The sequence below is a fragment of the Panthera uncia genome, chromosome D1 (genome assembly GCF_023721935.1).
Source record: "Panthera uncia isolate 11264 chromosome D1, Puncia_PCG_1.0, whole genome shotgun sequence".
NCBI classification, from domain to species: domain Eukaryota; kingdom Metazoa; phylum Chordata; class Mammalia; order Carnivora; family Felidae; genus Panthera; species Panthera uncia.
The window spans coordinates 50,821,736-50,879,163 of record NC_064808.1 but is presented as its reverse complement, the minus strand read 5'-3'; the positions used below and the strand labels follow the sequence as shown (position 1 = coordinate 50,879,163).

Sequence of the window (57,428 nt, the reverse complement as noted above, 5' to 3'; positions counted from 1 at the left end):
TATAGTCCCCATACTGTATATTATCTTTCCATGGCTTATTTATTTCATAACTGGGAGCTTGTACCTTTTGACTACCTTCACCCATTTTGCCCACCACTCACTCCCCTCTTCTGGTAACCACCAGTCTGTTCTCTGTATTTATGAGCTTGTTTTTTGTTTGTTTTGCTTTTTAAGATTCCACATATAAGTCATATAATATCTGTCTTTCTCTGTCTGACATATTTCACTTAGCATAATGCCCTCAAATTCCATCTCTATTGTCACAAATGGGAAGAAGATGTCACTGTTTTTTATGGCTGAATAATATTTCACCATATATATCTATATATCTATCTATGTGTATAATCCACATCTATACCACATTTTCTTTTTCATTCCTCCATGAATGGACACTTAGAATGTTTCCATATCTTGGCTATTGTAAATAATGCTTCAATGAACATGGGCATGCAGATATCTTTTCAAATTAGTTTTTTAAACACATTATTAGTGAAATTAAAAATGACTACATTAATAGGGGAATATGTCATATTTATAATATAAGGATACAATATTATAAACATATCAGGTATTTCTGTATTAATGTACAGATTCAATGTAATTAAAACAAAAACTCTAAGAGTGTGTGTGTGCACACGTGTGTGTGTGTGTGTGTGCGCATGTATTTATAAGTTGAGAAACTGCTTATAAAATTTTTGGCAATGCATAGTGCAAATAATGGCTAAGAAATTTTGGGGGGGAAAGTCGAAGGTCTTACATCCCAATATCAAGACTAGAAAACTTTAATTGTATTTATATAATATTGGTGCAAGTTTATATAAATAGACTAATTAAAGAATACCACATATACAGGAACATTCTTAGGCCTCTGAGAATTCTGTCTCAACTTACTGTGTCTAAATTGTCTAAACTGAATCTCCTAGGGATCTAATATCCACCCCTACTAAAATCACCAACTTACATTCCATCTCAAGGGAAAGGAGTTAATATGTTTGACCTCCTCCCTTGTCTGGGGATGAAACAATGGTAGGACCCATAAACCTGAGTTCTATCTCCTGGGAATATAAGGTCATGCATAAAAAGGTTGTTTTTACCATTTACGGCACCTCTCCTCTGTTAAAATTTTACTTGTTTCCTTGTTTTCCTTCCAAACAGATACTTTCTACTATTGTAAATCAAGAGACGGAAGAGAATTTGTTGAGTTGAAAACTACAGCCAATTAGGGAAGAGAAAAATGCTACACTGGCTCTTTGATCTTTATCAAATAATGTAGCCTTGTGTTGTGTGCAAGTAGGGTCTGTGCCCTGGAGGACAGGACTCTGGGAGGAAGGAGTCCTTCTGATACCAGTGATTCCATAAAGAGACAGCTCCTGGCAGAAAACGATTGATTTTTTGTGCAGACTGACTAACGTGACCAGTAACACAGCGGAGAATCCAGAAGGAAAGAAGAGCTCTTTGGGTAAAAGAAGTGAAGTCAAGAGAGATTCAGGCTGAAGCAGCAAACTGTGGTTTGTATATTTTCTGTTGACCTCCTTTGTGGTTTTAATGATTAGTGGTTTATTTTTCTCCCCTTTAAATGTATCCCCTGTGACCCCGAAGAAGTGTGTTTTTTGTCAAGAGGCAGTGAGTCTGTGTTTCAAGAGACTCAGTTGCAATCTAGCCTAAATTATAGAGACATTTTGAGGCATTCTCAGTCTATCTACTTTTCATACCACAGGAGATGAGGTAGCTGTCCTTTTAGGGATGATTTTTATGAAGATTCTGTCGTTACCATTATTTGAATAAGTTCGGTGCCCACAGGCATTTAACCTAAATCAGAGCTGCAGATGAAACTTCAAACACACATTCTTACGGGCTTGGAGGATGAGTCGCGTTTGGGGCAAGGGTGGGGGTGCTGCTTTTGGACAGTGGTAACTGGTTACATTCCTCCCAGCCACGTAGATGTTTTGTCCACTTTGGCTAATTAAGGACTCTGGCAGTGACAAAATCATCCCCTATGTGAGAGAACCTCACTGTGTAAAGTTTTGACTGGGGTTCTGGCGGAGATGTCACAAAATCCCCCTTTCTTGTCACAAAACTACAGATTCCTGCCAAACACAATAATATAGAACTGTTATGACTTACCCAGAAAATCCACTCCCTTTCCCTCAAAGCTTTCTGAATGGTTTTGTAGATTTGTTGGAGAGGGTAAGAACTAAACCTCTCCAAAACTGGTTGAAGGAGGGCCTCAGTTGCTCTGGCCTTTCCATGGCTGCACTCCCTGCTTATCACCATTACTGGCACCCTTTTCAAAAGTACTTTATAAACTAGATCATAGAATGGAGTTAAAACTAAAATGCAAAAGGCACTTCCAAAGGCAGACTCTATTCAGTGCAAAGCTAGCAATTCCCATAGATGGGGTCCACGAACCTGTAGACCAGAAATGAAAACATTAGGGCAGCACTGCTCTTAATTTTATCTCTAGGAGGTGAGAATCTGCTCTGCTTGACTTTGCCCAAGCCAATCACACTGGCTGGTATCTGTTACAGAGGCACTGTCAGACTCACTAATGGGTAGAGTGGTCTCCCCTCCTAAGTTAGGGAGCAGAGATCCTCCAAGGTTTAGGGCATCGCCCCTGAAGCCATAAATCATCCTCTGACCTCACTGCCCTTTGCCTGAGTTGGGATAATGCTGCTTACCTGTCCATGGGCATTTTCTGGTAGATGCATTCTCTTATTTTCACATCCCAAGAAGCATCCCTCCTAATCGGAACCATATTTCAATCCCTCTGCAACAAATCTCCTGTACTACCCACAGCACTGGAACTTGTCTTTTCTTTTTTCCTTCTTTTTTCATTATTTTTCTACTGCTTTATTGAAATTCTTCAGTTTATTTTTTATCAAAACCATTGTTGGAAACATAATATTTGCTCTACAAAAACCTATTACTCACAGCTCATCCCATTTCATAATTTTAATATTTCCTGCTTCTCTCTCTCCCCTGCCTTCCCTCTCCCTTACATACACAAGTCTTCTTCTCCTCATATACATATACTATGCTTTTTTTTTTCCATTTGAACCTGTGCCTATCCCACATAATCTACAGTGAGAAAGAGTCAGCATATGATATTGCTGACCCAGAAAAATAACCGTTCTTTAAGGTTTATTAATAAATGTATAAGGAAATGAATGGGGCCAATGGCAAAGAAAAGGCGCAATAACAAGTCAATTCCACAGGTGCCAACATCCAGGGAACAGAGGTGCTTCTCAAGCAGGAACACTGAATGTGACAGCTGCAGTCCCCGACCATGGTCAGTAGCAGAGTAGAAGTGTCTTTCAGAGCCCCTTATGATAGCTGATTTCTCCTCAGGGTTCAGAAGCCAGTGGATCCTAGACTAAAGGGACCATGCATAATTTGAGCTGCTACAATCCCAGTTCCTTTCTCCTTGTGGGAATACCTGGCCTGGACAAGTTCCACATCTGGATTGGGATTCCCTTTTGTGTCATCTATGTTTTGGCTATTGTGGGAAACTTCATCCTCCTCTACCTCATTGCAACTGAGTGCAGCCTCCACGAGCCCATGTTTTTCTTCCTAGCTATGCTGGCTACCACGGACCTCATCCTGTCCACTGCCACAGTGCCCAAACTGCTCAGTAACCTCTGGCTGGGCTTCCAGGAAATAACCTTCTCTGGCTGTCTCACCCAGATGTTCTTCCTCCACTTCAGCTTTGTAGTGGACTCAGCCATCCTGTTGGCCATGGCGTTCGATCGCTATGTGGCCATCTGCTTCCCTTTGAGGTACACCACCATCCTGACTCGGCAGGTGATCATCAAGCTGATGGTGAGCATTGTTGTGAGGAGCTTCTCTGTCATCTTGCCAGATGTTTTTCTGCTGAAACGGTTACCCTTCTGCGGGACACGCATCATACCGCACACATACTGTGAGCACATAGGTGTTGCTCGGCTTTCCTCTGCTGACATCTCCATCAACATCTGGTATGGATTTTCTGTGCCTCTCATGACTGTCATCTCAGATGTGATCTTTATTGCTGTTTCCTATACCTTCATCCTCCATGCTGTCTTTCACCTCTCATCCCAGGGTGCCCGCCAAAAGGCCCTCAGCACCTGTGGTTCCCATGTCAGTGTCATCCTCATGTTTTACACACCTGCCTTCTTCTCCATCCTTGCACATCGCTTTGGGCACAGTGTCCCTCGAAATGTGCTCATCCTATTTGCCAACCTCTAGGTGGCCATTCCCCCTGCCCTAAATCCTGTGGTCTATGGAGTGAAGACCAAGCAGATCCAGGACAAATTTGTTCTCCTCTTTTCTTTGAAGAGGACACACTGAATGGGGAGGGCCACTGATGGAGAAAGTTAGGTAAATTAATTAGATGAGATTTTGCATAACATAGGAGCTATAAAAATAAAGCTGTAACTCCTATAGCTTGAAATTTTAGAGTTCCAGCCATGTGCAAAGTAGGGACAGGTGGGGGAAAAGGAAAAAGAAAATCTTCTAGACTTCCAGAAAATCAAGGGTTTTCTTGGTTCAGTTTTCTCACCACTTGTATGAAGAAGGTGATGATTGGTACAGAAGAGCACTAATACTAAGGTTTACCTCTTTCCTATTGCTAATTTTGAGATATTTGAAGGCTACTTATTTCCTAGTATACAACTCACCCCTTTGCTTCTGAGTTCCTGAGTTAAAGACAAAGGCTCCTGTCTTCCCTCTTTAAGTAGCTATCAAGTCTGTCTACTACAACTACTAAGCTTGATGCTCTGCAGTTCAGCCCTGAGTCTGTACATGAGTAATCCCTCCTCCCGTGTCCTGTACTTGCTTTACCTTTTCCCCTACCCATCTCAAATTACATGGAGCTTGTTTTCTTTTGTATCTGTTTTCTTCAGTTGCACGCTCCAAGAAAATTTTCACTACCTTTGGCTCATATTTTACAAATATTAATTAATTTAATTAAAAACAGTTATGGTTCAGTCGATTAAGTATCCAACTCTTGATTTCGGCTCAGGTCATGATCTCACAATTTGTGATTTTGAGCCCCACATCGGGCTCTGTGCTGACAGTGTGGAGCCTGCCTGGGATTCTCTGTCTCTCCCACTCTCTCTGCCCTTCCCCTGCTTGGTTTCTCTATCAAAAATAAACAACAAAAAAATAAAAATATTAAAAATATTTTTTTAATAAAAAATAATTGTGAGAGGGTAATCTTAGTTCATTCATTTCACAGATGAGGAAATGGAGACCTACAAAGATTACAGAAAGACAATCAGTAGACTTAGGATCCAAACCCAGGTCTGCCTGATTCAGAATTTTCTGTCCAATTGCTTCCTGGGTACTACTCACTTGAATGGCTTACAAACTCCTCAGACTTAATTTCTTCAAAACTGACCTGGAAGCTCACTAACTTCCTTCATGAAAAGTGCCCTTCCTTTTTGGTCTTCTTTTACAGTGAATGGCACTACCCCCAACATGAGTTCCCAAGCCAGAAATCTGTGGCTTGTCCTTGATTTGTCTTACATCACCATCCAACAAAATTAATTCAATACTTGGGTTAAATGTTTGATTTGAAGGTGCTTATAAGCCATACCTGTAGATATATACATGACATTCTAGCCTTTACCCTGACCATTGAACTCACCTGGGCCCCTTTCTATTATTCGTCCCTCTGAGACTATTTCAAAGTCATCTTTTTATAGGAGCTCCATTCAATCCACTCTCTCTGTTAAAGCTAGAGTGATCATTTTACAATTCATATGATAGTGTCACTTTGTACCTTGAATCTCTTCAGTAATTCCATTGCCTTCAAGATCATGCATAATGTTGTTCTCGGTATCAATGCAAGGAATGGAAGAATTTAATAAAAAGAGCAATCTTGCATGAAGCTCAAAGCCTTACATGTAATTTACATTTATTTACACTTCATTTATGTTTATTTTGCTTAATTTGCACATCCCTGACTCTTTGAGCAAGTAATTTCAGAAGCAATGTTCTTTTTGTGTGTGTCATACTCAATGTCCTATTATTTAAAACAACAACAACAACAAAAATAATAACAACAACAACAGCACAGGGTGCGTGGTGGCTCAGTCAGCTAAGCATCTGACTTCATTTCAGCTCAGGTCATGATTTCACAGTTCATGAGATTGAGCCCCATGTCAGGCTCCATGCTGACACTGCAGAGCCTGCTTGGTATTCTCTCTCTCCATCTCTCTCTGCCCCTCCCCTACTCTTTCCCTTTTTCTCTCTCTCTCAAAACAAATAAATAAATATTTAAAAAATAAAACAACAACAACAACTTGGTGTGAGTAGAGTGTGTATTGAGTGGAGTAGGGTAGGATTCATCTATGTTCCTCTTAAGAAACTGTCCCAGGATAAAAACACCCATTTCCTAAAATCTTCACTGAAAGAGAAGCCATAAATTTAATCAAGATGAGCATTTTAAATTACTTGGGAATAAGAAGTAAAGAGTAAAATTGGCATAATGAGATAAGATCCTCTGTGTGTCTGTGTGTGTGTGTGTTGACATTTTCTTTGCTCTCTGTAGTGCCCTTAGGCAGCTCAGAAGATACCCAGACGGGGCTGCTTTATCCATGCCACAGTTACAAACCATCATACTTATTTGCTCTTTAATTTATCTATCCACACCTACATTATGAGCTCCTTGAAGGCTGAAACTTAGTCCTAAGCATCTTCTTATGCCCTTTGGTATGAAAGTATGTGATATAACATGTGTTCTCAATAAATGTTTCATACACCTTCAAACTTCACCAGAAACCCCTTCCTTTCTGCCATTATCCCTAACTTTTCCTTTCTTCCCTATTCAGTTTAGATTCCATAGTATATAATTGCAGTCATTGTCATGTTAACCCTAAACTCAACTTGTTCTAAAGTCAACTGTCCTCCTTACATATTCAGTTAAAAAAAAAGGAATCTTAATGAATCTTAGTGAAGTTAGCTTTGTATGTTGGGGCAGCTGGATAAAACGACTGTGCAAGACATACTGATATTACTGTTAATATATTAAGACGGTACATCACCATACTTGCCAGCTTTCAGCTTCTCAAATGCATCAGATTTCTCCTTTTCTCTTCTACCTGTGCTTTCTCTTTATTTATTTATTTTTGTTTGGCAATTCCTATTTAGGCTTCAACTACAAATCCCCTCAGATAATATTAGATTAGTATCTCTTATATACATTCTCACTGCACAAGGTACTTTTTATTTCAAGACTTACCACAACTTTAATAAAATGATTGCTTGTATACTTAGTTGTTTAATATCTATTCCCCCATTATGTGTCATCAAGGGCCAGGTTCACGCCTGCCTGCCTTGTTTACCATTGCATTCCTATCATTTACAATCTCTTAGGTTGTAATAGGCATGCAATAAGCATTTGCTGAATAAAGGAGTTGAAATGAATAAGTTTTAATTAATGAATGAAATCCATTTGCTTAGAGGGAGTCTACTTGGATTTGTAACTCTAAATAATCAAAGAAAAATTATGGAGAGTCATGGGAAAAGAATTTTTCCACAGAAAGGTGATAGTTGTTTCCCCACTTATTCCTCAGAGCTCTTCTTTAAATTAAGCATTTCCAAGTTATCATTCCCTTACTATAGATGCAGAAACTGATTTCTAGAACAGTTAAAGTACTTTGTTACAGCACAAGGGAGGGATGAGTGGAATAAGCGATAAATTCCAGATTTTTAGCCATAAGACATTGAAAGTAAACTTCCTTCTTGATCTGATGGGCAGTTGTACACAGGGTTCTATTGGAAGGTTGAGACCATACCCTGGCTGGATAGCTATGATTTTCAGATTTGTGTGTGCTTTGTGTTAGAGGTTTGCTCTAGACAAATAGATTAGTAGCCTATAGTCTAAAAATGGATTGAACACAAAATTAGTAATGATTCTTCACTGAGGGAAGATGGACAGAATTGCCAAGCAAGAGTGAACATTGAAATAAGTATCTAAAAAGAGAGGCCTCTTCACATCTGGAGAGATGCAGTCCCAGTGAGAAATAGCTCCAGGGTTTTGTTATATAAGGCTAGAAGTAGATGCATTTCAGACATTTATGGATTTTCCACTATGAAATACTCTCTGCTAGGGATTCACAAGAAAATGAAACAGTCCTTGCACCAGAAGTCTTAGGAGTTCTATACTGAGCTGACACATGGTAGATATGATTCTTTATCAAATTACTGATCAAACTAGATAAAGACCCTCATGAGGCTCAGGTGTGCTGCTATCATGGATTCCAGAATTTCCAAGCCCACACTAATATGAACAAAGGTGTAAGTTCCTAAGCTGGGAAAGTGTTAATTTGGTCGAACCTTTGCTCATGGCCTAGACTGACTTGGGGCCTTCAGACCTGAGGCTTATAGGTCTCCTGGGTTCAGAGGGCCTCTGTTCTAACTTGTCTCAAATCCCCAGAGACATAAGAGACGTACATTTGCACTCCACTCCTCTGGGCTCTGTATTGGTTCTTCCCTACTGTGAGCATGATCTTACATCTGTCCTTACTGCCCTGGGAACTGCTTCTTTTGTTCTTTGGTCTGTTTTTTACCTGCTGTGTTTCTGCACTCTCTGATCATCACCTTGCCTTTGCAAAGTAGTTCCGGGACCAGGATCTACAAGGTATAAGCCGGTGGTGAGGAAAGCAGAACTATTAGGGAGTAATAGCAGGGAGCAAAGCCAATGAGAATAGGAGCTGGTGAAGAGGAGAGGAGGAGTGGGGAAAGACAGGGCTCTGAGGAAGAGGAATAGACAAGATTACAATTCTGCATATAGATTATAAAGCTGGCACTCATGCTAAGAGAATGGTATGATAGACAGGTGTCTATTAGGAGCTTAATTCTGAGCCCCTCTCACTGTTTTTCCTCAAATGTTTCTAGGTTTTTCTGGTCAACATTTATAATGTTACAGATGTAGGTGTGCCTGGGTGTCTCAGTCGGTTGAGCGTCCAACTTCAGCTCTGGTCATGATTTCACAGTCCGTGAGTTTGAGCCCCACGTCGGGCTCTGTGCTGACAGCTCAGAGCCTGGAGTCTGCTTCATATTCTGTGTCTCCCTCTCCCTCTGCCTCTCCTCCGTTCATGCTCTGTCTCTCTCTGTCTCAAAAAATAAACATTAAAAAAAAGAATTAAAAAAATATAGTGCTACAGATGTAAAAATAAATAAATAAAAGAGAATGAGTGGTCATGATACATTTAGAACTGACCATTTCAGGCTGGGACCAGACATATGGAGATTGAAATTCCATATGCCACCTCAGAGATTATTAGGTTATCCTATATGTGTAAGCATGACTTTGTATTTGTGAGTGCATTTATGAATGCTCTGAATGTCCTGTTCTTTTAGGATGATAGGGGCAAAATCCACCCACCCTACACACCACAGAGAGACACAAATACAAAATAGAGTTGAACAGCTGCTTTCTGGAATGGGTCTCAAAAGAATCCTTTTGACCCATGGACCAACCATGGATATTTCTCTCCCTAAAATGGGGCAGAAGAAAGATATTCACATAGACACACTTAGCATAAAAAAGAGAAATAAAGGCAAGGTATGGATTATAATACTCCATGATCAAGGTATTGCTGATGGACCTGTCCTGTGTTTAGTTTAGTGCTGGAGGAGACAGAGAACATAGAGATATAGCCTATATTCTTAGCCTTAGGAGAGAGGAGAAAAATGCTCAGCAGTCAGTCAGAGACCAGTAAGTAAGGTGGGAATAGAATGCTTGCTAAATGCAAAATCCTATTCAGGAAACTGTAATCAAAGAGACTGTGATCAAAGAGTACTAACAGATTAAAGAGAATGTATAGTTAGTAACACCAGGGAGGTTTCAAGAATGGAAATGTAAAGCCACAGACCTCTTTTTATGTATCTAGAACTTTTTATGTATCTAGAACTTTCCTCTAGGTGAGGAAAGTGCTACTAATTTCCCACATTTAGCTACGTCCTTCCTTCCAGACCATCTTTCAGTAGTGTGCGGTGACTGTGAATCCCCTAGGTTTGTTTGGTGGAGTCTTCATCTCACCAAAGTATTTCAATATGGAAGTATTTAATATGGAAAGCAAGTTTTCATCCTTTTCCAGATCTTTAATTTTCCAGAGTTTAAGTGGAGGGACCTACATTATATTATTATGGTAGGCTTTGAGGATATAAACTTGAGAGAGAGGTGGGTGAATGACATGGTGTTCACAACACTATTTGGATGATCCAGTTCATTAATATCAAGTCCAATGGGCCTCTGCCACTCATTTATTCAACAAGAACTTGTTGAATATTCTGTGGCAGACACTGTTCTAGGGATAGAACAGTGAAATAAGCAGACATGATATCTATCCTCTTCAAGTTTACCATTTGTTAAGTGAGAAAGCTAAGTAAAATAAAAAGAAGAGTGTGGGAAGTGCTCTGAATGGCTACTGTGGAGTGCCAGGAGTGTACCTGGGAACATTACCTAATTTGGATATTGTTCAGGAAAGCTTGCTGTGTACTGTAGGGAAAGTTAGCTAGAGAAAGAGAGAAATGGACCAAGCTAACAAAACTTCCAAGAACAAATGTAGGTGGAAAAAAAATCAGACAAGAGTATTCCCCAAAGCTGAAGTTTAAATTGGGGGGTGACACATTCCATGGACTAAAGGTATCTCACTTTTGACATGGGAAAGAGCTTTATGGCCCTATGTGGAGCTTGAACCCATGATCCTGGGTTCATGACCTGAGTCGAAATCAATAGTCAGATGCTTAACCAACTCAGCCCCCAGGTGCCGCTACATATTTTTTACTTTTTAAAAAATATTCTGAAGTTTTGTTACCCATTAATTATACTACCAGCTGATCTTCTCTGTATCATTCCAACTTCAGTATGTGTGCTAAGGAAGCCAGCAGTATTTTGGTGTCTTTTGATTCCTATACACAGGGCTTTACCTCATTCTTTTTAGAAGTTATATACAGTAAATGTTAAAATTATTCCCACGTTAAAAATTAAAATGGTGCCAGCTTTTCAATTTTTATTTTTTGATATTTTAATTTCACTCAAATTTTGTATTATAAATGTTGCTGCTGTGAATATCGTTAGGCCACTTATTTATTTATATAACTGTATCTGTGGAAGCAGTCATATATTGGGAACTTTTGGGACAATGGATATGTGCACTTTATGTTTTGATTCATATTGGCAAATTAGTATCTAAGAATGTTACACAGTAAACCCTTCTAAAAGAGTTATAACAGTTCTTATTTCCTCAGACCCTTCACAGAATTGGCTGTTATCACTCATACCATCAATCTTTTTAAAGTCTTTATTAATGGTAAATAATATACCTCATCATTCATGTTTTATATTGAACTTACTTATAAGACTGAAAATCTTCTACATATTTATTAAACATTAGAGTTTCTTCTCATGTGACTTGATTATTCATATCCATTGTCACTTTTTCCACTTGATTAAAGGGCTTTGCTTCAGTGACTCTAAGAATACTTTAAATAAATGTATTAAATGGAATTATATATTTTTCATTTGAATTAGTGCATTTGTCATGGAATTTTTTGCCTCCTGTTTAATTATTATTTCTCTGTAATAGTTTGTCCTTCCAGTTTCCAATCTGTGTGTGTGTGTGTGTGTGCGTGTGTGTGTGCGTGTATGTGTACACACACGCACACACACACACACACACACACACATGGTAGGGGATGTGGGATGTAGGCAAGGTGGCTTATACATAATTTTGTGGCAGTGAATAGGGAACTGAAATCTTAGCTCCTGAAACCTAGCTCAGTCTTGTCTATGCATTAGCCTCTGCTGTAACTGAATCTACTTTTAAAGAAATAAACTGCACTTAGATTTGAGTACCAAAGATATTTACTGCTGCTGACTGCCGGACTTGCTATTTCTTCCTATCTGGAATTACAGTCTTTCCATCTTTTTTCCCCTCTCTAGTTGGGATAGACTCTACATCACATGTACCTTTAATTGCTCAAGGAAAATTGGTACATTTGAGTTAGAATGCAGAGGTCTTGCTGACAGATGACGGCACATGGGATGGAACAGCCAATGCAAGGGTAGCAATAAGTGGATGTAATACAGAAATACTTAGGGAACAAACCTGTAACATGATACTTGTTTGGAAGATGAATAAGATGATTGTGTGTGAGAGGATATGATTAAGATAATTTCAAGGCTTCTAGATTGAGAAACTGTGTTATACTATCATTTGCTAAATTGGAAAACATAGGAGAAACAGATTTGAACATGCTGAGTAGGATGCGCATGGGATTTCTAACATGGCAGACATTGGGTAACTAATTCCAAAGCTAAGGAGAGAGGATTGTCTTCAAAATTAAAAAGTTCAGAATCTTCAACATAGGAGTTACAAAGTCATGGCATTTGGGGTTATCATCCAGGTGGAGTTTATTAACCTAGAAAGCAGCAGACATATATAGAGCACTACAGAATGCTAACTACTCAAGACCAGGTGGAAAGAAATATGAGTGAATACTGAAGTTGGAGAAAAGATTTGTGTATCATGTCACAAACAGAAGAGTTTTGGAAGAAAGGCCCAGCTTTTTCATAAGTCTCACAAGAATGAGTCATTGTATAGATTAGACAGGGGCATGAATGCTGTGGCATAACTCTACCCGGAGACTGGGCTCCCTCTGCTGGGATGTCTTCTGTGAAGGTTCAGAACAGGGTTCCATTCTTTCCTTGAGACCAATGTGACAGAGTGAGTTATTGGAGAATACCTTTTCTTGGAAACTTTTCCAACTTGGTAATATCTGAAGACAGAGTAAACCACTTAAACCTTAGATTCTAGGGAAGAATATTCTTTGTCTCCTCTTTATGTTGGTGAACTTTGCTACAATATTGATGAGAACGAGGGCAGATGCTCCACTGCAGAGAAAGAGCAAAAAAGAAAAGAGACTGCATGGTCTATTTTGGTGTTGGACATTGGTCCTGCCTTTGTTTAACCCCTTGGGACCCTACAGTTATTATTCCAGTTCACTAGGGTGGAACTTCACATTGAACTTTGTTGCAAATTCCTAACTAGTCATTGTTTCTCTGCCTAATAGTGTTTTGTGTACATATTTTCCTAGAAACCTTCCTGGGTTCCTGGTAAGGAGGCAGGACTAAAATTGTATGACTGGAGTTATGTGACTTGTGTCTCTGTGAAAAAATTATTTTGATCCCACTTCTATTATGACTTAAAATTGTAACTGAAAGTTTGGCAAATATTTTTAGTCAAGAGAAGAGGCAAAGGATAGCTTATCCCTTTACAGAGCTGAAAGTGAGGGGATAATATTGAAGAAGACTCAGAGGTGGATGTCTGTAGATCATCGTAACAATCAGCCACAAAATTTTTATTTTCAGTCAATGAGACACATCCAGTCCAAGACCATAATGACCACATTCAACTTGAGCAGCTTCAATTCAGGCCCTTTCATCCTACTGGGAATCCCAGGGCTGGAGGAGTTCCATGTCTGGATCAGGATTCCTTTTTTCATTATCTACCTTGTGGCACTTGCAGGCAACAGTGTCCTTCTCTACCTTATTTCCATGGAACGCAGCCTTCATCAGCCCATGTTCTTTTTCCTCTCCATGCTGGCTGTTACAGATCTCATCCTATCTAATACATGTGTACCCAAAACATTCAGCATCTTCTGGCTAGGTCCTCAGGAAATCACCTTTTCTGGATGCCTTACTCAAATGTTCTTTCTCCACTATAGCTTTGCCATGGATTCTGCCATCCTGTTAGCCATGGCATTTGATCGCTATGTTGCTGTTTGCTTCCCCCTAAGATATACCACTATTCTTACCCGTCAGATTATTACTAAAATTGTAATGGCTATTGTTAGCAGGAGCTTTTGCATCATCTTCCCATGTGTGTTCCTATTAAAACGACTACCTTTTTGCCGAACACTCATCATCCCCCACACGTACTGTGAGCACATAGGCATAGCCCAGCTTGCCTGTGTGGACATCTCCATCAACATCTGGTATGGATTTGCTGTGCCTGTAATGACTGTTACATCAGACCTGATCCTCATTGGCATCTCCTACACTCTCATCCTTCGTGCCATCTTTAATCTTCCATCCCGAGATGCCCGCCAGAAAGCCCTCAACACGTGTGGTTCCCATGTTTGTGTCATTCTTATATTCTACACACCAGCAATGTTCTCTGTCCTCACCCACCGTTTTGGTCACAATATTCCTCACTCCTTCCACATACTGACTGCCAACCTCTACGTAGCCATCCCTCCTGCACTCAATCCAATCATCTATGGGGTGAAGACCAAGCAGATTCGGGAAAAAATCATCCTACCCTTCTTCCCTAAAGGGAACTATTGACATGAGACTGAGAGCTTGGGAAAGGAAACAGGTAACCATATTATTTTGGAATGCATTTTATTTTTTTACAGCTAAAATATCTACAATGGTGATTTAAATACATATGAAATCTTAAAAGTCTTCCATGTGTTATAGGAATCAAGACAAAGTAAGGAAGTAGATATCAAGAAAGACAAAAAAAGTTGAAGAAGATATGTCTTCCTGAGACAATAGATCAGAGGGTAATTTCTGTCTTATTTTGAGATAGATTTCCAAGACTTATGGGATAAGATACTGATCATATATAATGTGGATAGATATTATTCTTAATAAAAAGGTTAAAAGAGATGACTAAGGGTCTAATAATTTAAGATACCTCTGTTGGATATTTTCCAGATGACAGTTGGCAAAGCTAACAGCAAATGATTACCTTCCTTTAAGAATCACCAAGGAAAATTAGTCATCTACAAACAGGGTTCTCAAACATTAGTGAATATCAGAATCACCTAGGCAATTTGGTAAAAATGCGAAGTCCCAGGCTCTATCTTACTTTAATGGGACTCAGTATTCTTTAACAGTTCTCTAAGTGATTCTGAGACCTAAGAAATCTTGGATCCTTCCAAATCAGAAAAGTCCTGCTCCTTTGAAAAACCCATAGACTTGATGCTTACAGTAATTTCCTGGCTTGGAAGTAACATAGCTCTCTTTTATACTCCCCATAACTTCTTCTTGCTCAGGTATTATTGATCCACCTTAAAATTCCACAACTCTAAGTCTCATATCTTCAAAAAATATTATCAATTATCTCTACTTATTATAGTCTTTTAAGGAGTTCACTTCTGGCACAAAGAATTTTTGTGATGATTATTGGTGATCTTAATGAACACAGAGATGACCCATTAGTAACTTGGTGTGATAGGTTTATTCTCTAAAGATAGCCACAATACTATATTCCATCTTCCATGCTTTTCTGCAGTGTGAACTTGCAATTCCCACATTATAGTTGGAGTTTAATTCTACTTGTCTTGAATTGGGTCTAAACATAGGGATTCCTTAATCAACAGAATTCAAGGTAAGTGATATTGTGAGGTTTCTGAGGTTAGGCCACAAAAATCTTTGCAGTTTCCCCCTGGGTCTCTTGAAATGCTTTATCTAAGTATGCTCCTTCTTCAAACTGAAACACTGAGCTACGAGTATCCCAAGCAAATGGAGAAGCCATGTCTAAATATTCTGGTGCACAGCCCCAGTTGAGATCCCAGCTGAGTCAGCAGCAACTACCAGTCATGTTAGTAAGCCATCTTAAACATCCAGTCTAGTTGAGACTTTAGGTATCTGTAGGCTCAACTGACATCTCTCTATAATGTATAAGAGACTCAAGAGAGAACTACTCAACTGATTGAAGCCAAGTCATAGAACCACAAGAAGTAATAATTTGCTGTTTTAAGCTAATAAACTTGGGGATGGTTAGTTATGCAGCAATAGATAAATGATGCAGAAATTGGTAACAGGAAGTGGGGTCTTTCTTGATGTAGCAAAAAACCTAAAACATGTAGCATTAGTTTTGGAACAGGCAGCACATAGAAGCTGCAAGTGCCTTGAAGGAACTGTTAATGGAGGCCTGAAAGACGGTGAGAGAATTATTATTGGGGGCTGGAGAAAAAGGTATAAGTGCTATGCAGCTGTAGAGAGTTCAGAGATACCATAACTTAGAAAGTAGAAAATATACCTAATTAACTGATGTGTTTGGCCAAGGATATTTTTTAAGCAGAACACTGAAAATATCAACATTATTTTTATGCCACATATTTTTATGCCACATAAGGTACAGAGAGATGTAAGCTAAAATGAAATTATTCAGTGTTCAAGCATAACTTAGAGTAAATACGAAGGAATCATGGCTGGCTGAATTCAAATAAAAAAGAAATTTCCTTCCAGCCTCTCCAAATTACAAAAGACTCTCAAAGGAAAAAAAATGTCCTTAGGGTGTAATATTATCTCTAGGATGAGACTATAAAATCTTTTGCTAAGAGTAAGAAATACTTAAGGGTATGTGTAATTAATCTTTTCAATTAGGCAAAGAATCTTCTAGGAATCTCAAGGATATTTCCCCAGAGAATCATTAACTCTCAGGCAAAATCAGACAGAGAGCAATCTGGAAGATATTTGTGGGTATGATTTTTGTCTAATGGAGTAAACCCTAAAAGATTCATAGAGAACCACATTTTTTTTATTTTAAAGAGAGAGAGAGAGAACCAACAGGGGAAAGAGGCAGAGGGAGAGAGGGAGAGAGGAAGAGAGAAAGGGAGAATCCTAAGCAGACTCCACACTCAGCACAGAGCCTCATGCGGGGCTTGCTCCCACAACCCTGGGACCATGACCTGAGCCAAAATCAAGAGCCAGAGGATCAACCAACTAATCCACCAGGTGTCCCAAGAACCACAATTCCACAATTTTTAAGAGAAATGAACAGATGTAAGCACCATCAGCTTGGACTAAAAGGGACAGAGTTAGTGCAAAATGAAAAGAGGCCTTTGGGTCTCCAACTTTATTAGGCAGGAAATAGATGAAGAAAAGAACTCAGATGTAAACACAGGTTACTACTCAATGAAAAGCAAAGATGACACAGAATACAGAAACAATTGCCTAGAGGTTAGACAAAAGCCATGGAGAATCATTCCCAGGGAGAAGGATCTAATCCTTATTAAGAAACTGGTTATACTAATCTCTGGCTGGATTTTAGAAACTATAATGACCTAGTGACTGTATTATGACTCTCCCAATATTTTGCATATGAGTATCTATTACAGTTACCCATCTCTGTATCACCATAGTGTGTTGGCTGTATAAATAGTAGATTTCCTTCTCATTTCTTCACACAACTTCAGATTGAAAGGAATTGCATTCAAGGATCTGTATACAAGGAACTGAACCGAAGGAGCTCTATTCACATTATGTCCTGATTTAGAGGCTGAGATCCTAGACTTTGAACTAGGGAAGAGGTGAATGTATTTTGTTTTTGTTTTGTTTTGTTTTGTGAATGTATTTGGTATGTAAAGGGAGATCTGTGATATTATGGCCTAGGGTGCATTAGTGCAGGTTTTATTTTCCAAAGATGACCAAAACAACATCTTTATATACAAAACAATATCATTTACTTTTCTGCCATATGATCTTGCCAGTCTTCCAAGAAGTGTAGTGTAATTCCACTCCCCTCTTATCTGGGCTGGCCTTAGTGACTTCCCTGAAAAAATAATGTAATGGATGTGACATTTCAGGATATCCAAGTCTAGATTATAAGAACCCTTAACTCTTCTTCATTGGTGTCTTTAGATAGATATTTTCATTTTTGGACACTCTCCGTAGAACACAGCCACAGTACTGTGAGAATCCCAGACCACATGGAGAGCTTATGTGGTTAACAGCCTAGCTGAACTACTAGTTAATAGCCAGAATCAATTGTGTCACTTTTTATGAAACTTAGAGATAACCCCATCCAAAATCTTTTTTTTTTATTTTATTTAAAAAAAAAATTTTTAACGTTTATTTATTTCTGAGACAGAGAGAGACAGAGCATGAACAGGGGAGGGTCAGAGAAAGGGAGACACAGAATCTGAAACAGGCTCCAGGCTCTGAGCTGTCAGCACAGAGCCCAACGCGGGGCTCGAACTCACAAACCGTGAGATCATGACCTGAGCCGAAGTCGGCCGCTTAACCAACTGAGCCACCCAGGCGCCCCAACCCCATCCAAAATCTTATGGCAGCCACATGAGAGAAAGAGAAAGAAGGAGAGACCTCAAATGACAACTGCCCGCATCATCCTTGGAGATCTACAGAATCATGGATTAATAAAATTGTTTTAAACCAGTACTTTTGGGGGTGGTTTGTTATACAATAATAAGTATTTGGAACAATTAGACTTATAGTACTCTGAATTTTTCTCTAAAGATCTTGACCACCCTACCTCATCTACTGAATTCCTTAGGAACACCTTAGAATTTGTATTTCCATAAATATATGCAAATTGTTAATAATCCAAATTTTAGGCATTCGGTTCCTAATCCATCACCTTCTGTTTTTACAATTCACTTTCTCTTGAATCCCAGAAAATAATCTTTCAACTTCTTCAATGAGTTTATCATAACTTGATCTTATTACCTTTTCACTTTTTCTCATTTTCCTCATTTTTCCTTCCTTGTCACCAGCTTTAATTTTCTGATTCATTCTTAGGATTACTGTTGAATACAAATTAGTTCTCCTCTTTCACCCTCCTTCCCTTTGTAACACACATACACACCCACACACACAAACACACACACTTTATTATGCTTTTCTAGTAAGTTTTTTTCTAAATCTAACTGTCCACTCTATGCCTGTGACTGTGGGATAAAAATCATAAATATGCTGATTCACCATATTTTAAATTTAGCATTGCTAAACTAAGAATGTTTTTAGTTATAAAGGGACCATGAATAATTTGATAATGACAGGGAAACTATTCATAATTTCATTTAGACAACAACAGACCTAAATTGAGACTTTCTTGGGCAAGCTGGGATATATAGCCACCTAAATTTTGTAATTCATGGCAATTATATCACATTTCTCTATTTCTTCTCATACTGTTTTTTTATTTTTTGGTTTTGTTTTAGGGTTGTTGGGTTTTTTTCCCCCTCAGACTCTACAGTCCCTTGGGGCAGGTAGCTGCTTCTCTGGGCTGTGTGAGTGCCTTGGGCAGTTTTCTGGCTCTGTATACTGCTTGGTGTTGCCACCTTTCACTGCCTGGAGTTATGGTGTCCTCATGCTCCAGGGCCTCCCAGGCCCAGTGTCAAACACAACTGTCCTATTTAATTCTCCTAAGGAAACTATGAAGGAGGGGCTATTATTATCCTCATTTTATAGATGAGGAAACTGAGGCCCAGAGAGCATATCACTGCCTAAATTCACAAAGCTAGGAAATGGAGGAGTTGGGATTTTAACCCACATAATCTAATCTCAAAGTCCACATTCTTAACTACTACACCTTAATGCCCGGGAAAGGCACAGGGAGGAGTGTGGATTAAGTTTAAATGCACATTCTCTTACCTTTACTAAATTTAGTTTCTTGGAAAAAATATTTCCTGGCCACTGGTGTGTGTGTGTGTGTGTGTGTGTGTGTGTAGGTGTGTGTAGGTGGATCTCATTAGCTTTCCTTGGCATGGCCATTGGGATTTTCCACCTCCCAGTAACAAAGGACCGCCCACCTGAACACCCTGAGGCCGTGGCCACCCACACCTACAGATCCCCACCAACCCAGATCCCTGCGGCTGTCACACTACCAGTTCATGAAGCATCCTTGCTGCCTCAGTGTCCATGCCTCTGGCCATGGCCTCCTGCAAGCTCCCCTACCCTTTGCCCACCCAAGGGCCCTACGAGACAGGAGAGGGGCCGGTGATGGTGCGTGGTAGGGCCTGCAGCCACCTCCAGAAAGCTCTGGTACCTTTGCCAAACGATCAGTGACGTCATGAAATTTCTGCCACCCAACTGGCTGGCTACTCATATTCTGAGCTTCGGTATCTCATCTGAGAAATGGGCAGGGCAGGCTGGAATAGACATTCTTAACCAAGAGTTAATAGATCAGACTGAACTTCTAAATTAAAAAAAAATATTCGCAAAATGTGGGCATATAACATGAAGATTGGTTTAGGATGTGGGGGTGCTAGAAGGAGAGGCCTCCTGGGTTCTCCAGACACTTAAACCATTGAAGTCGCCTCAGAGAGAGGTCCTCTGAATCTTATAATTGTTATCTGTAAATGGAGATGAAGGAAAAACTGCAGGGACCATGCCTAGTAGCTGCTCAGACAAAGTATCCGAAAATGCTAGCTATGTCACATTTTCACCCTCTTTACTCATTTTTCACCCTCTCACCAACCACCACCAATCATCTGTTCTCTGTGTCCATGAGCTTTTTTTTGTTTTGATTCCACATATAAGAGAGAGAAAGATCATATGGTATTTGTCTTTCTCTGAGTTATTTCATTTGGCATAATGCACTCTTGTTCCATCCATGTTGTTGCAAATGGCAAGATTTCATTCTTTTTTTATTGCTGAATAATATTCTATTATATATACACCACAATTTCTTTGTCCATTCATCTATCCATGGACACTTAAGTTGTTTTATTTCTTATGTCCACAAAGTCTTACAACAGTTGATAATTCTCAAGGGTAGTTTTTCTCCATACAGTGACTCAGGGACCTAGGCTGCTTATAACTTGCCGTTCAGCAATGGCAGCATGGCCTCCTTGTCACTACAGCAGATGAAGAAAAAACATAGAGTCTACACATTTGTTCTTAAATATTTTAGCCTGACATGATATTTGCCTCTTCTATTTTCACCGTTGGCTATAAAATGCCACATGGCCCTGGTCTAAAAACATCAGGAATACTTTTATATATAGAAAGGAGAGAAAAACAAGATAGATATGAGAATGAGAAATCTATTACAGAATCCAACATGACCTTGACTTATTGTCATCTATTCTGGTCTCATCTACTACTACATTTCCCTGACTGATTTGCTTTTCGCCATACTTGTCCTCTTGAATCTTCTCATCTACACTAAGTACATTCCTCCTCAGGGCCTTGATAATCCACCTTCTGTCATGCCCAGGTTTCATGCTGTATCAGTTAAATTGGCATGACTGTGGGTAAGATGAAAGCATCAGAATTTTTCAAAAGGCCCCAGGAAGTTCCAGTGTACAATAAAGTTTTGGAACCAGAAGACTTATGGTGTAATGAATAGCTCTATTTTACACATGAGACACTGAGTTCCTAAAAATTAAACAATCTATTCAGAATTTCTCAGCTGGTATATGCCAGAGCTGGGATTCAAATCTACATCTCTTTCATTTTATTTTGCTTTATTTCCTATAAAGTAGATTCCTCTGTGTGGTAGTACTTGATTAAGGGAAATCACTTTTTACGTCTCTTTATACTTTCAAATCACTTTCTAAAAATCTTGAGCCAATTTACACACCAACTTGTATGAAAGAAGTCATAGACAAATTGTAAATATTATTGTATGTATGTATTGTATGTATTTATAGTTCAATACCAATGTGTCAGATGCTTAGGTCTGGAGTGAGGGAGGAAGAAGAGACATAACTAAGATGTTTACAATTCTGTGAGATCTGCCTGGTGAGTATAGTTGAAATGAGTCTGAATCCACCTTGTCCATTCTTCTTCCTTGGAAAGGTATCTTCCCATGGCTCAGATATACCCTAGTCTTGGATAATTCCAGATGACATCCAGTTCTGGGAGGAAATGCTATCATCCCCTTTCACATTTTTCCCAAGTACACACTTTCCATGTTGCCTTAATTTATGGGAATCTCTCCTGACCCAAACAATTCAACATATAATTTTGTATCTTCATTCCAGGTGACCTAGATACTTGGCCTGAGTGAGACTTTGATGGGTGAATAAAGAGAAATATTTCAAAGGACCACTCTGTCATTCCTTCAGTGCGTTATAGGAGAAGAATGTATCTTACACCGGACTGTAACTAGCAGTTCTTTGAATCAGAAGTTTATAGTCTGGGGCGCCTGAGTGGCTCAGTCGGTTAAGCGTCCGACTTCGGCTCAGGGCATGAGTTCCAGCCCCGGGTCGGGCTCTGTGCTGACAGCTCAGAGCCTGGAGCCTGCTTCAGATTCTGTGTCTCCCTCTCTCTCTGCCCCTTCCCCACTCACACTCTGTCTCTCTCTCCTTCAAAAATAAAATAAACATTAAAAAATTAAAAAAAAAAAGAAGTTTATAGTCTGGTCTAACTAGTTGAAGGAAAAAAGACAAAGAATTACCCTAATGAAGACACAGACTGTTTAAGGGCTATAAAGGCTTGAGCTCAAGGTGAATGTGCAGAAATTCAGATTAAGCAGAAAGATTATTTTCTTGAGAATAGGTAATATGTTGTATTGAATTAGGCAACCAAAGGAAGCCATGCAAATTCCAACTCAAAGTATATCTTTTCCCAGTCTATCATTCCGTGTCACCTTTTTCCCTGAATTTCTCTTCCTAACTATTTGACACAGTTTGGCTACATTTATTTTATTTTATTTTATTTTATGTTATGTTATTTTATTTTATTTTTTTGGCTTGAGAGATGAGCAGGCAGTAACTTATTGTAGGATAGTGATGACTCTTCTCCTGCCTTAAAAAAAATCTTTAGGCTTTAAGAGAAGACTCTGATATGACTGGTGTGTCCCCTCAGGGATCTTATTTGCAAATTCACCTTTCCTTTTAGCAGCTGTGACCATTGGTGCTCTGAGCCACACCATAGCCTCACTGGGTCAAAAAAGCCTTCAGAGGGTGGAAATAAATGAGACCAAATCATAGATCCAGGAGTTATGCTACTTATGCTGGATTTCTCTAGTATGGCTGACTACTGACTGAAGTGGGGGTGAGTGTTAAATGGATGAGACGGACAGAAAATAAGGTTGAGGACAGTTCTATAAAGCCAGGGGCAGAAGTAGGGGAAGATACAGAGGGATGACAATCATACCAAGACATTGATGTATTTGGCCACTCTTGAGTTCATATCAGATTGTCCCCTTCCCCATTATGAGAGGTGCAGTTCCTTGAATCCCTCCGATGTTTGCATAGCCTTATTGCATATCAAAACGTATTTTCAGGGGCCCCGGGGTAGCTCAGTCGGTTAAGCATCCGACTTCGCTCAGGTCATGATCTTGTGCTCTGTGAGTTCCAGCCCCGCGTCAGGTTCTGTGCTGACAGCTCAGAGCCTGGAGCCTGCTTCAGATTCTGTGTCTCCCTCTCTCTCTGGCCCTCCCCCGTTCATGCTCTGTCTCTCTCTGTCTCAAAAATAAATAAACGTTAAAAAATTTAAAAAAAAAACGTATTTTCAGTAAGTCTTTTTCTTTGCACCTCAGTCCTTTCTGTTGCAGTTAGACATTTCAGTCTCTTGCTCTGTTCTTTATGGCCTCAAGACAAACCAGTCAGATAGAACTCTAGGAAAAGCCTTTCTTAAAGCAATGATGAATTCAGAATTTCTTGACAATAGCTGTGTCTTGTTGTCACTCACAGCAGTATGGCAGAAATGAAGAAGTGTGTGGATAAGCATGTGTGTGTGTATATATATATATATATATATACACACACACACACATATATATACATATATATATGTACATATATATATATATGTATATATATATTAGAGTGTCGCCCTGTTCTTACATACCTAAAACCCTCACAGTGACCCCAGAAAACCTAGGAGATCAACAAACCCATCTAATTTCCAATCTCACCGGGGTTCTAGTACAGCTGGCACCATCCCAATCAAATTCTCTAATTCTGTCCTGTAATTTCATATGCAGGAAACTTAGAAGCCCATTAAACCATGAATCTCTGCTGCAGTATCCCCAGGTTTTGTTATCTTTTCTGGGGAAAAATCAGGAGACTGTCTTATTGAACAGCCTAATCAAATTTCTTCCTTTAACTGAAATCAGATACACATTTTTCTTCATCTTTATTGTCTTTGGTGGCAGCTCGTTCCTGTTGTATTGAAGGACTCCCCATATCACGACTGTTTCTCAATCCCAAGGGAGATGAATGAGGGGAAATCAATGAGACTGAGATCATTGAGGAGCCATTCCATCTCAGGTCTCGTGAGACACCACCTAACCTAGCTAACTGAGAAGTGGTCTTGGATATCTCTGAAGATAGTTCTTGATTTCAAAGTGGATGAAACTCAGTGCCTTCACCCTTGGATTACAGACTCAAGAAAAGCCAATATGTCTTTCAACTTGACGAATTAAATGAAGTTTCCTCTTCTGAGAGGCAGGTACCTAGTTATTTCAATGCACTCAGAGATGTGCAAAAGCATGAGAAATATCTGTGAGTATTGTAACCAATCCTTATTAAATTACAGAGACTGTATTATGTACTTTGCATGATTTTTCTCAATTCTCTGACAACCTTACAAACTAAGAATTATCATCCAAATCTTATATTAGGAAACTGAGGAGAGAAGAATAAGACAATTAGCAAGTAACTGCAATCAGGCCAGATTTTGAACCCAGGCAGGCAGTCTGAATTTAGTTTCTGATGTCTTACTTTCCAGACCACACAGAGAAGGTGACAATCCTAGGAAGTGATTTGTACAAGAGATGTTTGGAGCATTTGAGGAAGACTTAGATTTGGAACCTAAATTTTATTTCCTTACGAAAGCTTTCTCTCTAAGAACTGGTTATATACCTTTTCCTTATAGCATACATCAACATATCATTTCCACACATATATGGGAGGTTATTTGATTGATCATGTCTTTTCATTAGCACTTCTCATTAGCTTCATATATCATGGAGCATGCATATTCTTACTCTTTGGTATATATAAGACATCCAGATGAGGGCTTGGTACATAGCAGACAGTCAGTAATGTATTTTTTGAGAAAGTAATAAGATGAAAGAGCAGACTTAGAAGATATATTTACAAGATATATTTACTTCATAAAATTGAAAACCTAAGACACTGTAGAGGAATAATGCTTGTGTGATGTGGATTGTGTTTACAGACATTGACCTAAGGAAAGGATAAGTAGTCTCAGACTTGGAGGGTCTGAAATGGAAAATGGTTTCCTCAAGAGAGTATAGGCTTTCTGTCACTAGACTTGTACAAGCAGCTTCTAAGTGACCACATTTCAGGATATTACATTTGGGAGCCAAGCATCATAGCATTATTAAATTATATATGCTTTGTAACTAATTTCTCAAATAGATGATAAGATTATATTCCTATGGCTTAAAAACCATAGGTATTTCCAGGATAGAAGTAAAAAATAAAATATTTATACCTTCTAAGATGGACTTTGAAATGTTTATAGTCACTTGCCATTATAATTTGATTGTTGAATTTTTAAGGGTATAAAAAATTACAATAGAATTGTGGTAAATTCTCTTTTATGGCTTAAAAATTTAAGCAAAATAACAATTTCATTAGTAATTAAAACTTATAATAACATTATAACCTATACAATTTATAGCTGTAGTAATTGTTAGCACGAAGTAATAAACTTGCAGTAGCATACGAGAAATGTATATTGCAATTAATAAAACAAACAAAATTAGTTGGTCTTTTAATAATACAGGTGGATGTGAATAGGGGATTGAAGGAAGGATATTCTTTTTAATTATTACAAAACTTTTTATCTTATCTTAGGTGTTTCCACATTCTAAAATTCTTTTGAGGTGAGAACAATTGGATGAAATTAATGTTAATGTCCCTTCTAAAAAAGAGGGTCTTTGAGATTCGAATTCAATAAGGTAAGAATGATGACTTTGACTTCACCTACAAGGATCTCTCATGGTGAGATGTCTCCAGTGAAAGATGCCTCTTTTACTCTTTTCTCCTTACCTATTGGCATAATCTCAATCTATGGCCCAGTCACTGCCAGAAACCTTCCCTGATTTACCTCACCTGTAAACCCCTGGTCTCTGACTTTCTACTTCCCTTCCCATGGCATGCTTCACTTGGAGACTTCGGGGAACACATACTTGTGTGGCTTCTGGTCTGACCTATCATATCAGAGCTCATACTGTAAAGCAGACAAAACAGACTAAGGCAATATATTTTATAATCCAACTAAATCACGTGGCCAATCAAGAAAAGAGATAAAAATTTATTATATAGATACATTAGGTTAGACTACATATGTACTGAAGAGCTAAATAAGATCATGTCTTGCAGTATATTGAGTGAAAAGAACATGATGGAGATCATAGATCTGGTGAGGGAAGATCTCGTCTGATCCATAAGGAAGACTTGCAAGAAGATATGCCATTCTTCAGACATGGTCACTTATAAAAGTCTGTTAAAAAATTCATTTGCTGGGTTCAATCCTTTATCTATTTGCCTATTAAACATTATTTATCGGTCCTGTGTATATAAAGCATTAAAGCTGGTTGTAGAGAAAAAAATGAGATGCAATTTTCATAGCGTAATGGGGCAAGAGACATACACATTATTATAGAACAGTTTATATTTCCTAAGGGAGGTATGCTGAAGATGTATGATGCCCTTAACACAACAGCAAGGACCCTAGAAGGGCTTCAACATATTCATGTTTTTTTAAAAATTTTTTTCAATGTTTATTTATTTTTGAGAGAGAGAGACAGAGAGACAGAGCACAAGTGGGGGAAGGTGCAGAGAGAGGGAGGGAGACATGGAATCCAAAGCAGGCTTCAGGCTCTGAGCTGTCAGCACAGAGCCCGATGTGGGGCTTGAACTCATTATCCGTGAGATCCTGACCTGAGCCGAAGTTGGACACTTAACTGACTGAGCCATCCAGGGACCCCTCATGTGGGTTTTGAATGACTATTAGTAGCTTTCCAGGTGATCAATGGGAATAGCTATTCTATGCCCCCAAGAAAGCAGTGTATGAAAAAGCATGCAGATGTGATTAAGCATGCTTTTAGACATTTCGAAACACTCAGATATGGCTGGAACATGAAATACGTGATGGAGTGTGATGGTAAATAATATGAGATAGGTGAGCAAAAGCAAGAACAGAAGCAAGAAGAGCTTTGCACATCATATCAAGATCCTAGCAGGAAATGCAGCACACACCTACATTAGGACATCTCAAGACAGTGAAATACAGAAACCATTTTCAAAGATGTGGGCAAGTGTAGGGAAATCACAAAGTCTTGTGAAGTTCCTGGATTAGTGACCGCGGGCACTATTACAGTCCTTTGTACTGAAGGGTTAAGAGGAGGACACGGTTAGAAGAAGAAACCAAATCCAGAGGGAGATAAAGCCAGTTTGCAGCAACCCTGCTGGGAGGGAGCTAAAGGAAAAAAAAGTCCTGACCTGCCTTTAATCCTTTGTTGCTGTTTCCTATAGTCAAATCCAACCAGAAGTGAGAGAGCAGGGAAGTCTCTGGATGTAGTCCAGTGTCCCAGGACCAAGAACATGATGGAAAGTGGTGGAGGGTAGACCAGAGGAAGGTAATACAAGATATTCTGAACAGCATACACTAAGAAAGGTTATATTTGTATTATTGTTGATTATTTTCACATGATAGAATATTTCTACAGCAATGTAGAGGTTTCACTGGAAGATGCAAATCCTAGAAGTAGGCATATTAGTTACAGAGCTATTTTAATACCCCAGGAAAGAAATGAGAAAAGCATGAAGTGGAGTCGAATTGATGGGAATGAAAGAGAGGCAAGAAACTGAATGGATATGTGGGGGGAATAAATGACATCGAGGATGACTTGATTTCATTTTCTAACCACTTTTAGGAAGATAAAACCTTGTGTTCTCTTCATCATTATGCTGTCCACATCTGTCATCAATAACACTGCCTTTCATCCTTCCACATTTATTCTACTTGGAATCCCTGGAATGCAAGATCAGCACGTGTGGGCTGCCATCCCCTTCTGCTCCATGTATATCCTTGCTCTGGTTGGCAATGGCACCATCCTCTACATCGTCATGACAAATAGAACTCTACATGAGCCAATGTACCTCTTCCTGTGCCTGCTTTCTATCACTGACCTGGTTCTCTGTTCGACCACATTGCCCAAAATGCTAACAATATTTTGGTTTAGGTCCCACATAATTTCCTACCATGGCTGCCTCACCCAGATGTTTTTTGTTCACACTATTTTTGCCACAGAGTCGGCTGTTCTACTGGCCATGGCTTTTGACCGCTATGTGGCTATCTGCCACCCACTTCATTATACATCCATCCTCAATGCCACAGTGATTGGGAAGATTGGTCTGGCATGTGTGGTCCGTGGCCTTCTCTTTGTTTTCCCCTTTGTCATCCTCATCAAACGTTTACCCTTCTGTGGACACCACATCATCCCCCACACTTACTGTGAGCACATGGGCATTGCCAAGCTCGCCTGTGCCAGCATCAAGCCCAACACCATTTATGGACTCACTGTGGCACTTTCAGTCACTGGCATGGATGTGGTCCTCATCACCACCTCCTACGGCTTGATCCTGCGGGCTGTGCTGCGCCTGCCCTCCAAGGATGCCCAATTCCGAGCATTTAGCACTTGTGGAGCCCATATTTGTGTGATTCTGGTTTTCTATGTACCTGCCTTCTTTTCATTTTTCACCCACCGCTTTGGCCACCAAGTACCTCCTCATGTCCACATTGTACTTGCAAATCTCTATCTCCTCGTGCCCCCTGTTCTTAACCCCCTGGTCTATGGCATCAATACCAAACAAATCCGCCTAAGAATATTTGGCTTTTTTATGGGAAGGAGGTAGCTAGACTGTCTATATACCCCAAGGACCAATGGGAAAAGTTTTATAATTAATCTTTCATCTTCTCTAGTACATCTTATCCTTGGACTAGAGGTTTCTGTTTCTGCTAATTCTAGCAAACCAGTATCATGTATTATCTGAAAGTTTCTGAAGTATTTAGAACAACACATTTATACTTGCTCAATCTACAGAAGACTATTTTCCTGTAAGGCTATTATGTGGCTCATTAATTGGCCTGTAGGTTTTGAATCTTCCTAGGAAAAGGTCAGGAGGCATTGTAGTACTTTTGATAGTAAGAACCAGTAAATTACTCTATGTACAGAAAACTCAGGGCTGGAAAGAGGAAAAGTGATAAGAAAAGATCCACTTACTTATAGCTTCAAGAAATTGAGAATCACACACACACACACACACACACACACACCACTGATTGATTAATTGATTGTCAGCACTTTCTTAGACCAAGAGTGTTTGTAATAAGAGTGTCAATGCGAGACCAAAGATGGTCATGGTAGCCCAGGTTCCTCTGTATCTGGGATCAGATTTAAACAGATGGAGATGACTGCTATGTAAATTATTTTGTGGACTACTATGGAGAGGTAGCCTGACCTTTTGTTTAACCTCATTTAGTCAATAATGCTTTGGGTATATACGAATTCCCAGGACACAGTTTCCTGCTGATCCTCACCAGGGTAACCCAGGTTACTCAGGCTTGACAAGTATCTTTCTCCAAATAACTGGCCTTCATGCCCTAGCACAGGCTTACCTTCCCTAGGAGCTGAGGTTTGTTACCTTTTTTTTAAGGTGCATTATAAATGAAAAATCTTGTGCACATCAAAATTTCCTCCAATGGTTAACTTTTGTGCAGCTTATATTAGAGCATTGAATAAGGCTTCTCTACAGAATTTTGTATTAGTCAGGTTTTCCAGGGAAATAGGACCGATAGGAGGTAGATAGATGATAGATGATAACAGAGGTAGATAGATAGATACATAGATACACAGATAGATACATAGATGATAAAAGAGGAGATTTATTGTGGAATAAATTATGTACTAGGTATAATGGGCATTGAATTTCACAGGTGAATAAGGCACAGTGTGTGACTTTAGGAAACTCATGCTGTAGGGAGAGAAGAAGTTAAGTTAAAAAAAATTGGGACACCTGGGTGATTCAGGCAGTTGAGCATCTGACTCTTGATCTCAGTTCAGATCTTGATCTCGGGGTCATAAGTTCAAGTCCTGTGTTAGGTTCTATGCTGGGCATGAAGTCTACTTAAAAAAAAAAATTTGTTCCTACAATTTTAGAGACTGTGAAGTCCCACAATCTTCTGTCTGTAAAGTGGAGACCTGGGAAAGCCAGTGGTGTAATTCAGCCTGAGAATGAAGGCTTGAAAACCAAGGAGCCAATGGTGTGAGGCTCAGTATGAGATCTGAGACCCGAGAACTAGGGATGCTGATGTTCAAGGGAAGAAAACCGATGTCCCAACTCAAGCAAAGAGAGCAAATTCACCTTTTCTCTGACTTTTTGTTCTGTTCAGTCCCTCAATGGATTGGATGTTGCCCACCCACATTGGTGACTATTATCCTTACTTAGTCCACTGGTTCAAATGATAATCTCATCCCCACCTCTGAAACACTCTCGTAGACGTCCCACAGATAATGTTTTACTAGCTATTGAGGCATCCTTTATCCCAGTCAAGTTGACATATAAAATTAACCATCACAAATTCTTATTGGGTTTGTAAATTATGCTTGTGCTACATTATTTTTTAAAAGAATCAAGGGTATTAACTCCTTATTGAGTATATCATTTGCAAATATCTTCCCCTATTCAGCAGGTTGCCTTTTTGTTTTGTTGATGGTTTCCTTTGTTGTGCAGAAGATTTTGGATTGATGTCGTCTGTTGCCATGCACTCAAGAAAAAGTTCTCAGACACCAGACTAAGCGGACATACAGGGCTGCCTCTGCAAGAGAGCAGCAGCAACGGGGGTCTGCACAGTCTTTATTTTATGTTTCATAAGATATAGATATCAAAGAATGTCAAAGCATGGAAAGAAAACACAAAGAGCCTCCAGATATCAACCAGACACACATCCGGTGTTTACGTGAAAGCGTGCAGGGAAGATGTGCAGTTTCAAAGACTACCAGGCAGGTCTGTTTCTTAACTGGCTCCTGGGGGATCATGGAGCTCTGTTCTCATAATGCTATCACATTCGACAGCCTTGAGACCAGAACATAGCTGATGTTTCAGCAATTACCCCATTCTCCTTCCCAGGGCTTACAATACACTCTCTAGAAATAACTCCACAGAAGTCCCACCTTTTTTTTTTTTTTTGCATTTGCTTCCCTTGACTGAGGAAACCTATCTAGAAAAATGTTTCTACTCTCTATGTCAGAGAAATTACTGATGTGATGGGGGACCATAAGGCAAGCTGAGGGCAAAATACAACCTAGCATACCCCCCATCCCAGGTGGGATATGTGTGGGATATGTGTGACATTCCTCAGGCACTGCTGGCTGCCCAAGGACAAAGGAAAGGACAGAAAATAAATGGTTAAACTGATAGAGTCTCCATCAGTTTACAAATACCTTAGTAAATTATAAGAAAAAGAAAATCTTATCAGTAGTCTAATCTCCAAAAACCTATAGACTCTATTTCCTGGAGCCCCACATCACCTCTCCATGGTGATATGGGGAACAAAGGCAAGAAGGAAATGGCAGGTAAAATAAAATTTCCTTATAACCTGTAGCCCATTGACAAATACTTGAGGCAAATACAGAGTTTAACATTTCTCCAGGAACTCCCCACTGTCTTAATGTTAATGCTTTGCTAGAGGGAAAAACAAATTTAGCTTGATAATAGTCAGGCCTTCAGTAATCTGTGAGTCTTTAGCATATAAAAGCCTCTTTGGAAACTTCTCTTCAAGTCCAGAATATATAACCAGTCATTCTGCACAACCCCAGTGCAGCTCTTCCTGCCCATAGGTCCTGTCCCTGTGTTTTAATAAAATCACCTTTTTGCACCAAAGATGTCTTCAAGAATTCTTTTTTGGCCATCAGTTCCAAAACCCATGAACCTCACCATCACACCAAAACCTCATCATATGTGATCTTCTAGGAGTTTTATGGTTTCAGGTCTCATATTTAGGTCTTTAAGCCATCTTGAGTTTAGTTTGTATATGGTGTAAGAGGATGGTCCTAGTTTCATTCTTTTGCATGTAGCTATCCAGTTTTCCCAGCAACATTTGTTGAAGATACCATCTTTACCCATTGTATATTCTTGCTTCCATTGTTGTAGATTGGCCATATTGTAGAAGGATTCTCGCACAGAGGGACGGGACATTGAGGCCTTTCTTCCCAGGAAGCAGCTTTATTCACGCTAGCAGGGATTCAGTGGGCTAAAACTCAAAAGGCTGAGCGCTGAGCAGAGCAGGGTATAGTCTTTTATGCAATTTCTACTTCTTTGTTTCCCATATATGGTGACACATATAGTCTGATTGGATACAGTCCAAGTTACAGAATTGTGTTAGAGTTATGCATATGTGTATAGGAGTTGATTGGGCCACTTTGCCTTTCTTTGTTCTGAGAAGGCCTCCATCACATTCCTTAGGGAGGGGCTCTACCTCTATCACAATATAATCATGGGTTTATTTCTGGACTCTCTCTTATGTTCTATTGATCTATGTGTCTGTTTTTGTGCCAGTACCATACTGTTTTGATTACTACAGATTTGTAATCTATCTTGAAATCGGATTGTGATACCTCCAGCTTTTGTTCTTTTTAAAGATTGCTTTAGTGATTTAGGGCCTTTTGTAGTTCATGCAAATTTTAGGATTACTTATTCTAGTTCTGTGAAAAAAAATGTTGGTATTTGGATATGGATTGCATTAAATTGTAGAATGCTTGGGGTCTTATGGACAGTTTAACAATATTAATTCTTCTAACCCATGAGTATGGAATATTTTTCCATTTTTTTGTGTTATCAATTCCTTTCATCAATTTTTTAGTTTTCAGAGGAAAGGTCTTTCACTTCCTTGATTATGTAAAGAACTTATAGAGTTGTGAAAAGTAAGTGAGATGATTCTCAGAAATACCAAATAAAAGCTGTGCTATCTAGTTAACAATAGGTTTACAAACTATTGGAAATATGTATGAACGCCTCCTCTTCCCACAATGGAGTCCCAAAACTTTAGACACTTCACTTCCTGATTCTTCTTCCCCTCTCCTTTTTGTGGGCTTTGCATTGAGCATGCACCAAAGAACTGAAGTCTCTGTGTCACCTCAAGGAATGTATATTTGTTCCAATCAGACTACTTTTTGGCCATACATGGGCATAGGTGACTTCTGAGTAACACTGTAACCTCTGTAGTACTCTGCCAAAGAGGAATCAGGGGAGGGACTTCACGCTAGAAGATTAATTGCTTGCTGTAACCTTCCTGAGTGTGCCTTTCCATCAGACACCCATTCTTGCAAGAATGTTAATTAGAGCCTCACTTCACTGTGCTCGGAGTTTCTTCATCCCTTCTTTCATTGGGCCAGTAGGATTATTTCTCACAACAGCTCAATACCAAAAAAGCAAATAATTCAATTAAAATAAGCAGAGGACCTGAATAGGCCTTTTGTCAAAGACGTCCACATAGCAAACAGATACATGAAAAGATGTTCAACATCACTCATCATCAGGGAAATGCAAATCAAAGCTACAATGAGATATTGGCTCACAACTGTCAGAATGGCTAAAATAAAAAAAAAAAAAAGAAGAAGAAATATCAGGTTTTGGCCAGGATGTGGACAAAAAAGAACCCTCTTGCTCTATTGGTGGGAATGCAAATTGGTGTAGCACAGTGGAATACAGTATAGACATTCCTCAAAAATTAAAAATAGAAGTACTATACAATTCAATAATTCTACTATTGGATACTTACCCCCTAAAAAGCAGAAACAGTAATTTGAAAATGTTTACTGCAACATTATTTACTTTAGCCAAGATATGGGAGCAACCCAAATATCCACCCATAGATGAATGGCTAAAGAAGATGTGTGTGTGTATATATAGAGAGACAGACAAATAGATAGATATAGATATATATATATAGATAGATATGTATATAATGAAATATTACTCAGTCATAAAAAAGAATGAAATCTTGCCATTTGCAACAACATGGATGGACCTAGAGGGTATTATGTTAAATGAAATAAGTCAGTCAGAGAAAGACAAATACCACATTGTTTTACTCATATGTGGAATTTAAGAAACAAAAATAAATGAACAAGGTGACATTAAAAAAAACATGCTCTTAAATACAGAGAACAACCTGCTGGTTTCTAGAGGGGAGGTGGTGGGGGAAGGGTGAAGCAGCTAAAGAGGATTAAGAGTACACTTATCTTGATGAGCACTGAGAAATATATAGAATTGTTGAATCATTATATTGTACACCTGAAAGGAATATATATAACATTGTATGTTAGTTATACTTTTTAAAAAATATAATTTATTGTCAAGTTGGCTAGCATACAGTGTATACAGTGTGCTCTTGGTTTTGGATTACTGTGATTCATCACTTGCATACAACACCCATTGCTAATCCCAACAAGTGACCTCCTCAAAGCCCATCACCCATTTTCCCTTCTCCCCCATGGCCCCCCAGTCAACCCTCAGTTTTTTATGTGAATTATACTTAAATAAACCAAAGAATCAGGGAGATGGTTTGAATCAGGATTGGGAATATCACAATCTCTGTGTATATATATCTAAATATTCATAACCATGTATCCAATTCACCTTAGAAAAAAAATTTAAATTTAATGTCCATGGCATATGATAAAAACATAATTACACCAATGTATCCCATTCTGCATGCTCTTCTTATGAAATGATATTGACACTCCAATGAAAGATACAAGCTATGTTCCCTTCACATAAAGCTGGCTTTAGTGACTCACTTCCAGTGACAAGAATATGTTGGAAGTGATAGAATATGACTTACTTCTGAAGCCAGGTTGTGGAAAGAAATACAGACTTGTCTCTCTCCTTTCCACTGCCCTTTCACCTTTGCCCTGCTTCTCCCCTCCTTCTGGTTATTTCTTTTCTTTCATTCACATGTAAGTATTCCAATTTTCTTGAAATTGCCATGATATCATCTAGAGATGAAGAGAGATTAATGAGGATTCCTGGCTGTTCCAGCCTTTAGCTATTAAATTCTCCTGGCCCAGCCCCACACCCTGGAGTAAGCCAGTACCAGATGATTCCAGCCCCTTCTCTGATGTTAAGTAGAGCCAGTAGTCAAGATGTCCTCACCAGCTCCTAGAAGAAGAGAAACAAGCTGTCTTTACTGAGCACTGACTAAAATTCCACATTTGTGAGCAAAATAATGTTGGTTTAAGCTACTAAGTCTGGAGTGATTTGCTATACAACAGCCTAATCAAGCTGGAACGATGTCTAACTTAAACAATTTTCTATATGATTAATAACAATCTAATAAAACTCAGAAAATGCATCTCTACCCAATGCTTAGAATTACCTTCCATTGGTCAAACTGTAAGGTCTGAGAGAAAAGTCCCCAGGAGACCACCCTTACTTCAGATGCTTCCAATGAACTCAGAGGTCCCAGGACCTCCACCATTTTATAGCTGGCTATAAACTTGGGGGGGGGGTCATCACAATCATCATTGTGTTCAATAATGTATTAGACAAATTTACAAAATTCAGAAAAGCACTATACTCAGAATTAAAGTTTTATTATAACAAAAAGATACAGATTAAAATAGCCGAAGTAGGAGATGCATTGAGCAGAGTCCAGTAAGGGTTCAAAGTGTGAAGTTTCTGGTTGTTCTTTCCCTGTGGAGTCATGGATGGGTGTTAGCTCCTCTTGGTCACCATATGTGACTACACAGTGTTACTGCCAACCAGGGATGCTCATTTGAGTATTTGGTGTCCAGAATTGTTGTTGGGGCTTGATTACATATTGCTCATGTGGTGGCTTTTATTCTCCTGTCCCTCCAGGAAGTCAAGCTATACCTCTAGTCTTCAGCTATTGTTGAGGTCAGAACTGATATGATGTGACCCAAAACCCTCATCGTAAATCACACCAATAGACTGTCCAGTGGCCAAAGCCACCAGGCAAATTGAAGACACTTTTGTAAGACAGGACATTCCAGAGGTCTAGAGATCACCATCCAGGAACTGAAGGCTTCTGGTTATGTATTATGCATCCTGAGTGATGTGAGATATACAGATTTATTTATTTTTGTATAATTATATTATTTAATATTTATCTTTTCTCCACTGTTTTAAGTTATTGTCTTTATTATATAATATATGGCATATATACTTGGGCATTTGTAATGATGCTATTCTCCTCAAATAAGCTGTCTTTTCCTGCAATTAGCTTCATTTTTTGCAACATTTTATAATACATTTTAAATTCTAGTAGGGCAGGGGTCCCTGGTTATATCATTTTCAGTGATTTGTTCTTCCACTTAAATTTCAGAATTATTTTGTCAAGATTCTAATAATGAATCATTGAAATTTGTTTGGATTGGCCTTGATTTTATGAATTCATTGATGGAAAAAGCATGGCCTTCAAATATTGTTGGTTATTAGTTTTTATTAATGCAAGAAAACAAAACCATGTAAGATCTCATAAGCTAGGATACATAATTAGTTCCTATTTAAAAGAACTTAAAATTTTTTTGTTTATTCCTTTTTTGAGAGAGAGAGAGAGAGAGAGAGAGAGAGAGAGAGAGAGAGAGCATGAGCAGGGGAGGGGCAGAGAGAGAGAAAGAGGGAGACACAGAATCTGAAGCAGGCTCTAGACTCTGGACTCTCAACACAGGGCCCAACGTGGGGGCTTGAACTCATGAACCGTGAGATCATGACCTGAACTGAAGTTGGACGCTGAAACGACAAAGCACCCAGGAATCCCAAGAAAGAACTTATTTGGTTCATTTATCATTAACTTATTCATTTATTTGACTCTTCTAATCCGACCACTAATGCCAAACATGGTGCTAGTGATTGGGATACAGGATTTGTGGAGAATTCCAACCAGCACCATTCTCCATGAGTAGTGTGATTATCCAAAGAATAAGCTTAAAAGTTGTGACAGGTCGAGGATTCTGTGCAGTACTATGGCAGCACTTGATAGGACTTTGGGGACACTCTACAAGAAGAGATTCTTTAGAAGTTCTATGCAGAGGGGTGCCTGGGTGGCTCAGTCGGTTGAGCGTCCCACTTCGGCTCAGGTCATGATCTCATGGTCTGTGAGTCTGAGCCCCGTTTCAGGCTCTGTGCTGACAGCTCACAGCCTGGAGCCTGCTTCAGATCTGTGTCTCCCTCTCTCTCTCTGCCCCTCCCCCTATCATGCTCTGTCTCTCTCTCTCTGTCAAAAATAAATAAATATTTTTAAAAAATTAAAAAAATAATAATAAAAAAAAGAAGTTCCATGCAGGGAATTCACCGGACCATAGATGTAAAAGTGAGAAAGCAAGGCTAGGAAGAAAGGATTCTTTCTGGTTGCTACCTGTCATTGTCATCCATGAGGATCTCTCAGGGACAGAAAAAAAAGAATGACTGATGCAGGATTCTGATGTGGTACCAGAGCACAGCTTTCTGCAGGGAAGGCTGTGTGGATATGACTATGAGCAGGTACCCCCATGCTTGTCTACATTTGTTGATGATTCTTTCTGTTGATGTATTGATTGTGCCAGGCCCTTCATTCTGCCACTCCTTCCCTCAGCCCCTGCTTTCCTTCTGCTGACACCTGACTTTGAACAAGTCTCCCTACAGGACCTGTCCTGTAGGCACAACTTGTAGTACCATTTGGACATCACAATTCAGAATCCAGCCATCTGAGTCGACTTATGAATGGTCTTTCATGACTTTGACAGTGGTTAGTACTGTCTTGTGCATTCTGCAATGGATGTGGAAGATTGTTTTGGACAAACTTTCTTCTTTTGACTTAATGAGAAAGACATATGCTATATCTGGACCTAGAAGTTGAGAGGATACTATAACACATGAGAGGGTATTTCACAAAATACCCTGGGGAGAACATCTAGGGTAAAGCCATTGGCCTAGGAAACACGTTAGAGTAAAAAACCTGGAAGACAATAAGGATAGATGGAGCTAGAGCCACTAACAACATTTCACCAGGGTATCCAACAACAGGGGCTGTACCTCTGATGCCTTCAGGAGCATGACTACCCCAGTCATGGAGTAAGGTCCTACCGGCTTCCCACACTTATACATATCTGGGAAAGAGAGCCTTTGGAATACAAGCGGCCGGGACCTCCTCTACTTCCAGATTTAGCTTTAATTTCACTGTCTCCTCTCAGGCTCCTCCAGGACTGCCAAAGACTGGAACATGCCCAGAACTGCTAGGGTCAACCAGCCTCATCCCCTGGGAGCTTAGGGAAACCTCCAGGGTCAAGTTTATCCAAAATAGCAGTGGTGCCTTGAGAGTATGTGTTTGGGAAGGAGGGAGTAGCAAAGAGCTAATTCTGGGCACCCAGGGGGACTTTCCTTAGGTGACTTAAAGGGCCATACCATGGATTGTGCGTGCCGAGAGTGACGAGTGGAGACATGCCGGGCACAGAGTGTGTTCCCCACGAGCCCCACGGATGTATGTGTAGATATAGCAACATACAGCCACACACACTCACACACACACATCTGAAGAAGGTGTCCAGGACCAGCTTCTCACACTCTGCCTGCCTCCTATTCCGGTAAGTGGTTCAGGTGAGGTGGCTTCGCACTTCCATCTGGTATCCTGGTCTCAGGTTCCCAGAGCCCTGTCACTTGCTTCATTCTTGGTCCTCACTGAAGAGCTCTTTTGTGGACTTATTTCATCTTAAGTGGACTGAGAGTGGTTTTGAAGACTCTGTCACAGTGGTTGGTATTTCTATCCACGTTTGCCTCACAGGCTTCAAGTGACATTCTCTAAATGGATACACATTCAAAATTACACATAATAATTTTTGTGAAAATGATGTCTTGTGTGAATAATAATTCAGTTCATCATGAATAACACATTCAAAATGAAATATGTATTTGTCAGATGTTACACCACATTATTATAACTCTAACATGACAGCATTCTACTATACTACATGACATATGTTAGCTTGATTCCAGAATCATTTTTGAGTGTCTACACATCCCACCTTTTTAGTTTTCCATTTTGAAAACATTGATTCTTTTGGAATTTGAGGCTCATGAAGTTTTTTTTATTGTTCTTCTCAGGTATTTCCCCAAAGAATCACCATGACCGTTTGCAATGCGTCCCTGGGTCACCCACCTTTCTTCATTCTCCAAGGCATTCCTGGGATGGAGGACAAGCACAGATGGATCTCTGTCCCCTTCTCTTCCATGTATTTCATCACCATCCTTGGGAACTGCACCATCATCTTCACCATCTGCACCGAGCGCTCCCTGCACAAGCCCATGTTCCTGCTCCTCTGCATGTTGGCCTTCACAGACCTGGGCATGTCCACTACCACCATTCCTAAGGTGCTGTGCATCTTCTGGTTTGGCCAGAGTGAGATCAGCTATGTGTGCTGCCTGGTCCAAATGTTTTTCATCCACTCCATATCAGCGTTGCAGTCAGCCATCCTGATGACCATGGCCTTTGACCGCTATGTAGCCATCTGTGAACCTCTGCGTTATGCCACCATCCTTTCCAATAGTCGCATTGGGCTCATTGGCCTGGTGAGTTTAGTGAGAGCCATCCTTTTCATTCTGCCCATGCCTGTCCTCCTCCAGAAGATGCCCTTTCATGTAAATCACGTCATCCCTACCACCTACTGTGAGCACATGGCTGTGGTGAAGATGGTGTGTGTGGACACCACAGTGAACAGGATATATGGTCTGGTGGTGGCCTTGTTGGTTATCGGGCTGGACATCTCAGCTATTGCTTCATCGTATGTGCTTATCATCCGGGCTGTACTGCGACTGTCTTCTAAGGAAGCCCACCACAAAGCAGTCAACACCTGCACCACACACATTTGTGTCATGCTTATCTCATACACTCCCTCGCTGTTCTCTTTTCTCACTCACCGCTTTGGTAGGGGAATTGCACCCCATGTGCACACCATTCTTGGGAACCTCTACTTCCTTGTTCCTCCAATGCTCAATCCTATTATTTATGCAGTGAAAACCAAAGAGTTTCGGGACAAATTGACCAAATACGGGTGCTGGAAGAAGGACCCTGTAACCACAACCCATGGTCAGAAGCCTGTCTGATCATCCAGCAGTAGTGGGTATGAGGAAAAAATGTTTAGTGGAGGCAGTTCCTGGGAGTATTGAGTAGTGATGAGATATGTCGTATTGGGCAGATTGACTGCCCCACTCTTGGACAGAGAGGCTATGTCACAGGAGACCTCCTTGCTCTCAGTAACTCTAAAGGTCTAAAGGAAGAATCTTTCCCTATGAAGTTAAAATAATGACATTCTCTCCTTTCTTGACATGCCAGTTGGGAAAGTTATATTGATCATGTTTTTAAAAGCACTTTCAACAAAACACACAGAGTGCATAGAAAATGAGTTAGGATGCTTCCATATGGAGACAACATTGAGCAAAAATAACTGGCCCACCACTTTACCATGTAAGAGCAAGAATTATGTGGGTGTGAGCATGCATTTGTATTTGTTTGCTTCAGGGGAAACGGGGGATGGAGATTGGGGGCAATGAGAAAGGACAAGGAAGAGTAAATTAATATTTACAGTCACTGCTTTATTTTCTCTGCTAGTTCACCCTACGTTCGGGTAAGAGACTGGTTATTTCCATGAAGAACAAAGGAATATGCACAGGAGACATAAGCTGCCAGTCTCAGACAGCTCTCAGAAGAAAGGGTTAAAGGAGAAGCTCCTGACCGTAAAGGTTTACAAGCATTGGACCTAATTTCCTATTTGTAGAAACTCCCAGAGTCAACTGTTCTGCTCCTCCGAATGAATTCACTGTTTGACAAGATTCTCTCAGAAAGAAAATGTCTGAGAATGACCTGCTAATGGTCATAGTTATAAAAATCTGTTTTATACTGGAAACCTTTGAATGCAGACCTCTGTAAGGCAATTTCTGTGGGTGCCCAGGATGACGTCCTGAACAGGTACTCATGGCAGCTGTGGAGTTCAGGTCTTGTGCCCACGTGTGGGAATTCACTAATTCAGAGGATATCATTTGTCGTTCTAGAAGGTTATTGTAGATATAATGGTGAATATTGTAAATTTCATGAAGCTGAAACCAGAAAGATTCTAGTGTTGTTCATCATATTGTATAACTAATATATGAGACAGCATTCAGTAAAAACGATACCTATGGTTAAAGCCACATGACCACTATTTAAGTGAGTCTCTTACAATAGTTTACCAGGAGGGAAAGAAATGAACCTTCTCCAGAGTGTTGTGCCTGCGGTAAGAAATAATAACAAATGTTTCCAGTATGCTGAACCGTTGGATACCAAGGGCTAGGACATTCCAGAACTTGAAATAAAGGGCACAGGCTTGAGGCGGAAAAAAAATGAGGATTGAACAGGAAGTGCCTTTTCTATGAATAGAAGAAATAGGAGCAGTAGGTTTGAGGAAGAGTCCTGCCTGTCTGGTTAGAGGACCAAGGTCAGATAGTTAATCCTCCACAAAACATAGACAAAATTCAAACCAAAGCCAAACTACTCAGCTCAATGGCTTATTATGTAAATGACCTATATATGTCAGTAGTGAAGGGGACTGAGGCATTCATTAGCCTGAAGAGCTGTGATAACAGGAGGCTTAGTTTTTGCTGAGATCTGAGAGTGATTTTCTTTTAATCTTATTTGAAAGGATTTGAGATACAGAAGGGATCCACATGCTGTAAATATTTTTTTGTTTTGTTTTGGTGAGATATTCTCTAAACATGAGTAGCCTTATTTTGTTTTGTTTTTGGGTTTTTTTTTTTTTTTTTTTTTTTTGCTGAAATTATGGGCTAAAGATTTATTAAGGTCTGAACACAGCACGCCTTGAGAAAATGTACTGGGAAATTGGCAGCAGCATCTGGTTCTGTGAAAACTTGGGAAACTGAAAATCAGAGAAGGTATGGAAAGGAAGTCTGACTGTATTTCTTTTCTCACTGGTATTTTTCTTTCTTCACAAGTGTTATTAATCTATGGTTGATTGTGTTTCCTGCAGCATGACTTCTCTCCTGTGGCCTTGACTTCTCTCCTGTGGCCTTGCTGAAAATGTGACAGTTGATATTACTGGACAACGAACTGGTTCCGAACTCCGGTTCAGCTGCATGCTGCTTGAAAAATCAACACTGGAGAGATAAATGATGGTGGGTGAGGAAAGATTGCTTTATTCCAGAAGCAAGCAACCCTGGAAGATGGTGGACTAATGTCTCAGAGACTGTCTTTCCTGTCCAGGTATAACTAGAGGGATTTAAAGGAAGGCATAGGGCAGGTAGGGGGGCTATGTTCAGGACAAACAGGTGCCCAGGCATTTAGTTGTATGCAGACATGACCCTGAACAGACCTGCTGGCATCCCTGGTGGCTGTTTTGAGTATAGTTAGGCCTTATCATGTGGGAAATTTCTGGCCCTTTACTCCTCAAGGCTAGTGGTCTGCAATTGTCAAGGAAAGCAAATGAGTTCTGCTACAACCAAAGGACTTATGTCAGCACACAAGGTGTGCATTAGCTTGCAGCAATTAACCCTTGAAACCGGTTGCAGTGCTGTTAATGACAAATATGTTAACTGACTAGTTTACCCTTCATGCCTATAGAATTGTTCCTAGCCATGCAAAAATTAGAACAATGTTCATATGATTGATATCCTGGTCAAGCTTAAATCACTCTCTGCTTGGCTTTCAAGTCTTTGGAGGCTAATTTAATGCCAAGTCCTCTTCATTTTCATTATCTCCACTGAGGAATTTTTGCCTTGAGATGTCCTAAGTCTCTCAAAACAAATTATAGATAACCATGCAAATGTTCGTATAGATAATGGTCTTATAAATAAACAATTTTCTCATAAACTATGAGGGAGGCAACACATCTGAATGGAGTCTCAGGTATTGGGGCAGAAGAAGCTGAGCAAGCAAGCTCTAGCTGGAGTTCCTTGACTAGGTTTTGTGTTTTACGGCTAATTCTCTAGGACTCTTGGCTCCACCCTGTGGGGAACTTAGTTCTATCTTCTCGGTTCATGGTTTCACCCTTACTGATCATTACTTTTTCGTGAATGGTTACATACGTTTGCAGCTCAGTAATTTTTAGCCTGTTTCTTGCCAGTAGAATTTTGAAGGTTCAGGGCTTCCTTCCACTTTGAACCTAATTAGCAGGAAGAGGTATGGCTTCTTTCTCAAGTCAGCAGGAAGGAATCATGTGAAACCAGGTGATTTACTTGGGTACATACTTGCCCTATCATAAGACTAAATGAACATGTGAAAACATCCTGAACTAAAAAGGAGATATGGCCCTCAAGTGTTTAGATACTTTCAGAATGAAGTTTGGGGCCACACAGGTAAGTCACAACACCTGCCTTGGAGATAGCCAATGGTGAGGGAAATCCAGATTGGAGAGTGGAGGAAGGCAATGATGAGCATTAGTTGCAGCCCTGAGATCAACTGCAGAATTCATCCCACTATTGTCTTCTGAGTTTCCCCTCCGGGGAGAAGGGAACTTCTTGAACCAGTGGGGAGTGGAGCTGAGCTGTATAAAGGGTAAATTATGGCAGCCAGGAGAAGGTAGATTGCAGACTTCATCCTACAGAAAAAGTAACCAGATGAGGGCCCCTCTGCTTGCCAAAGTCATGCCTACCAGAGATTGCTTCCAGGCAATGATTAGGACTGACCCTGGAGATATTAAGGGCAGAACCACGCCTGGAAGGTTAAGAAAAAAAAAAGTCTTCTGACTTTAGCTTCAAGACTTCCCAGTGATTTTGCTGCACAGAAATCCAGATTGCTTTCACTCAATATTTTCTCCCTCCTTCACTCATGGTCAAACTTGGATTGTAGTCTGATGATTTTCCCAGTCTCCCCTGTCTCCCTAGCTTCATCCACACAGGTATTTCCACTAATAAAATTCTTCCATGTTTAATTTTGTCATAGAGTCTCCTTCTCTGAGGACCCAGACTAACATAGTTCTCTTGGGCAAACCCAAAAAGAAGGCAGGTGTCATGGTGACTGGCTGATGCATCCCATCAAAGCCAACTTCTAGGGGTACAATGTGTATCATAACAGTGGAGATTGGATGGAGGTGAGGTGGGGCATTAAAAACAGTGTAACTAGAAAAGGAAGATATTTTCAGTTTTCCAAATAGTGACAACTGTTTATTCTACAACGTACATACTCTTACTTAATCATGAGTGTTAGGAATGAGGTAGGCACATAATAGTTGCCATGTTTTTATGATTAACACCATTCTTGATCAATGTTACACTTAGTCTTGCTGCACAACTTCTTGGTTATCTTTAAAGAGACAACATGGGCGTAATAGCATGGGAAGACATTTTATCATCAAAAAGAGAATTTAGGATCAATCACTTACTACCTGTTTAATTATGGGAAAATTACAAAGAAATTGAACTTCTGTAAATTTACCTGCAAAATGGATATTATTACATAACGAGTTAAAGTTGAAATGGTTCCCTAAGCTATTATATATTAAAAAACCCAGCATAACTAGCCTAGTGGCACAGAGCCACTTAAACAGATGGTATTTCTGCTGAAATTGATAGAATGTGAGAAACATAAGATAGGCCTCTTCCATTCACTCCTATTCTAGGCTAGAACTACCTCAACCTTAGCTATTGCCCTGAACTTTATGGTTTCTTATTACCCAGTATCCTCACATGTTTATCCCAGGTTTGAATGTTATCATTCTTCTCCATCACTCATATTATATTGGTGACAGTAGAATACTTAGTCCTTTATTTTCTTGCTTTTTTAAAACTTTGACATGTTGACCATGATGGTGGCTGAAAGTCAGTATCAGGCATAAATCCTCTCTCTATGCTCCAACCTTCGATGGGAAATCTGGGTTATGAAGTACAAAAAGGCCAGGGAAGACTTTATAGATTAGTTACCTGACTCTCCCCTTTTTCCTTCCCCTCAGTCCAAACTTCCCCAACACACTCTCTACAAAAAAATACTTTCATAGTTAAGAATGAATTAGGATATTTCTTTACTAAGAGAGACAAATAGCAGAACAGGCTAGAGATAATGGTTTCTTTCTTTTCTTGTGTGGATAATATGATTCACTCCCGTTTTGTAGGCATCCCCCTACACTGAAAGCTAGGCAAGACCAGTGGAAACTGAAGGAAAAGGAGTATTTAGTACAGAGGGCTCTCTCTGTCAAAGTCACATGAATTGAGGATGTTCTTAAGGTTTATAGACTGGTGAGCTGAACAGAGTAGAGAGGAGGTCAGGATTGGTCAGAAGTCCTGGCTAGGGATAAAAAGTACATGCACAACTCCTTCTCACAGTGTCATTATCTTTTTAAGAATCTCAAGCACAGGATAGAGATTTAAAAAGGATTTAAAAATTTAGTATTCTTTTTCCTGAGTTTACGATAATAACAACTATTTAACTTTAAAACTGTAACTTTCCTATTTTTTAGTAGTTCTTATATTTCATGGATTCATTAAAATTTTTTTTGGAAATGGAGTCATTTCTGCTTAAATATCCAATCTTGTATTTGCCTTATTACATTATGCAATTGACCCTATGATGACTATGTACTTGAAATGATTAGATAGAAAGCACTACAATGACTCAAATATTTCAAAGTGGCAAAGCTTCATCACGTAAGTTGGTCTTTGTTCATGATCCGAGTTACCCTGGAATATCACTTAAGGAACAGGTAGCTTCCTGTTAACATATATCTTTTTTTTTAAGGTAAATTTCCTGGTCACAGAAGTCTTTTGAATTAGGCATCTAGACACATGTTTTCCCTTGCAATGAAACCTGTGATATGTATTTCAATAATCCCACAACCTGTGTCTATATGTCATCTTCAAGTTCATCCATTTTTGTTATAATCATCACAATCATCTAATTAATATCGTGAACATGTTGCACTGCTGTTGCATTAGAAATAATCCTGGTGAAAAGACAAATTTCCGTGTTAAAGTGGTATCCAAAGATAGTGAGTATGTTAGGTGCTTTCAGTAGTAAGACATTCTTTGGAAACAGACACAGAATTTAAAAATTAGAAAATAGAAAGCCAAAGTAAGTATAAACTTTCCAGCAAGACAAGGAAAGATGATCTTGGCTCATCTACAGAAAAATCTTGTGTGTAGCTGATGAACGTGAACACAGATGTGAAAGTCATCAGGAGACCCGTGCCATAAGAGGACTTCTGTTTAAACAGACATAGAAAGAGCCATCTTGGCCTCTTCCTTTTTTAGTTCATAGCTCAATGAAAGGACAAACATCAGTTCTTCATGCAAGCCAAAACAAAACAAAGCAAACAAACAAACAAACAAGCCAAAATGTGGGAAACCACCACACACAAACGTTCCTTCTGATCTATTTGTTCCACAGCCCATTTAAAGATATAACTGGGTCTTGGATGGTTGGGCAAAGCACTGTCAGTTGTTCTCACTGTTTATTTACTCACAGGTATATTGTCAGCACTCATAGTCTATGTAGGTCCTCTGCAAAGGCATTTGGTCACTTTGTGCCATATTTCCTTCATTTTTATACCATAGATGATGGGGTTGAGCACTGAGGATAGAAGAAGGTAGAGATTGGCAAGGAGAACACGAGCATGAGGTGGGATATTGTGACCAATGTGGTGCATGAGAGACGAAAAGAGTGCAGGAACATAAGTGACAAGAATGACAAAGAGGTGAGCTGAACAGGTGTTGAGAGCTTTATAGGTAGCATCTTGAGAGTTGAGACATACCACAGCCTGAAGAATGAAGCCATAAGAGAAGCCAATGAGCAGCAGATCAAGTCCCACCACTAGCAGAATCACAAAGAGCCCATAGATATGGTTAGGTCTGGTATGGTCACAGGCCATTTTCACCAAAGCCATGTGGTCACAGTAGGTATGAGGAATGACCATGTGGCAGAATGTCAACCTTTGAAGTAGAAGTGGCATGGGTAGGATAAGAATCACACCCTTGGCCAGAGCCATCAGTCCCAGGCATCCAACTAAGGAATGGCTCAGAATTGTGTTGTAGCGTAACGGCTCACATACAGCCACAAAGCGGTCAAAGGCCATTGCGGCAAGTAAGGCTGATCATACCACAGATGTTCCATGGATGAAAAACATCTGGGTGAAATAGGCATTGGCAGCTATATCCCTATCATTGAACCAGAAGAGGCAAAGGAACTTGGGCAATAGAGCCAGAGTAGATATGAGGTCAGCTACCATCAGCAAGGCCAGGAGCAGGTACATTGGGATGTGAAATGTGGGCTCTGTGGCCACCAGAAAGAGAATAGCACCATTGACAATGAGGACAGCCAAGAACATGGAGGAGAAAGGAAGAAATAACCACAAGTGCTGTGACTCTAAGCCTGGTATGCCCATCAAAGTGAAGTTCAGGATGCTGGAATGGTTGAAGATTAGCATCATAGATACTGTTGGTGGTTGTTAAGTGAAATTTAGACATCTGTCAATGAGCCGTGCATGGTGTTTTTTTTTGTTTTTTTTGTTTTTTGTTTGTTTTTTTTACCAGTTTGGCTTTTAATGACTTGCTGAGATGGGAAAGATGGAAAAATACCTCTTTGGGGGAAATGGAGTCTTCATTCTGGCTTCAGATCTATCTCTAAACATCTATATTGTTTTCACACTCATTTCTTTGTGAGGTGAGCCTCAGGCTTCTTTTCTGGATGGAGGATGTTGTAGTGGACCTTTCCTCTCACCTGTCCCAGTTCAGCAACTCTACACTTCAAACAAGTTTTCTGGACTTCTGAGTTAGAAAAGGAGAAAATATTTTTATTCTTGATTAAAGGATGAACATTTTTGATACAAGACCCATGATCATATCATTGGGAAGCTTCCCAGTTATAGAAGAAATATACTTACTCACCCCTTGTTGTAACAGGGCTTAGCTGTTGGGAGAAATTTCCTTTGAGTTTCTTTGCTTTCATGTTTTGTCCATCTTCCAGGAATCCATTCTCTGGTTATGATCCTGTTTCTCCTTCTGGGTCTCTTTGCTTTTCAGACATGTGAAAGATATATTGTTCAAATAAGAACACCATCAGATGGTTGCTTCCCACTAGCTCCCATCAATGCACTTGATGGACAGTCCTTTGCAGTTTTTTTGTATGAATTATGCATATTTATTTCTTTTCAACTAGCCCTCATTCATGTATAGATTGAATTGCCTTTAACCATGAGGGATTTACTTCAAATCAGCCCACTGTCCTCTTTCATTCTTCTGTTCCTATCATGAATTAGCTGAATTTCTCTTTCCTTCCAAAGACCTTCCATAGACACTTTAAGCAATAAAGCAAGAACCCCTTTCACAAATACCTGCCTGTACTGTATCTATTTTTTTTCATCTTCCACGTTTTCCATTTCATGTATTTTTCAGGTCATGCAAATCCAATTTGTGCCTATAGCCACTACTCATAGTCCCACATTTTAGGGATCTTAATATTATCATGTAAAATATATTTAGAAAGTCCTCATAGCAGTTTCACTCATGGAGATGATTTATGATTCCTATAAGAAGTAGGTATGCATATGTTTGCATTATGGTGGAAATTTGTCTTAAACTTAGCCTTCTAAAAGGAAGCTAACTTTTAAAAAATGTTTTATTTTATTTTATTTTGAGAGAGAGAGATATATATAGAGAGAGCACAGGCTGGGGAGAGGGGCAGAGGGAGAGAAAGACACTATTAAGCAGCCTCCATGCTCAGCACAGAGTTTGATGTGGGGCTCTATCCCATGACCCTGGGATCATGACCTGAGCCCAAATCAAGAGTCGAATGCTCAACTGACTGAACCATCTAGGCTCTCCAGAAGCTAATTTTTATAATAGAGGTGTGTGGTGGGGGGAGGGGAAGACAACCGGGACCAATAACACAAAGTGAAGAATCTTTGCCCAAATAAAGTTAACACTGTCACTAGCATTTTGTAGAATGTACTAGATGGAATAGTCCTCTTTGGAAAGTAGTGATAGAGGGTGTAACTTAAAAGGACTTTGTACTCTTGCCTGTGCAGACCCTGACAACAGCTAGTTCTGATATAATCAAGCAACATCCCAGATGGGGTTTGCTGAAGAGAGTCTGTAGATCCTGTACAATTCAAGGAGAATAGGTTAAGATGAAAACAGAGACATTTATCTAGTCATAAGGCTAGGAGCTTCTTAGTTAGAAGTCCATTGTAGAGGATAAATCCTGAGAATTATTTGTGTCACTAATACTATCACAGGTTATTATTTTTATTACACAATTCAGGGAAATGCCTGGATACTTAAGGTACTCCTTTAGAACATATGATTCCAGAAATACACGTCTCAGGTTATCTGCAGTGTTATTGAAATGCACTCTGCACTTAAGCTCTGTACCACACACGAGGACCCTCAGGACTTTCCTAAATGTAGTAGGAACACAATTAAATTTGCTTATGCTAAGAATTTTGTGCATGATTTAAAAAACTATAGGCATGCCTCATTCTAATTCTCCTCCTAGGATTTGGTTCATTCATATTATCACTATTGTTTTTATACAATCAAATTTATACAAGTTGCATACATGTATACAATTTTATAAATTGGTTCATACAAACAAATACAAAAGATTAAAAATTTTCTTTGCTTTTCATATAGGTATCTGACCCTAACTGACTACTACAGTTAAAATGTTTATGATCCGACAGTTAAAACTCAGAGAACAACACCCTTTACAAATTATTCTTAGTCATACTTAGTTCAATTAAAATGTGACACTCAAAATCAATTTGTTAAATTTGCTACAAAAAGACTCCACAAAATTTATGTTGCTAGATCTTCCACATTCTTGAAACTTGACTAGGTTTGGTTTTCTAAGTATTCAAAAGAGAGAATAACAGGGCATTAACTAGTGTCTATGTATTCCAGAGCTAATAAGACCCAGAGGCAGAATGAGAATGGAAATATGAAAAGAAAGGTGGGAGGTACCATTAAAGAGACAGAAGAATCTGAGGCACCTGAGTGGCTCAGTTGGTTCAGCGTCCAACTCTTGATTTCAGCTCAGGTCATGATCTCACAGTTTGTGGGATCAAACCCTGTGCAAGGTTCTGTACTGACAGCACAAAGTCTGCTTGGGATTCTCTCTTTCCCTCTCTCTCTGCCCCTCCTCTACTCTCTCTTTCTTTCTCTCTCAAAATGAACATTAAAACAATAAATTAGATCTGAACAAAATAATTAAATTCTATCTGAACATCCATTTTCCCCTCAGATACCTTCAGAACAAATCTCATCATAGTTCCCATTCCTGTTTTCTATTGTCATCTTAAGCCAACTTAGCCTTCGTAGTCAGTCTTTATGATCAGAATTTCAATTACCAAATAGTTATGACATCTCCTAATTATATTCAGCTCCCTACCTACTCATCACTTCCCAAATCTTTACACTGTACTTTTTGGAATTTATAGATTATTGTCAAAAACTTCCCTTTGTTTTTGAAAATTCACTTTAGTTTCTTCTTCTAACAGAAGCCAGACTGTGTTCTGAGCACATTACATTCTGTGCAGCCACATCAAATGGAAGCTGTTTTTATAAGTTTTGTTGTTCACAGACTATAGAGTCTGAAAATGAGGAATGTGTTAGAGCCCTATTATTCCTCATTGTACTTTCTCGATCTTTGTCCTTCCACCTGAAAAATACAGGCCCCTTTGAAATTCAGGCTGTCAGATCATACTACCTTTCCCTACTCTCTTAGCAATTACCTATTATACCTTCAGCCTCCTTCCCTATCAAGTTATGTTTTGTACCTTTCTTACTGCCTTTCCCTCTGTTACTACTTCTGCCATAATGATTGCCTATAATTGGTTCATATAGACAAGCTGATAAAAAGCTTAGTCTTTTATTTCTTGATCTCATTTCTCAATGGTTGTTTTGTCTACACTACTTCAGCCATTCATAATATCATAAATAGAGCACTAGAATAGCCATCTTTAATATTTTAATTTTTTTGAGAGGGAGAGAGAGAGAGAGAGCAAGCAGGGAGGGGCAGAGAGAGAGAGAGGGAGAGAATCCTAAGCAGGCCCCATGCTCAGAATAGAGCCTGACACAGGGTTTGATCCCATGACCCTGAGATCATGACCTTAGCTAAAATCAAGAGTCAGATAGTTAACCAACTGACCACCCAGCTGCCCCAAGAATAGCCATCTTTAAAATCTTGTTCTAAGGATCCATTCTCTTATACCTAAGCTTACATTTTTCCTGTTGACCCTCCCTAGTGCCTTCCACTTCTATAATCCTCTGATATTAGGCTTTCTAATCCATCAAAGCTACCATGTTTTCTTACCATCTTACCTCCTCACAGGTTAGAAAACACTTTCTATCACTATAATCACTTCCTTGTGCTTATATTCCACATCTTTGCTCTTATTCCCCTAATTGTACTAATATAATAAAAGACTAATCCTTGTTAAATCCAACTTGGTTTGGGGGCATCTGGGTGGCTCAGTTGGTTGAGCGTCCAACTTTGGCTCAGGTCATGATCTCGCCATCTGTGAGTTCAAGCCCCACATCGGGCTCTGTGCTGACAGCCAGGAGCCTGGAGCTTCAGATTCTGTGTCTCCCTCCCTCTCTCTCTGCCCCTCCCCCACTCATGCTCTGTCTCTCTCTCTCTCTGTCAAAAATGAATAAACATTAAAAAAATTAAAAAAAATAAGCCAACTTGGTTTTATATCTATACCTGAGCAGCTGAACATGACTTCCAAAAAACACACAGCATGATCATTGATTCTGGTTTACACAGTCCTTAGATGAGTTCTCAGTATAGCCAGGCAACCATAATGTATTTCTATTCGTACTTCATCCTGTTAGACATTTTATTGCTTTTATTATTAATCTCCCAATATGGATACCTCCTTCCTCAAAATTCAGAAGATGATCTTTCTTTTTCGTAAGAAAAACAAGAAACCCAATGATACTTTACTCATCTTCCTACCACGAAATAGACTGCATTGGTACCCATAGGTTGTGCCTTCCTATTACAGTGGATGTCTGCCTCATTCCTTTTTAGAGTTTACTCATCTGCTTCTGAACTGAATCATACTTCCTTTCCCTCATGCAAAAACTTGTTCCTGCAATTGTACTCCTCTTTCAGGCAATGGACTTTCCCTTTTTCTAGTGAGATTTCTGACTATTGTCATTTACACCACCACCATTGTAGCCAATACACATTCTGTTTTCCTTTGGACCACTTAAATAACCTACTCACTGGTCTTTCTGCTTCCCTTTCTCCTACATATTGTTTATTGTCTAATAAATTGCCTAAGAGAGTGGACCTATTATCTTTAAAAATATATAAACATGACATTACAATTCTGAAGAGCATCCTACTATATAAAGAATAAAATCAAAAGTCTTTGCCATGATGTACAAGGCACTCTGAAGTACTCCCATCATGCCTTGTGCCTTATTCATGACACTCATGATATACAAAGTGTCCTTCAGCCTCATATCACCTCTTTACCTTTAAGCTTCTACCACTCTCTCCCTTCCTCACATCACTCTTGGCCATTTTGCTCTTCTTTAAGCATGCTGAGTTTGCTTCTGCCTTAGAGCGTTTCCACTTGCTGTTCCATCTCCCCACGCACCTTCAAATGACCCACTTCTTAACTTTATGTGTGTCTGTGAAAATATAATTGCTTCTTAAGCTTCTATTTTTGATCATACGAAACCACATACCACCACCTGAAACAGCCGGTTTTTCTTTCTCCCCCTGATACCTTCATACTCCATAGTCAAAAGAGTAGTTCACAGTCCTGGCTGCATATTAGAAACATCCGAGGAGTTTAAAATTTTCCAATAGTTAGAAAGCTTAGGTATATTTAAGTCATAGCAGGAAATTCAGTGTGACCTTTATGTCAAGTGTGTGGAATTCTGGAGACAATGTCAGAAGCGGGCCCATGAGTAACAGTTCCTTTTGCCTAAAATGTTTTCCACATTGCTTTCTTCTTTTCTTGACAAAACTCCTATCTTCACTCCTCTGCTCTTGCCCACGGCATGAATCTGCCTATGTCTGTGTTCTATTGCATAGCACTTCAGCTAAGTTTCCTTTCCTTAAGCAATTCCTCTCATTTAACGTGCCTTTATTAAGTACTCACTATGAACCAGGATTTGTATATCAGCTCTATTTTGTCATATCTGACAATGTTTCTGCATTATTTCAAAACCATCTAATTCTTTGAATCTTTAGTCCCTCATCTTCTACATCCTCTAAACTTGCTCAATTTGCAGAATTGAGGCAGTATTTTCAGATATCTGAGGTAGAAGTTGCTGTGTGGCTAACAAATTAATGCCAGTTAAATAGAATTAGTGGGGGCTACAGATAGAAAGCATTTAGGGAAAAGAATCCAACTGAAAGAAGAGGTGGGATACCTTTAAATGATTAAAATCAGAACTTACCTAGAAATGCTCTACTACATTCTTCTTACCCCTCTTCTCTTCCGATAACCAGAGCCTTATTATTTGAAGTCACAAATTAAATCTGCCTATTTCATGTTTTATGGCACACTACTTTTGCTTTTTTGCTGAACTGATTTTAGCTACTAGGAAGGGTCTCCCTGCCCCCACTGGCTCTCCTTGAAATTATTCCCAGGAAACACATATAAGCTTTCTTGTTGCAGTGGACCAACACTCTTACACTATATAAGGGAAGTTTTCAACTGTGTGATTTCATCACCCAAAAACTCAGGGCACAAATATTACTCTCCAGAAGTCAAGGAAAAAGGAAAAGGAAAAAGAAGTAACTCATTAGGGGATCCCATTGGGCCTGGTACTTGAAGAACAACAGGACCTAAAGAGTGGTTCTCAGAGGAAAAGGGACAATTTTGATCACTCCCAGTTTTCATGTAATAATGGTATTATGTGATTTCCCTCTGTTTGGTGGATGCCTATAGATATAGCTTTAATCCTGTCATGGGGACTTTTGAATAAAGTCATGCTTCAAATAGATAATAGTCTATACTCCTCACGCAAAACAATTAATACTCAGGTACCCCTGTGCCATTATAAGAGGAGCACAAAGTACTGATTTAGCCAATGATAATTTCCTATCAAAAGAGAATAGGGGTGCCTGGGTGGCTCAGTCGATTAAGGATCCAACTTTAGCTCAGGTCATGATCTCACTGTTCATGAGTTCAAGCCCTGCATCAGGCTCTGTGCTGACTGCTCAGAGCCTGGAGACTACTTGGGATTCTGTGTTTCCCTCTCTGTCTTCATCTCCCCTGCTTACACGTGCTCTCTCTCTCTCTCTCTCTCTCTCTCAAAAATAAATAAACTTTAAAAAAATTAAAAAAAAAGAGACAACAAAATTCTCTAAATGGACACTAACTTTGGAAGACACAAAGAGAGTCATTTTGTATTCAAATGCCTCTATAATAAATTTCTCTGTATAACTACCACCGAAAAGAATACAGCAATTGTTCTCAAGCTTTCAAAGGGCTTTAAAAAATATAGATAGCTGAGTTTCATCACTAACATTTCTGATTTAGTAGGTCCAGGGCGGTACCCAATAATTTGCCTGTCTAACAAGTCCCCAGGTAATATTGATACTACTGTCCTGAGAACCTTACCTTGAGAAGCACTGGGTTAATGTATGGTCAGTTGTGTTCCAGAAATTGCACATGGGGAATATTTATGAATTTTATCTGATAACACGTTCATGGTTAGTTGCAGCTAATCATAGATTCTCTTGCAAACTCAAGATTTCACGTTTCAAAAATGTAAGTCTTCACATTTGTTTAGTTGTGTTTCTTCCCACTTCTGTCAAAATAGGAAAAGCTTTTGGAGATGCTTTTACCCTAAAAACCTAGATCCCTTAGAAAAATTAGATTTTTTCAATTAAACTATCTTCCTCTTAGATAAAGATGCTAAGTATTATTGGTTTTCATTCTGAGATGTTGATGGCATGGTTTTAATTCTTTGGGAAATCTAGATGGTAAGGAGAAAACGTTGCTCTTTTTGTATTAGTGTGTACTTTGCTCTAGGGTAGTGGTTCTATCCCTCTCAAACCCAACATTACTTTAAGCAATTCTTAATTATGAAATTACCTGCATAATACACTGAAAAGCACTAAAATCTATATAATATCCCAACTGTAATACAATAGTTAAAAATAATTTGCAATAGGTATAACAATTGTATACATATTATGTGATACATACATATATGTGATAGGTATATGTATCATACATACATGTGTGTATAATCCATTATATGTAATGGAGATTAATAATATGTCTTTTAATATGCAATATTCAAGCATAACAAGAAATAGAAATCTTGTGAAGTTAGAAGTTAGTCTCTGTAAATAGGACAGTTGTGTGAGGGAGAAAAATAATTTTCCCTTCACTCTACTTGGTTTTTCGTTGAGCCACCTCTGAAATAAAAAGACTAACACAAGAAAAACAGAAGTTTGATAACATACATATCTCCTGTATACATGGGAAAGACAGAGGAAACTGAGTAACTCCCTGAAATGGCCCAAACAACCCACTGTCTTAAAATAACAGCTCCAACTAAAGACAAAAGATGTTGGGAGGAAGAGGAGAAGCCACAATGGGAGGTTATTAGGAAAAGCACAGTAACACAGGTAAGTTTTTGTTTGTTTGTTGTCTGTTTAAAAATGTTTATTTTTACATCATAAATCTAAAGAGAGAGAGAGAGAGAGAGAGAGAGAGAGAGACAGCACAAGCAGAGGGAGGGACAGAGAGAGAGGGAGATAGAGAATCCCAAGCAGCCTCTGTGGTGTCAGCATAGAGCCCTATGCAGGGCTCGAACTCACAAAATGTGAGATCGTGACCTGAGCAGAAACTAAGAGTCAGATGCTTAACTGACTGAGACACCCAGGCACCCCAAGGTATTTTTGTTTTTTAAGTAAACTCTGCACCCAACATGGTGCTCTAACTCACAACCCCAAGATCAAGAGTCACATGCTCTACTGACTGAGCCAGCCAGGTGCCACAAGGAGGGTACAGTTTTTAATGAAGATTTAAATCATTGTCTTCTCCAATGATAAGAATTTCTAGTGATTGAGGCTCCTCCTTCTCTTCCAAGAAGGGAGAGGGAGATACCAGAGCAAATGGAGATTTGCCTTACAAGTGTAAATGTCTCTTACAAAAGGGTAATTTTTATTCAATTTTCAGAGCTTTCCTTCTGTCTGCTGTTTCTTAAAAGTACTTAGGCTAAAATAATTCTTAAGACAAAGATATTTTGGAATGACAAATTCTGTTCCCCTTTAGTTGCAAACGCAGATGGATAGAGGTCAGTAGTGTAATGAACCCAAATACAATATACTTTATTACCATCAGTGACTATGGTTCTTGGCAAAGTCCTAAATAAATTAAGTTAGAACCAATTTTTAATTACTTCTTAGAAAAATTTGGTGAATATTTAAATTTTTTTAAGTTTATTCATTTTTGAGAGACAGGGAGAGACAGAGCATGAGTGGGGGACACAGAGAGAGAGGGAGACACAGAATCTGAAGCAGGCTTCAGGCTCTGAGCTGTCAGCACAGACCCTGATGGCGGGTTCAAACTTACTGACCACGAGATCATGGCCTGAGCTGAAGTCAGATGATCAACCCACTGAGCCACCCAGGCATCCCTAATTTGGTGAATATTTAAAACATGCATGACAGTGTGGGTTATTAGCCAGCAGTTAAGACTCCTTTACCCATCAGGATGTAATTTACTTTCCCAAGCCATTGACATGAGACTTGACAGTGACTTGCTTTGAAGATTGAAATATTGGAAGATGTGATATGAACAGAGACCCTAAATGTGTTTGTGCTGTTGGGCTTGGCTCTTTGTGTGCTACAGATATATGCTGAGAAGAATATGACCCAGTTGGCCTCTCTCTCCTTAGCCTGGGCTCTAGGATGAAAACACTTGGAGTTGTCATGACTTGACATGATTCAGTTCAAATCCTGGAACTAAGCTAACACAGTCTGCCTCATGTACCGAGCCATCCAACTGTGCCCAGTTAAGAATTTGCCTAACTGAAGTAGACTGAGATAAAATTCATGTTGTTATAAACTGTATTAGTTTCCTGTGGCTACTGTAACAAATTATCACACACACGTAGAGTCAGGACAACACAAATCTGTTACTTTACAATTCTAGCAGTCAAGAATCTGAAAGGATCTCACTGGGTGAAAATCAAGATGTCAGCAGGTCTATATTTGTTCTGGAGGATCTAAGAAAGAGTTTGTTTCCTTGATTTCTCCAGGTCCTAGATAGCATTCTCATTTCTTCATTTTTAGTCTTCTTCCTCCATTTTCTTTCTTTTTTTTTTAAATATGAAATTTATTGTCAAATTGGTTTCCATACAACACCCATTGCTCATCCCAACAGGTGCGCTCCTCAATGCCCATCACCCACTTTCCCCTCCCCCCCCCATCAACCCTCAGTTTATTCTGTTTTTAAGAGTCTCTTATGGTTTGGCTCCCTCCCTAACTTTTTTTTCCTTCCTCTCTCCCATAGTCTTTTGTTAAGTTTCTCAGGATCCACATAAGAGTGAAAACATATGGTATCTGTCTTTCTCTGTATAACTTATTTCCCTTAGCATAACACTCTCCAGTTCCATCCACGTTGCTACAAAAGGCCATATTTCATTCTTTCTCATTGCCACGTAGTATTCCATTGTGTATATAAACCACAATTGCTGTATCCATTCATCAGTTGATGGACATTTAGTCT

General features: G+C 39.4%; 5 protein-coding genes across 5 annotated transcripts; 4 read left to right on the top strand and 1 right to left on the bottom strand.

Annotated features, from left to right (window-relative positions):
• Nucleotides 1-2,884: 2,884 nt before the first annotated feature.
• Nucleotides 2,885-4,968, top strand: LOC125913778 (olfactory receptor 52H1-like). The gene is given in 1 exon segment (XM_049618947.1): nt 2,885-4,968. A coding segment is annotated over 1 exon segment (942 nt). The 5' UTR covers nt 2,885-3,384; the 3' UTR covers nt 4,327-4,968.
• An 8,377-nt stretch (nt 4,969-13,345) lies between these two features.
• LOC125914038 (olfactory receptor 52H1-like) lies at nt 13,346-14,492 on the top strand. The gene has a single exon (XM_049619153.1). It carries the CDS (start codon nt 13,364-13,366, stop codon nt 14,336-14,338), a length of 975 nt encoding a protein of 324 aa, XP_049475110.1. The 5' UTR covers nt 13,346-13,363; the 3' UTR covers nt 14,339-14,492.
• A 13,061-nt stretch (nt 14,493-27,553) lies between these two features.
• On the top strand, nt 27,554-28,638 carry LOC125913654 (olfactory receptor 52D1-like). The gene has a single exon (XM_049618864.1). The coding sequence runs from the start codon at nt 27,643-27,645 to the stop codon at nt 28,591-28,593; it is 951 nt and encodes a 316-aa protein (XP_049474821.1). The 5' UTR covers nt 27,554-27,642; the 3' UTR covers nt 28,594-28,638.
• Nucleotides 28,639-37,170: 8,532 nt separating this feature from the next.
• Nucleotides 37,171-39,905, top strand: LOC125929210 (olfactory receptor 52P1-like). Its single transcript, XM_049640191.1, has 4 exons — nt 37,171-37,242; nt 37,932-38,057; nt 38,452-38,525; nt 38,817-39,905. The coding sequence occupies exons 1-4, from the start codon at nt 37,171-37,173 to the stop codon at nt 39,835-39,837; spliced, it is 1,293 nt and encodes a 430-aa protein (XP_049496148.1). The 3' UTR covers nt 39,838-39,905.
• A 6,292-nt stretch (nt 39,906-46,197) lies between these two features.
• On the bottom strand, nt 46,198-47,194 carry LOC125913858 (olfactory receptor 52P1-like). Its single transcript, XM_049618951.1, is given in 1 exon segment — nt 46,198-47,194. A coding segment is annotated over 1 exon segment (939 nt). The 5' UTR covers nt 47,139-47,194; the 3' UTR covers nt 46,198-46,199.
• Between the last annotated feature and the right edge of the window lie 10,234 nt (nt 47,195-57,428).

Excerpts from the sequence above, each read along its gene's own strand:
- LOC125914038 (XM_049619153.1), top strand. The coding sequence starts at position 13,364 with ATGAGACACATCCAGTCCAAGACCATAATGACCACATTCAACTTGAGC.
- LOC125913654 (XM_049618864.1), top strand. The coding sequence starts at position 27,643 with ATGCTGTCCACATCTGTCATCAATAACACTGCCTTTCATCCTTCCACA.
- LOC125929210 (XM_049640191.1), top strand. The coding sequence starts at position 37,171 with ATGCAGGATTCTGATGTGGTACCAGAGCACAGCTTTCTGCAGGGAAGG. Across the intron at positions 37,243-37,931 it reads GTGGATATGACTATGAGCAG|GCTCCTCCAGGACTGCCAAA; the intron begins GTACCCCCATGC and ends GTCTCCTCTCAG. Across the intron at positions 38,058-38,451 it reads ATAGCAGTGGTGCCTTGAGA|TGGACTGAGAGTGGTTTTGA; the intron begins GTATGTGTTTGG and ends TTTCATCTTAAG.